This window comes from Dermochelys coriacea, chromosome 5, assembly GCF_009764565.3.
Source record: "Dermochelys coriacea isolate rDerCor1 chromosome 5, rDerCor1.pri.v4, whole genome shotgun sequence".
NCBI lineage: Eukaryota > Metazoa > Chordata > Testudines > Dermochelyidae > Dermochelys > Dermochelys coriacea.
In genome coordinates, this window is record NC_050072.1 from 98,905,480 (window position 1) to 98,977,568 (window position 72,089).

At 39.8% G+C, this 72,089-nt stretch overlaps 2 protein-coding genes across 2 annotated transcripts; one reads left to right on the plus strand and one right to left on the minus strand.

Annotated features, from left to right (window-relative positions):
* The first annotated feature begins 18,745 nt into the window (after positions 1–18,745).
* Positions 18,746–27,772, plus strand: LOC122460280. The gene is made up of 7 exons (XM_043514866.1): positions 18,746–18,802; positions 19,364–19,470; positions 23,342–23,542; positions 24,009–24,175; positions 25,026–25,177; positions 25,960–26,039; positions 27,159–27,772. The coding sequence occupies exons 2-7, from the start codon at positions 19,396–19,398 to the stop codon at positions 27,291–27,293; spliced, it is 810 nt and encodes a 269-aa protein (XP_043370801.1). The 5' UTR covers positions 18,746–18,802; positions 19,364–19,395; the 3' UTR covers positions 27,294–27,772.
* A 15,503-nt stretch (positions 27,773–43,275) lies between these two features.
* On the minus strand, positions 43,276–50,526 carry LOC119856299 (cytochrome P450 1A1-like). Its single transcript, XM_043515117.1, has 4 exons — positions 50,390–50,526; positions 44,209–44,332; positions 43,672–43,792; positions 43,276–43,558 (listed from the first exon to the last, which is right to left on the minus strand). Exons 1-4 carry the CDS (start codon positions 50,426–50,428, stop codon positions 43,531–43,533), a joined length of 312 nt encoding a protein of 103 aa, XP_043371052.1. The 5' UTR covers positions 50,429–50,526; the 3' UTR covers positions 43,276–43,530.
* Between the last annotated feature and the right edge of the window lie 21,563 nt (positions 50,527–72,089).

The following is a 72,089-nucleotide window of genomic DNA, read 5'->3' on the forward strand; positions in this document are numbered from 1 at the left end:
GACTCCTGTCCCATCCAACCCCTCTGTTCCCTGTCCCCTGATGACCCCCGCCCAGGACCCCTGCCTCATCCACTCCTCCCTGTCCCCTGACTGCCCCTGGACTCCCCCACCCCTGACTGCCCCCCGCCACCCTATCCAACCCCTCCTCTCATTCCTGACTGCCCCCCAGGAGCCCTGCCCCATCTAACCACCCCTTCTCCCTGACCGCCCCCAGAACCCCTGCCCCTGACTGCCCCCCACCACCCCATCCAACGCCTCTCTTTCCTGACTGTGCCCCGGGACCTCTGCTCCCATTCAACCCCTCCTGTTCCCCGCCCTCTGACCACCCCAACCCCTATCCACACCCCCACCCCCAGACCACCACCCCGAACTCCCCTGCCCCCTATCCAACTCCTCCTGCTCCCTGCCCCCTTACAATGCTGCCTGGAGCATTGGTAGCACTACAGCCACACTGCCCAGAGCACTAGGATAGGCAGCCGTGCCACCCAGCTGGAGCCAGCCACGCCACCACGCAGCACAGAGCACCGGGTCAGGCTGCGGCTCTGCAGCTGTGTTGCCCGGCAAGAGCTCGCAGCCCGGCCGCCCAGAGCATTGTGCTGGCAATACAGTGAGTTGAGGCTGCAGGGGAGAGGGAACAGCAGGGGAGGGGCCACCCGGGCCAGGAGGTCAGGAGCCGGGCAGGAGGGTCCCGCGGGTTGGATGTGGCCCGGGGGCCGTAGTTTGCCCAGCTCTGGACTACACGATCTTATTGGTCTCTTTTGGCCTTCAAAATCTTATGAATTGCAATGTCAGGAACAAAACAAATAAGTTGGTAAAATAATATTCATGCTATTGTAAAGCAAGTGGCCTGTAATTAACGCCAATCAAAGAGATCTTGTATGCTAAATGTAGTGATTATTCATTCATAATAAAGGAAGGAAGAAAAAGGCAAGGAAGTTGAATTTTCAGCTTCCATAATGCATTGAGATGAAACAAAATAAATCCTTAAACAAACAAAACACCCATGAAAGGTAGTTCTGGAACATATTTTAAAGGTGCATATATTCAGTTGGGCTAAAGTCCAACTTCCCAGCACATGAGGGTACTTTTACCTGCATAATTTCCCACTGCATTTTGTAGTCAATTGGATTCCAGGAACAATCTGAGTAATGGCATGTCAGTTTGTTTTACATCTGACTAGCTGCCTGTACCAGAGTCTGCAATTCAAAGTCATTCTTCTGAAATTTAGCCCCTGGGTGATAACTTCCCTTATTTATCAAAAACAAAAAAATCAAGTTTAAAACATTGTATTTTGTCTGGGATGAAAATTGTAAAACATAACTTGTATATAGCTAGAGCTTAGGTATTTGTGCACTTTTCTCCTGCATTTTAAGTTGTTAAAGACATTTTTCAATATACAGTAGATCCTCCAAATGCTCCTGAAGTTTGCTCTCATGACAACCACAGACCGGCTGAGTTGGATGAATGCATGGCAAAAGAAGAACAACCATATATTCCATACAAGTTAGCTAAATTATATATTACCAAGGTAAAAAAAATCAAAAAGCAATAAATATTAGTTGAGTTGAATGAATAATTCACAATACAAGAAATTATCAAATGAATGTAGTATGTCTATACTCAGGCTATCACAAGCCAATTGCAGTTTCCCTAATATTTTAATTTTATTCAGTTAATTTTATTATGACTTTTAAAAAATGTTTTCCTCCAGAGTTTGGGCTCAAACACTTCCATTCGTTTTTCAATATGTGACATTCAAAATTTAAGGTAGGGAATGAGATACTGGTTCAGACCTGTATTCCATTTAGTCCTGTATCCTGTCTCAGACAGTGTCCACTACCAGATGCTTCAGAGAATGGTGCAAGAAATGCCCTAGGTGACAGGTGAGGAAAATACTGCTCCTTCACCCCATAAAGGTCTCGTTCTAATACTTAGAAGTTGGTTTATACTTGAAGTGTTAGGTTTTATTTTTGTTAATATCAACTATTATAACTCAGGAGATTCTTGCTATCCATATAAATGACCCGTCCCCCTTTGACTCTTGCTAAATTCTTAGCCTCACAGACATCCTATAGCAAGGAGTTTCACAATCTAACCTCATGTCTGTGGAAAAAAATATTTCCCTTTATTGGTTTCCAATTTGCTTTCTTTCCAGTTTCATTGAATGACCCCTTGTTCTAGTGTTATGAAACAGGGAGAACAGATGCTCCTGATCGCCCTTCTCTCTACCATTCATTGTTTTACATACTTTCATCATGTTCCCTCTTATTCATCTCATTTCTTTGGTAAACAATCTATCATTTCAATCTCTTCATATGAGGAATTTTTCAGGCCCCTAGTCATACTCGTCGTTCTTCTCTGAACTCCTGCAATATCCTTTTTGACATGGGGTAACCAGTACTTCATGCAGTTTTCTAGATGAAGGCCTATGGCTTATATAAAGACATTGTAACATTTTCCATACAATTTCATCTTACACTTAGCCAAGATCAGTCAGATTAATCAAATAGTAATATTTCTATTCCCTGATTAACAAGTGAAAATATTCAATTGTAAATACTTGCAGTGTGATTTGTCCTATTATAGCAATAGTGCTAATGCTAAGCATTTAAAAATCAAGAGTCAAGTCTCCCTCTCCCCCCCAAAAAAATCGTGAGTTTTTTTGTTTAAATGTTGGGTTCTTTGTCTGCTGGTTGGGTTTATTTATTTATTGAGCCTGTAGGGTGCACTTGCATCACATTTTGAAGCTTTATTCTGCAGTCATAAGGGCTAGAAATGTACTTTAAAAAAAAAGAAATGAAAGCTAAGAATCTCACCTAATCACATGCCTCCAGGACACAGAGCTTTAAGGAAAGCACCATTTATTGCCAGATGTAATAAAATCAAACATTCGCAATTCGTACAGACATATGGCCCATGTATTAAATCTAAATGCAGTATCAAGGTTTGGATTCTCCACACTCTCTGAAGTTTGGATCTTTGGTTTTGTTTAGGGCCCATCTCTAATTATGCATCTATACCAGGTGTAGTCAATTATTTTTGTCAAGGTCCATATTTCTTGGTCAAGGTATAGTCAAGGTCCAGAGTTCAGAGAAAATAATACAAAAAAGTAAGTAAATAAAAAGATTTCAGGGTCCATTCAGAAGCAACTAGTGGTCTGGATTTGGCCTGTGGCCTGCCTATTAACTACCCCTGATCTACACTGATCCTTAAGAGTTAACCTTGTCCATGATGGAATAGTGAGAAGGAACACTGACCTTTCTATCTACTAATGAACACTGGTTGGTCAGAATAGGATACAAAATCTTGTAGCAAAAAAGGTAACTTCACCAATCCTTCAGGTTTGCATCTGTTTTTATCCAAATCTGACAAATGCCTGAGGTGAGCCTTGTGTTCATATCTATTTTGAGGCATTTCATATTTGTTTACAAGATTCACAATGAAAGTAAGACAGCAGTCTGCACTACACAACAATAACTGGCTAGTGTCATCTTAGGCTGCAGTTGCCATGGTCCAGTGATGTGGACAGCTGATCATAGGCATCTGCACCGTCCATTCTTTTTCCATTTACTCCCAGTAACTACTACCATGGTATTCACTTGGTGTAATAGGATTTGCTATAGTGCCAATTATCTCCGTATCTAAGGGATGACTTTCCTGCCAACTCTAACTTATCTTTCTAATCATTTTCACATAACAATGCACTGGTCCATTTTTAATCTGGTAGCCTATAACACAGAAACAATTCTCTTCCATTGAACCAATGCAGCCTTTTACTGATGATAGCCGCTTCTGTCCTCCATTTTTTTTTTCACTTCCACGCTGGTGGCTACTTCTGTCCTCACTCCCTTGGACCTCTGTACAGCTCTAAACATAGACAATGTCTTCCTCTCAGACCACCACTATAGCTATGCAGGGCCTCTGGGCATGATTCTTACTTTCTTACATTGTTCCAGTCTTGCCTATCAAATTGCTCTTTCCCTGTTCTGGTGATGGCTATACCTCTGCAATGAGGTCAGTCTTTAGTGGCATCACTCAAAATTTCCATCTGCTCTTTGATCATTCCTTTCTGTTTTCCTTTTTAATCATCTTATTTCTACTTTAACAACCATGTTTACACTGATGATACTGCACTGTAAATATCTTTTAATGTCATTAATGACCTATCACTGTCCATCATTCTTGCTTACCCCAACCAGATATACTTGTGGTTTTGTCTCATCTTCATTCCGCTAGATATATGAAAGTCAAAAGTGCTTCTCTTGCATCTTGCAATCTCTTCCATCAGTTTTCTCCACTCAAACCTTCCATTTGTCTCTTTTGCTCTTGGAGCTGACTTTACTCTGCAATCAACTCCACCATTAGTTAGAATCCTGGCTTTCCAGACTTCAGTATGTGCAAAGTGCCACTGCCACCATCTCACATGTACAAAGAAGTGCAACTACTTCATCTCCAGCCTCAGATTGCTTTGCTGACTTCCTATTTACTTCAGGATCCTGTTCAAAATTGGTCTATTTAGGCCAAATTCAAAAGGGAAAAGATTGAAGCAATAGAGTGAATATTATTAAAATAAAGCCACTTGCACCACTCAACCAATTGAGTCATGTTGTCTGAACCCCCAGAGAAGTTGACTCATACTGTTACAATGGAAAGAAAGATCATAGAGATCCAGTGCTGGAACAAAAAAATGCCATTTTTAAACCACTAAATGTAATCATTTGCACTAAAATACTACACAATAATTGTTCTCATTTTAAGTCTTAGTTCTGCAATGTAGTGGACTGTTTATCTGAGTAAAGTTACTCATGTGTAAGTGTTTACAAACTCAGACTCTTACACTGTACTAAAGCTATAATTAGCATTTTATAAGAAGCACACATTACACTCTTTATTTGATGGTTCATATGCAGTTGAGGTTACTTAAGAGTGCACTGAGTAAATTGTCTCCTTTTGCATCTTCCACAGATTGTAAAAGATATGCAACAAATGAAAATCAGACACATGAAGGTAATCAAAGAATTGGACTGTATAAGAAAAGATAGCCAGGTAATTCTCTTGTAAGATTGTTAGTGTTTGGTTGGATCACAGGGGGTTTTTTACCATCAGTATTCTATGAAGGGCCAAATTCTGTCTTATTTGCATTCACGCAGCTCCACAATCTAAGTCTCCAGAAATATCACCTGTAACTCCTTAAACAAAACAGAACAAAAAAAACCCTGATTCTCTGGTGCAGTGAAATCTGCTCTTAGTTTTTAACATGTGATCACTCTCCTTGATTTGCTATATTTACTTTCCTTTTTCTATATTTACTTTCCTTTTTCTTATTTGACTGTTAAGTGCAGCAGTGTATACACAGGAACTTTCTCAACTTCCTTGTTTATAAAAAAGAAAAGGAGTACTTGTGGCACCTTAGAGACTAACAAATTTATTTGAGCATAAGCTTTCGTGAGCTACAGATCCAATGAAGTGAGCTGTAGCTCACGAAAGCTTATGCTCAAATAAATTTGTTAGTCGCTAAGGTGCCACAAGTACTCCTTTTCTTTTTTGCGAATACAGACTAACACGGCTGCTACTCTGAAATTTGTTTATAAACTTGCTTCATACTTTCTTAGTAGATGAGAACTCCCTTTAGTGACCAACTTTATCACTAAAAGCACTGAAATTATGTCAGAGAATATACATATTGAGCTAGATTGTGCCCTGTGCAAGGGGCACAAGAGTTGCACTGCCACATGGGGAGCACTGAAAAGCATTTTGGCTAGAAGTTCCTGGCATTCCTGGCATTCACCTTTATGGGGTATATACTTCTCAATCTCTACCTTGCACACTAATCCCATTCTGCTTCTGTTTTGAGTGCATGGATGTGTTCTTTTGATAGCTGAATTTGCAATGGTTACTGTGATGGAGGGGATACAGTCCCTGAAGAAATCATGTCTGATACAAATTAGTATTACTGTAAAATCAGGAAACATAATCACCTTTCTATTATAACTGGGACTGTAAAGGAGATGCCTTCTGTCTGACACTTTGGTCTGATTTACAGTAAAAAGTTCTACCAGCTCAACACTTTTTCTCAGCTGAGTTAAGCATGTGTCCACACTTAATTTTGACTCTTTCCAATAAAATCCTCAACTTTTGCCAGCATACACCCCTTGCTGATACAGTGCTATTAGCACAATGGCCATGTGGATGCATATGTATCTATACTAGTGTAAGCCGGTCTTGTAAAGCACATGCTGGGACCTTTTGCCTTAGCCATATCTCTTCACTCTGGTCACTATCTTTCTTGCAATCTCTAGCTAGTCCAAGAAAAGACAGCCAACCAATTCCTAGACAGATGGGACCATTAACATGCAAATAAACTTTATTCTATTCAAAGTGTACACAAAGAAAAAAAATGACATGTATGCAGGTTCAAAAAGGCTTTGGAAACACCCAAGGAAACAAAGATTACAGATCTAGTGTTGAGAGAGTTCAGAAAATGGCTATTGTTCCTGGGTAAAGAAAAGAATTTACTTAACTTAATACACCAGATACTTGTGCAAATACTGTTAGGGGGCTTATTCCTTCACCCACTTACTTCCCTGGTCGTTCTTGCTTGAACAGAGAGCAACAATACTCAAAGTCCAAAGGTGCAAACAATTTGATGTTTATTGGGGTGAACTTCCAGCAAGCATGATTCCAGTTTCCTTCCTTAGTGTCCCCCTTCCCAGCTTTGATACCACAGAGCCTTACACCTGTGTCCCTGTTCCCATTCCTGCCCTTAGCCAAACATGATTCCAATTTCCTCACCCCCATTCCCTGTTCCCATTCCCCACACACTTCCTGACTGACTGCCCACTATATAGTAAAACTTGAGTTCTGCTTAGCTATACCTTAACCAATCATTTTACTGAAATTTAACTACCAATCCTAACATACTGTAACATGATTATTTAACCAATTATATCCCACCACCTTAATTAGTTTACACCCAGCAAAATTAATTATACAGCAGACAGAAACAATCACAGAACCAGACAGAGATTATACAGACAAACAATAGGGAAATGGGGACTACATAGAACAAACACAGAAATGAGGATTTCACATCCCAGCTATTGATAAGTGAGTTCTTCCCAGACAGGACGCTATCAGACCAAGTTTCCTTTTACATCTTCTAGGCACTTCCCTTTCTCTGGAGGTGATAGGCACTATCAGGACAGGATCGTATTCCTAACAGCCCAATAGCCCCTTATTTCAATGTGACTAGTTTGGAATGTGAGGATGTGACCGGTCGCTTCCCAGCTTATGGCTGCCTCTGCTGCTTAGCCAAAGGCCTTAGCCTAAGAACAGGGCCTCAGACTGTCACAGTAAGAGATGGACCTTACGCCGGCAGACAGTGATTTTGATTCTTTCTTTTATACCTCTAGAACTAGCTAAGTGATAAGAATACACGTAAATTCTTAGAGTATAGGCCTTTACAGACAGGCCTGAATATCTATATCCTAACAAATACCATTTAGGAGTTCACATCTAATTGGTAAAGTAAGGGTCACATTCACATCTATCACTCTCAAGTGACTTCATAGATTCTTAGGAGTATAAACAGAGACGGTGAAAAAGGGGGGCAGGAAAACAGAAAGCTGGGAGTATCCCTCTGGCAGATGGCAAATCTGAAGCACAGCCAATGAAAGGAAAATGACCATGCTTAGACAGATAAACCAAAATAGACTAACACAAACACAGGGCGCCTGATGATCTCATCAGTTTCACAGCAGTAATAACTGCCCTGATTTTAATAGGATTCCTTTTAATTTACACCAGTGAGATCAGAATCATGCCCAGAGGCCCTAAAGTTATATAGATACTTTATTATCTGATAGGTTTCAGAGTAGCAGCCGTGTTAGTGTGTATTCACAAAAAGAAAAGGAGTACTTGTGGCACCTTAGAGACTAACAAATTTATTTAAGCATAAGCTTTCGTGAGCTACAGCTCACTTCATCGGATGCATTTGGTGGAAAATGCAGAGGGGAGATTTATATACACACACAGAGAACATGAAACAATGGGTTTTATCATACACACTGTAAGGAGAGTGATCACTTAAGATGAGCCATCACCAGCAGCCGGGGGGGGTTGGGGGGAAAGGGAGGAAAACCTTTCATGGTGACAAGCAAGGTAGGCTATTTCCAGCAGTTAACAAGAACATCTGAGGAACAGTGGGGGGTGGGGTGGAGGGGAGAAATAACATGGGGAAATAGAAAAGGAGTACTTGTGGCACCTTAGAGACTAACAAATTTATTAGAGCATAAGCTTTCGTGAGCTACAGCTCACTTCATCGGATGCATCGGATGAAGTGAGCTGTAGCTCACGAAAGCCTATGCTCTAATAAATTTGTTAGTCTCTAAGGTGCCACAAGTACTCCTTTTCTTTTTGCGAATACAGACTAACATGGCTGCTACTCTGAAACATGGGGAAATAGTTTTACTTTGTGTAATGACTCATCCATTCCCAGTCTTTATTCAAGCCTAAGTTAATTGTATCCAGTTTGCAAATTAATTCCAATTCAACACTCTCTCTTTGGAGTCTTGTTTTTGAAATTTTTTTGTTGAAGGATAGCCACCCTCAGGTCTGTAATCGAGTGACCAGAGAGATTGAAGTGTTCTCCAATTGGTTTTTGAATGTTATAATTCTTGATGTCTGATTTGTGTCCATTTATTCTTTTACGTAGAGACTGTCCAGTTTGACCAATGTACATGGCAGAGGGGTATTGCTGGCACATGATGGCATATATCACATGGCTATCCTTCAACAAAAAAACTTCAAAAACAGACTCCAACGAGAGACTGCTGAATTGGAATTAATTTGCAAACTGGATACAATTAACTTAGGCTTGAATAGAGACTGGGAGTGGATGAGTCATTACACAAAGTAAAACTATTTCCCCATGTTATTTCTCCACCCCCCACTCCACCCGCAACATCCTCAGATGTTCTTGTTAACTGCTGGAAATAGTCTACCTTGCTTGTCACCATGAAAGGTTTTCCTCCCTTCCCCCCCGCCCCGCTGCTGGTGATGGCTCATCTTAAGTGATCGCTCTCCTTACAGTGTGTATGATAAAACCCATTGTTTCATGTTCTCTGTGTGTGTATATAAATCTCCCCTCTGTATTTTCCACCAAATGCATCTGATGAAGTGAGCTGTAGCTTACAAAAGCTTATGCTCAAATAAATTTGTTAGTCTCTAAGGTGCCACAAGTACTCCTTTTCTTTTTATTATCTGATACCTTTATTGCTAGTAAAAGTGCAGGGAGTGTGGGGGTGTTTTGATTTGTTTTTCCAACTTAGGTGAGTCTGGATGTAAACTGAGACCTAGCTATGTTTTTCCTCTTTGTATTTATTTTTGTCTCTTTTGTAGATTTTCTAGTAAAACTATATTTGTTTAAGGTACTTTGATCTCAGTGCTCTTCTTAGCATAATTCACTCTGATCTGTTCTCAAAGACAAATATACTTCTGATATCTGCTGAGAAGGAGAAAGGGACAAAAGGCACCAGACCTGAAGCACTTGTTCAAAGGTTTTATCCCAATGGTGGTATCCAAAGATTAGCAGAAGTCAGTATGATGCACAGGGAAAGCTGATGGGTGACAGAGAGATGAGAATAGGGAGCCAAGGTTTTGTTTTTAATGAAACTTTTGGAAAGCTTAGGAATTCTTTTTCAGTTGCTTTTTGAGGCCAACTTTTTATTTTCTCAACAACTTTCTTTGTATAGGAGCAGGCCATAATTGTTCTAAAGAATCGCCACAGTGAAAAAATGAAGATCCTGAAAGCCCAGTTGGAAGCCTACCAAGAGTTGGTGGACAAGAAAAATAGGCAATGGCAAAATACAACTAAGGTAACTGAGAACGTCAAACTTCATCACAGGTCTGAAAATTGCAGACATGCTCACTGGGCAGTTTGTGACACAACTGCAAAGTGAAGCACATGGAACTTCGTAGACATTTATTCAATATACTTTCACCTATTGTACATTTTCATTGCAGAAAATCATGCTATTCAGAGCCTGATCCTCAGGCGGTGTAAAGGAGCACAGATTTGATGTTAATGTATCTATTCTGATTTACGCCAACTGAGGATTTCACTCTTCAATTTTATTTTTCACCCTGTCCTAAATATGCCGTCTTGATTAGCATTTGCTGTCACTTCATAAGATCTGCCCCAACTTAGGAGCCACAAAGCTGCTTGGAAAGCAGCTTCCCAAATGGTGGAATAGAACCAGGATGTTGCTGATTCCCAGACTAGGTCATCTGTTCTTCTCAGGGGAAGAGAAATCAAATGGAAACAATCAACTCATGAAATATAGTGATGGAGAGGACCTAGCATAACACTGTGGCCATCCCCCTGCCAGAGCAGGATTGTTATTTATGCTGTACATTTTCAAAGGCTTTGTTCATACCTGAGTTTATCTTCACCCCAGTTTAAGGGATTGACTCCCTGAGAATGGTTCTCCCATGCTAGCCACAATTGCACATCTTATCAAGTACACACCTGGTAATAGGTACCATTTTTCATGAATGTTAATAAGAAAGACCTAACTTACCAAGATATTCAGCTAATATATAAGTTGTATAAGTCCTGTTGGCAGTGGATAGATAGCCAGGGTTAATTGAGTTGTCTCTTCTCTCCCATTAAGGAATAGGTTCATCCATGTATAATATTTGCTTTAGGTAAGCAGGGTTTATCTTCTGAGTAATCAATGTCCATTTTATGTGTGTTTATAGCACACGAGCCAAGGGTGTCTGTGTCCCCCTGTGTGGCTGATCCACAGAGGTTGGGAGTCTGAACTACACTTTACGTTTCATTGAAATATATGGATAGGAATAAATGAATGTCTGTTTTACAAAATGAAGATCTGTTACAAAAGGCTTGACTTTCTACCTTATTGCCCTTTCTACCTTATTCCAATGCATCCAGAGTCTGAGAGAGAAAAACAGGCAACTGAGCCAAGAAAATATAGATCTTCTTTACCAGATAAAGCAACAAAATGAGAAATGGGCAGAAGAAAAGGTAACTAAAACAAGTTGTTGTTTTTTCTTATTTCAAGATTTTGGGTGGGGTGTTGAAAAGAGCCTAATTGACTTCCAGGAACATGAGTCTCATTGGCTTTTGAAACAGCCTGTGCACCTAAGTCACTTAGGTACTTTTGCAAATTCCATACCTTTATTTACATTACTTCCTTTTTCTTGTATCTGGATATAAAGCCATACTATTGCCTGTTCCTGTTCCCTTGTTCCTGAGAGAGAAGAAACCACAGAACAGGTTGGTTTTTATCCAATAATTTTCCTTAAAAATTAACAAAAATAACTTTTATTAAACAAATTGGATCAGATCCTTCATGCCCATTGCACTTGATCAGGACTGCTCTAATGGGGCTAAGCATCCAGAAACCTGCCAAGCTAAGGATTCCTACAACTTGGGGCGAGGGGGTTCCCAGGGAAAAAATGTTGTGGTTGAAGCACCCCTGATCTTGGACAATCTCTCATTGATGGAACAACCCCGTGGGTCTGTGGACAGGTGGACATAATTTAGAGAAGCCCTGAGACTGCTCCAAGTTACACCAAAAGCCTGGACAATCTAGCAGCTGCCAGGATTGGGCAGCCACAAAAGTGGCAGAAAGATGCTTTTATTCCTACCTCTCCTCAATTGTGCCAAGCATCACTTGGCCATAGGTGGTGATCCAGCCCATTTTGCTTTTCTAAAACTTTGTTCTGCACTGAGTCATCATCATATTGTTCTCTGTTTGCAAGAGGTAAAAGTACTTCAGTCACACAGTATGTTGTAAGACTGAAACAACTCCATTACATTCTGTTCTTGAGAGATTTGTTTATAAGGATGGCAACCTCAGGATGTAATACAATGCATTACAGTGTATCAAAAGGCATGATACATCACTGGCCTGATTCTTTTTCTTCATGCCAATTATACACTGAGATAAATGCATTGACTTCAATGGAGTCAGCCCTGATTTACACCAATGCAACTGTAAACAGAGTAAGGTCCACCAATGTGTTTATTTTCAACGTAGAGCACTGGGATTTATGTAAATCATCTTTAATGGGGTGGCTCAAATTTTCACATACCATTCACTGAGCACCCTACTGAAAATGTATGCTGTATATGGGCCTGATTCTTCTTTCACTTACACCAGTGTGAATCCATTTATTTCAAATTACTTCAATAATTATGCTTCTCTCTAAGTTATGTAATAATTAAGGCTACGTTTTAGTCACAGGTATTTTTAGTAAAAGTCATGGACAGGTCACGGGTAGTAAACAAAAATTCATGGCCGATGACCTGTCCATGACTTTTTCTATATACTCCTAATTAAAACTTGGGAGGGGGCAAGGGTTTTCTGGGGGGGCGGTCTGGGACCCCAGTTGCAGCTCCTAGGTGGTGGAAGAGCCAGGGGGCTCTGCACGCTGCTCCCGCAACAAGTGCTAGCTGCTCAGCTCCCATTGGCTGGGAACTGCAGCCAATGGGAGCTGTGTGGGTGGGGCCTGTGGGTGAAGGAAGCGCACAGAATCCCCTGGACCTTCCGCCTACAAGCTGCAGGGCCATGACAGTGGGAGTTGGGGAGCCCCCCCAGACCTCCCACCCCTCTGCCCTCAGCCCCCTCCCACAAACCCAAACTGCTGCTGCTGGCCCAGGGGCTGCCCAGCTCAGAAAGCCCCTGAGCCAGCACTGGCTGCTGCAGAAGTCGTGGAGGTCACTTGTAGCCTTAGTAATAATAGATCAATCTCAGCACTGACATGCCCCTGTGCAATCCCACCTCACTGAAATTTGCACTGAATGTTAGTCATTGCCAAGTTTGGCTTAATAAGTAACTTAAAAAGGCATTACCTGCTCTGGATATTCCAGGGCACAGCCATACAGTGATTAGGAAAAGTAATTAAATATGACAGCTATGTATCTTTATTCCTTTATGGATTCAGTTATCTCATAATGAATTTAACTCTTGGACACGATTTAATGCTCTAGTGAAATTTCTTTCAGTTTGTTTTACATACATTATTTTGATTACTTTGAGGTGCCAGTTTCATAACAATCATTCTAATGAATGGACAGCCAAACTTGTCTCTCCTTTATAAATGCTGAGGTACATTTTGATTCACAAATAGAATGTGCCTTTTGAGGACAGCTGGAACTGAGGGAGTTTCAGCCTTAGTTCTGAATTTACTTGTGCTCTGTAGGAAAAGGACAGAACATTCGTATACACAGTGACAGATTCTGCTCTCAGTTTCACCAAATTTACATGTAGGTAACCAAGAGCAGAAGCTGACCCTTAATTTTCTAAGATGAGTTTTGTTCTATAATTTTCTATGTTTTAAAGTAGATTTTGAAATGTACCAGTACTAATATTTCATATAAAGATGTTAAAGGGACAGTATTTCCCTCAGATACCCTTCATAATCCCAAAATAATAACTGAATCTAGATTAAAAAAAAGGCCCAAAATACATCTTATCATGGAAGCAGATGAAAACACTCATAGCCATATTGTGATCATTTACTCACATTGAGTAGTACCTTATTGACAAGAAGTCTCATTGACTTCAATAGGACTTGTGAGATAAAGAACTAGTCACCATGGGTGAGGATATCACAATTTGGCCTTTACTAAAGTATGTAGAGTAATGGCTTCTTCCAAGACTTTCAGGTCTATGGGGGGAAAGGAGGCCTGGAGCTCATGAGTAATTATTGCAATTTTATATGCAGAGTGAGCAACTACATCTTTAAAGGAATATTCAGACATCTTTATACCAAATTATTATTACTACAGTGTTCCACTGTATGGAAGCATTGACTCACAAACAGAACAATGAAAGAAACATTTATCTCAGATGTTAGTAATCAATGGTCCTTAATTTAATTTTTCCCATGTCATCAGATTTGACAAGAACCCACAGTTCTTGGGAACCCACAGGCATTCCCTAAATTATGATCACTTTTTTTTATTCAAAACTAACTGCATTTGCACTTACGTCTTTGAATAACACTAATATTGATCAGTGAACATCAAGGTTGTCTGGATCAGTGAAAAACAGGTGTAAGTGAGAGAATAATGAGGCTTAGCTTTCTTTGGTTTTGTTTAATTTCAGAAGCGCACATTAAAAAGGTGGACTTTCAGTTACACTTGGGCTGCAGATAAAGAGCCTTATAATTTCTAGAACTGACTAGAGAAAAAACATTCTGTTTTGCCACAGCTTTCAAGGTTTCAAAACATTTGTTCCAATGCAGAATGAAAGCAATCATTTCAGTAAAAATAAAATCGTCTTGGACTGCCTATTATTGGAGCTTTCTTATTCAGAAATGTTTTATGGGTGCATGTAACCTGGAATGTGAGAAACCTAGGTTCAAATCCTTACTATCCTTTTTCATCCTAGATCACTCTGATTCAGGGAGAGCAAAGATTTGAACTGTGGTCTCCCATATCCCAAAGCAGTGACTTAAGCACCACTACAGAGAATCTTACTTGCAAAACTTCCTGACCTAACATGTCTCCACAAAATATTTAGATTAAATTTCATTTTGTAGAAATGTTCCAACCAGCTCTAATAGACTAAGCTTTTTTTTTCCCCAAAAAAACCTCCCAACCATTACTGACACAGATGCAACTCCACTGGTGATGGCAGTGGCAGGAATTCTAATGTGGACAAACGTCTCACAGCCATGAGCAGTTTTTGAAACGTAGTCAACTAACCAGTGATGAGCTGCCAAAATCTTAACAACCAGTTCCCTCCTCACCTCACGAGGGGGTGGTGGCCCTCCCCCACCCCCCAGGACTCCTGCCCCATCCAATCCCCCACATTCCTTTACGCCTCCCCGCCCCATCCACCCCCCTCCTCTGACCCGAATGCCCCTGTAAGTGGAAAGGAGGGTCTCATGGGCCACCGTAGTGGGTGCCCACCCTGCCCCGCCCTAAGAGTCAGAGGGACCTGCTGGGGGGCAAGGTGGGGAGTCCCGGCAGGGCTTACCTGGGGCAGCTGCCGGGAAGCATCCGGCAGGTCCCTCTGGCTCCTAGGGGCGGGGTAGCGAAGCTAGGGCTGGAGCAGGGGAAGCAACCGACTCCGTGGGTGCTCCAGGGCTGGAGCAGCCTCGGGGAAAATTTGGTGGGTGTAGAGCACCCACCAGCAGCCTGGCCCCAGCTCACTTCACCTCTGCCTCCACCACCTCCCCTGAATGCACCGCCCCGCTCTGCTTCTCCGCCCCCCACCATTTCCCGCGAATCAGCTGTTTGCACGGGAAGCCTGGGAGGGCTGAGAAGCAGGCAGCAGCTTCGTGCTCAGGCAAGGGAGGTGTCCCTTGTTCTTCACATTACTTGTCTCTTTGCATAGGCACCATGTATGACCTGGGTGCAATTTCTGGATTATGTTCTGAAACATGGAGGACATGTATCCTTTCCAAACATACTGGGATGAAAGCCTAGCCCCCACTGAAGTCAGTGGGAAAATTCCCATTGATTTTAATAGGACCAGGATTTCACCCATGGTCTTCTTTGATTTTTAAATCCACACTATTATAACTCTGAATATTCTCATTATCCAGGTAACTGCCTCAATACTTTCTGGAATGCTGCTAAGACTCAATGTTGTCTTGTGCTAATGAGTTTATTTTGAATTTCACAGTTTTGTAGATACAGTTAGTGGATATTTGGCTAACAACAAAAAAAGATTGAAACTGAATTCTACTGTATCTGTCAATAAAGTACTGAACATCGATAATTAGATGTCACAAGATGTTTCAAGAAGTAGTTTCAGGAACCAATGATTACTTAATGATCTAGTGCCACCTTTTGGTTTTGTTCTGCATAGAAATATTTTCATATGTATTTTTAGGGAAGCTGTATTAATATTTTAGTAATGTAATATGACTAATAACTATGGCTTTCTCTAAGATGTTTTCAGAAAGTATTCAGGACTCCACAAACACAGGAGTCATCAGACTACACAGAGGAAGTAGGGGTATTTTAATATCCACAATTTTATTTAACAGAATTGTGGCACAAAATATTGAGTGGAATCCTGGCTCCATTGAAGTCAATTGGAGTTTTGTCACTTACTACAAAGGAGCCAGGATATCACCCATTGTCTAGTGCCCAGAATTCCTTTGAGCATACACAGATAATTTGTTTCATTGTGTTATCATGTCATGCCCAGAAGTGTGTTGATAATGCTTTTACACTGTCAAGAAAATCAGCAGCTCCTGTGCTGTAATATCATTCTCCAGTGCAATGCATTTGGAGATAATAGCCCAGATAGGCGGTTGTGACCAAGGAGCTCATAGTACAACTCTGAGGAGGTGATGAAAAAGTTGTTTTAAGCCATGTTTATGATTCCCTGAACCTGGGCTGGCTATGCACCTGACTAATTCCTTGCTATTAATTAGAGCAACCTGAAGTCTGCAAGAAATTTATATCAGCTGCCAATAGTGCTTTGGGGCCATACTGGCAGTTAGAGAGTATTGTGAACTCCAGCACTGCTCTATATGGTAGCCCTGGGGAGGTGGTGATGTAGCTTGTGGCTGGATACATGGGATGAAATCCTGGTCACATTGAAGTCAATGACACCATAACACAGGAGCAGCCCTAAGACAGGGGAAAATCTGGGCCAATATGTCTGTATCGTAGTATGCGCCTCCTGCCCCGTAGCACCTCTGGCTGAGTGAGTAAGTGACACTGCACGTGCTCCCTGCATCAGGTTACCTTCCCAGGAAGCCAATAATTTCACTTCAGGCATACTTGACTCAATGATGCACTCCCCTTTAGGGTATGTTTATATACTAAACCTCATACAAAAGGATCTGTAACAAAAAGTCCCAAATAAACAAAAGGTGCTTTTGGCTTTCATGGTTCCTCCAAGGTCTGCCCTCTAAGCTCTGTTCCCAGCCCACACAGGGTTCTGTCTTTATGCCTCTCTTCATTGCAGGAGCCCCAGCCTTCTTTGTGGAGTTGGGAAATTCAAGCAATTATTATTATCCCTCAGCTGGCTCCACTTAGTCCTCAGGCTCAGAGGGTTTAGCAACCTTCTCCTGCTGTGTCTGCTCCTTGCTACTCAGCCCCCACCACAGCATCTTATTACTTTTTTCAATGTCTGTGGACTTCTGCCCTGCCATAGGGGAGGAGGCAGCAATTATGCTGGTCCCCTTCTCCCAACGCTTCCCCCGGAGAGATGCGGTGTCTTGCCTCCTGCTGTCTGCAATGCTCCTGGCCTGGGACCCCTAAAGAAACAGTCCCAGGGTTTTCTCCCCAGATCAACTTACTCATGGGGCTGCTTCCTCTGTCCCAATATCTCCCAGGTCTGTGTTTCTATAATTGGAACTTTAATCTCTTAAAGATCCATGCCAGGTGGAGGGGTGAACTGATCAGTAAGTGCTTAAGGGCAGTATTGCCTACTTGTGCAGGACATAATCTGGTACAATCTGATGCATGACATAATAAACATAACAGTCTGTTGTAGCTACATAGTGGAGCAGGTAGCTGTCTAGCCACTCTGTACATGAGTATTCATTCAGAAGAATTCAAATTTTCAAATAAGTAGACCAGACTTCTCAACCAGTCTCCCTCATAAGAATTTGGTATTAGATATTTAGTCTATTTTTTATATCAAGTAACTACACAAACTCTTCTCATGGAGAGTTTAAAGTGTGGCTTTTGCTGTATGAAGCCCTAAATGGCTTGGGACCTAAATGCCATGCAACACTGCCAGGGAAATTTGCAAACTGAAGCCTTCTCAACTAAATGTTAGCAAGTTACTGGAGAGAATAGTTCCTTTAAGGAGTCCTGAACTCTGAAATTCATTCCCTCACAACCTTGTTCTGAAATAGCCCATATCTGTTAATCTTCCAGGCACACTGCAAAGCCTATCTTTTTCCTGGGTATTTGGGGAGGGAAGATGTGTTGAATGCTGGGGTTTGTGCATGGAGGAGAATTTGGTTTTGTTTTCCTTCCTGGTTAGGGGAAGTTGCTGGATTTTCTTTTTTTTTTTATGAGTATTAGTATTTTTAATATATGGCACAACACCTAATGTGCTGAAAAAGTGCCTTTTCTGTACATATCAATCAGGGTAACTTCAGAGGGGTGAAGGAGACAGCTCCAATTAATGTACATTTAATATCATTTTTAAATGATGAATAAAAATACATTAGAACTAAACCTATCAACCATAAGCAATGCACAGTGAGAAATAACCATAAATTAAAAAGACTAGAAAGGTAACATCATATTTCAAGAAAAGAAGTGATTCCATGATTACTTGTGTGAGTAAGGTATTGAAGATATTTTGGGGCAGGGGCTTTCTCCTACTATATGATTGGAGAATATGGATGCTGCTATAATATTACAAATAGTAATAACAAAAGAAGCCCATAATTTGTAATATACAATACGTGTCCCAACGATTGTATAAAAAAGGACACTGTATAATGTGACTTTGTTGATGAGGATAAATGCTACAGAAAAGTTATATCATGGCATTTGGGAGCAGGTTCTGATAAAATCAGCAGAGACTGATTGATCTTGATTGTAGATCTGGTATTCTGTTTCTAACTGTTAATACTTATAATGAAGTAATATTGCTTTATAGTCTACTTAGTAATACTGTTTACCTAAACAAAGCTAAATTGTGATTTATTACTCTGATTATCATTTATTATTTCATTGGGAAGAACTGGTGTTCCTAATTGCATTCCTATCATGTTTTGCAGACTTGGATTCTAGAAAGTTTCTCTCAAAAACTAGATCATCTGTATACTCAGCACTCTTTGAGTAAGTCTCATTTTCAGACACGAGATTGCTTAAATGAGGTAGATATACTTAATCTGTTCTTTATTCTCAATGGTTTGTGTAGCCTCACTTCTAATTAACTTTCTTGTGTCTTAATCCAAAATTAACATGGAGACTTTCCATTGGCTGCATTGGGCTTTGGATCAGGCTATAAATACAGTTGAAGTTGTAGCAAATTCCTTGCATACCTCCTGAGCCCTTACTCACTGATGCAAGGATAAGCACGATTACCCTTATTATATCATAGAAAACTACACATGTGAAGGGGTCATAAAACTATGCTGACCCTTTAAAAATCCAGCCATAATATTTGTCTCAAAAAAGTTTAAAAAATACATATTACAACTTTTTGTTTTCTAGAGAGAGTTTCATAAATTAATAAACAAAATATTTTTGAATAAAAATCACTTTTCTCCTATAAATCAAGGTTTATTCTGATCCCCAGCCTGGCAGTAAAGGACAATGTTTACAATTAGTTATTAATTCAGATATGTATTGCAAATGATTTTTTTTCTTTCTTTCTTGTTTTCCTCCCCAATTCAGCACTGCAGAAACTACAGAGTATCAGACTGAACATGGAAAAAGTGCAAGAGATTGTGAATTTACAGATCAATTTTCCTCGGCAAAAAGCCTTAGTTACAGCCGAAAAGGTAGATGTTTCAGGAGTATTGGAGGCTATGGCAGAACAATTGAACACAAAATGGAAGAATGGAAATGTAATTGGTTTTCTGATAGCATCATCTTTACAATTGTTCAAGCTGTTTCAAAGGCAGTCGGTCTGGTAAATGTTGAAATAAATAACGTGTCCAGCTGGTATTGGAACTTGTGTTGTCATGCAAATATGTGTATCATCTGAGAATGACAGATTGTTGGGGACTAGTTGAAAAACAACTGTAATCTAGATTCCATGTGGTTCTGTGACTATTGAAATAAGTGCAGAATTTATTTTTGGAAATGTTACTGTTGCTATAGAAATTCCACTTCTTTGAAAATGTGACTGTCACCTTCTTTTCTGCCTTAGCTCCTCACTGGTGCTTACTAGTTGAAACCTGTTATGTTCTAACTGATCTTCTCCTTGCACAGAGAAGATCAAGCTGTTTTCAGAAAGTATACTCCAGACTGAGTCTGGAATAAAGGTGCTTCTCAGGCTCATGTCTTTTACTAGGGCATTAGGGTGTGAACAGGCCAGCAGCACCTCAATTCAAGGTAGAAAACTGAAACATGCCCCCTCTGAACTGCTCGCTTTAAGGACATGACAGTCAAGTCCTTCTTCCCATTCCTACCTGTATCTGATCTGTACATCATTTGTGATCAATCTTGAGTTTAAAAGAAAAAAAATCAATGAATACTTTTGAATAATGCATATGTTCAACTCACAATCTGCTCAAGAATATTCAGTGAGCAGAAAGGAGACAAAACTGATCTGATAAATTATTCATTGCCAACTAGTCACACAGTTCTAGTAATAAGCACTGTACAAACACTGCACTACACTAATATTGTTGCAGTATGTTTATATGGGGTTTTAGTGTCCAGTACTGTAGCAGCTATAATAATGGGATAATGTTATTACATATGGCACCAGTAGCATTGACTATATTAAGGTTGCCTAACACTTCTCATTGTACGATTCCATTTTCAGTTGTTTATAACTTTGCCAAACTTTAACTGTTTGGGCTGAATTTTTCAATTCTAGTTGTTGGCCTTAGGTTGAATTTTTTATTTATTTATTTATTTTAATTTCAGCCAAAATGGTTCTGTCATCTCTGAAAATGAGATTGAGGAAAAACACATTTTTCCTCGTGTTAAAAATATTCTTATAACTGTTTCATTGAGGTTTAGTGCCCTCTGTTTTAGAGCAGGGATTGAAATTTGGCAATGGTGTCAGGGATGTGCCATTTGCCTTTCCCATGAAAATTCACCCAAATGTGGCCAAGTGATAAGCCTTTGAAAAATTTCATTTTGAATATGCACAATAGAGATTTGTTAGGATTTGGCAGCTAAATTATCAGAAGATTCTGTCTGCACTGAGCATGCTCCATTGCTTCACAGCTCCTAAATATTGGACTGTGCATGCACCATCCCAGGGCTGCAGGGACTGAACAGGCCCTTCAGTTGCTGCTCTGGGTCACTGTGGTGCCAGGCACCAGAAATGAGAGCAGGGAAACACTCTGTCCTGTGACTCTATGCTTCTGCTGCTGGCACCCAGGCAGGATGGAGGAGGATTCAATCTGACTCTAATGTAGAGAAAAGAGTCAGAGCTGAGGGACAGGAAGGCAGCCAAAGGAGTAGATCAGGACATGGAACTTGGTGGGGGGAGACTGGGTGTCAGGGAGGAGAGGGATAGGGGGGAGACTGAGACTGGACAAGGAAGGAGGGAGCAGGGGGAACTGGAAATGGGAGCCAGTGGGATGAGCATGTGTTGGGGGTTGGGGAGAGGAGAGAAAAATGAGGATGAGGAGGCAGGGTCATGTGGAAAGAATAGTATGTGATCATGTAATTAAAGATTGTCATAATGCATATACATGTGAGGGTAAACAAAGGTTGCATAAGGAAATTTAATTCTCAGATTTCCTAAATTTTGAGTGATTGACCTTGCAACCTAATGTTCAGTTAATGTAGATTTTGTTGTTGTTTAATGAAATACTAGATGTCAAAAAGCCATAGTCAGCTTTATTTCTTTCATAAAACTGTAGAAAATAGATTGGTAGAGAAGGAGGTAAATAAATACTATGCTACTGTCAAAGTACAAGAGTCACAGCATACAGAACCAGCTTTGAGTTCCAAATCGTTTGTGGAAAGCACCATAATGATGATAGAATATTTACAAGATTTTTTTCATATATGAATATGCTAATATAAATCAATTGGGCTATTCATACAGACCTATAACTGCATTTACTGTATATTCTGCTGTACAATATCACAGAGAGGGTACTTCTTGCAATGCAACTCACTCTTCCTAGGTAGTTCAAAAATGAATTCAGTGCTGGCTGGCTTTTTGGCCTTGGAGACTGAAGTCCCCTAAATCCATAGAAGAGGTACAACATAAGTATTAGCAATGCAAGCTTCCCATCCACCCTAACATTGGCCTGAAGACCCCTTCTAGGAAATCTTTATGGTCCATTCAATCCTTGCTATCTGCTAAGACTGACAACAGAATGCAAATTACAGATTGTACAGTAAATATATACTAGGAATTGCACTATTACCACAGTCTCAATTTATACAGGCCTCTGAACAGCCACAGGTTAAATGGTATTGGAGTAGCAGCTGTGTTAGTCTGTATTGAATGGTAGCTGCTTTCATGCATGACCAGCATGGGGATTTGAATCAATGACCTAGGAATAAAAGGATTTTTACCAATATAAATTCCTCAGCCTTTCAGTTATCCACATTTAACTATTTTTAAATTATGTTCGTTCCCAATGTAAAGTCTTTCTGAAGGTGAAAAACAATTTTATTTTGAATTAAATGTTTAAAAAATTTAATTTTTTGCAGTGCTTTATACTTGATGCATGTGATCTCTGAGGCTAATTCCATTTGAATGTAGATGAACTATTGCACAGTTAGCAGAGAATAGATTAATTCAGCTTCATTTAGCAGTGTCATAGCATGAATTACAACTTTATAAAATGCCGTATAACAGATATAGAGGAGTTCTAAAAAATTAGGGCAACTTCAAGATCTTGTTCATTCATGTTATTGAGGGAGTTTTTGTCAATGTATATTTATTAGTTTACAATTAATGAGCAATTAGCAGAATTGAATATTATTTGAGCAGTACACAGAGACTTATTTATAACATTTCATGCTTGACTCAATTGCAGAATGTTTGTTTTAACTGTCTCTTATACCTGTTGATCTATTTCCATAGTGTAGGCACATGGGGATTTTTAATGCAGAAATCTTTTTAGGATAGTACTGTCAAATTTATTTTATATTCCTACTTTATTTAGAACTTGCTAATCATGTACTTCAACATATTTTTCAGTTACATTATGCTCTCTTTAGATTATGTATGCTTTGGGTTTTGTATCTTTTTTATTAATTACTAAAAGTTTGATGCCTCAGTTATATTGTGGAATAATGTAAAGCATAAAAGAGGCAGACATTCTTATAAATGCCATAACAGCTGTTTTCTAAGCTATTTGTTTATGAAACTAAAGGAAATCACACTGTATTTTCCATTATTATGGCTTTATAAACATTTACCCCCTGGATTTCCTGTTGTGATTTCTAAAGTACAAGCCATCTCCCCCAGTATTACTGATTTTGCCCTCCCTGTAATTTTAGACAGCATAAGGCTAATTACAAAAATCTCCTGAAGTTTGCTTCTTTAAATTGCAAATCCAAGTTATCAGTGATCAAAAATAACACTTCCTATTTCTAACTACCTCTTCTGCTCTTTTCCATTTTTGCTCCATCTCTTGCTTTAAAATCATGGCGATTCTGCAACTATTGGGACAGATCCTAGTTCTGGCCTGAATACGATGTGACTTATGCTTTGTTACATTTCAGGTAGTTGACGAGATGGAGGAACATGAACATTTGCTGCAAAAAGAACTGTGGAAAGCACAGGCCATGCTGGAAATGGAAAAGCAGTCCTTATATAAACAAGAGAGAGAGGTGGCTGAACTTCTACAAAGCGAGAGTGGACACAATGAAACAATGCAATCTCAAATCACAGTTAAAATGTTATTGAAAACTCTTGTGAGCAAGGTAAATCTTAATTAGACCAATGGAAAATATTTGTTGGATTTTCTAAGATGGGGTTTTCTAAGACTAGAAAATATATGAATTTATTTAAGATTTTTATAGATTAAAATAAGAAAAATATTATACCGTATGTAGGTTTTATATATTCATTTTATGTATGTTTCTAAATTTAAGTTCTATATAATGGTTACAGCTGGGATTTTCAAGGGAGTAAGGCACTTAAACCCCACTGAAATTCACTATACAGAGGTAAATAGTAGTTCCAAAGGAAACTGATTGCATCAGGAATTCAGTTTAAGTCTTTCATTGGTATTATTTTCATGGCCAATTTTGTCAAATGAGAGAGCAACTGCATGGAAAAAATAACATTGGAGAGGCAGAAAAAAATGTATCTGAACCACACAAATGGCAAATAAATGCTCCAGATTTGAGGGAAATATGAAAAAATCCAATTTTTAATCCATACTAGGTCCACACTATATATTGTGATGTACCTGAGGCACAACAATGCATCAATCAGCTTATTGAGAAGAATGATGCTGAGAGGGCTAGTCGGAAAGAAGAATTTAATAATGTGCAGGCTGACATCCTGTCCTATAAAGTTATTTATGGAAATAAACCTACGGATTACAAAAGGTATATGGGATATTTAGTAAAGCAGGACATAAACACAATATAGAGAATACTGGGTTGTTTTCATACTAACACACACAAAAAGGATGTTTAAACAGAACGTATTGTGTCATATTTTATAAACTGTCAAAAGCAAAGTAATTCAATATTAAGGATAACTGTCCTTTCCCTTGCTCTGAATGCTTAGGTATTATAGTATATTATGTATACTCCATACGTACCATAATACACACTGATGGCATTCTATGTGATAGCATGGAAGAATGAGATGTTACATATATTTTATAAATATGTTTTGCAGACCCAAGGTGGATATGTCAATAGTTTCATTGGATGCTTTATTGTGATGTAAATCCATATTTAGGTGCTTTGGTCGGTGGGATCAAGACCAGACATTCTTGTCTATGGATTTTTCATGTCAAGCCCCTGCTTAGGGAGTGTTTATTTCTTAGATCAAAATAAGCTTCCAAGTTTAATATGGCAAAATAAAAGTAGAGACTATCTCCCTGGATGTTTCATGGAAGAAATGGGCCTGAGAGCTTAGCAAAGAACCAGCAATAAAAATACAGCAAATGGACTCACAGCTTGGTAGCTGTCTTGAATAGTTCTCATCTGGTATTTTATAGAACCTAAAATATACAAAGAGCAAACATTGCTGAAGTAAGCCTATTTAGCTAGGCTATGATATATATTCATAGAAATATAAACTTGAAGGAATCTACACCCTACCAATACTTTTCTGCCACTTCTTTTCCAAAATCCTTCCTCCAGTACACTCTGTGCTGACTACTAGAAACACAACAAAGAAGAAAACCATTCCTAATGACCTCTTGACTTTCCAAATAATTTATAGGGAACAGTTTTCAGTGAAGCTTTCCAGAAATCTTGTGAATGCAAAGTCTGAATTAGAATATGCTGAAACAGAGAAGATTGCATTGGATTGTATCCAGAAGGGGGAAATCCCAGACTGGATTAGCAAACATTGTCCATATTTAATCCTGACAGGTGAGAAAGCTTCCTTTTAATTCAGAAGAGCCAAACCGTTCTGAGCCAATTAATTTTAGAGATTGTATGACATGTTTTTCAGTGAAGCCAAAGGCATTTAGCATATTTTTGGTTATAACAAGACACTTAAGATTTATTATGCTGCAAGATACTAGGATCATGAAACAGCTAAATTACATGTATTTTAACCCTGTTCCTGAATCGTCCTGTAAAACTCAAGGCTATAGCATTATTTGGTAACACAATTAAAACATTAATTTGTGTCTTCTACACTTTCAAGACCAAAATGTGCTTCTGACACTACAATATTGTAACGAGGTTCCTCAAAAATGGAAATTTTTACAGGGGAGATGGAGCCTTAAATTGTCATTAGACTGCAAAATCATTATCTGACTTGATAGTTAATACCGTAAATGGGGGAATGGATGGGGAAATTCACACTTCTGTTAGCGCTGCTATTTCAGACTATCTATGGGAAGACTTTAAGTCTTGTGTCACTTTGAATTCAGAAACTTGCCCTTGCTTCCAAAGGAGAGAAACTAATGGGGACAGCAAAGAAGTATCACAATGGCATTCCTGTCAAAACGTTCAGCTCACTTATTCCCTGATTCTGCAACAACATGTAGGTGAAATGATGCACCTATGCAGAGCAATATGGTCGGAGGCGGGAGGGGAGGGGAGAAGGGAATTTTAGAACTCGGCGGAACACTGGCTATGTGCCTTGATTTGCTAAAGGTATATACTGTACTATAGTAATTTAACTGTACTGTAATCCTGACCAGATTCTGACCAAAAAACATATGCTGGTGAGAAAAGCCACCTTCCAGATGAAGCCAGGCAAACACTCCACAGAAAATCACAGGTAATGTGTTAAAATGTGTTTGGTATGCAAGGACAGGGAAAATGATTAAGAAAACATATAACCCATTTCTGATTACCATTAAGGGTTTGGATACTTGCTTTGTGCTGTATGCTCTGCCATCATGCAACATGTGCCTGTCCTTGAAACAGAGTTCTTAGTAAGAACTACACAGAGATCTAAGCAAATATATTATTTGTTTATCTATTTCCCCTTTTAAGATTAGTCTAACATCAACCACTAAGCACATTTATAATAAAAAACACCATAACACAAATCATATAATCTATCCCTTGGGGTCTACTGTGGTATACTCACTTATTCACTTTTCTCCTATGAATCTTTCGTATGCCCTGGTGGTGGTTATTCAGCCTTTTAAGTATTGGATACCCAGGGAGTAGATAAGGGCAGGACTTCTATAAACACACGTCTGACAATTTCAGTGGTTCAGACTGTCTATTTTATATTAGCATGAGGTACCAGTCTATACTTCATTCTAAAACAGAGAGTAGATTAGATACAAAATGTAGCAAAGCCTGACTGAAATGGGTTTGCTCTGATTAAAATGACCTGATGCAAAATGCAGAAGAGGAAAGGAAACCTCATCCCCAATAAGTGCTTCAGCGCCATTCATCTGTGCAACTCTAGAAACAAATGGACACTATTTGCTGCTGCATGACAAGTGGGGTTTGCTCCCCCACAAAAGTCATTCCTTCCTGTGGTAGTGCAGAGAACTGTCAAAGAGGCCCCATTGCCTGGAATCCTAGTTCAGCCACAATACATTGTTCACTAGGAATTCTCTCTCCCATAAATTATACAGAGGTGGCTTTAAAGACGACATTGTTAATATCAAACAAGGACTAACTATTAAGTCTCTAGTTCAGCAGTTACTACTCCAGCAGGGTTTCCCTCTTCTTATATCAATTTACTGTTAATTCACAGTAAGTCCTTCCCCCATGGCCTCACACAGGATTGCATGTATATTGCAATCCTACAGCTAAGTTAATTCTTCTAGAATTGGATTGGCTCCACGTTGGTGCCTGGTTGGGTTGCTGACTGACAAGTGATGAGCATGAACTGTAAAACTTTTATTGGTTAGTTTAATAATAATAATATTTTTAGGATGCTGATGAGACAAAGGAGCAGCAAGAGATGCACCAGCCTGGGGCGGAGGCCTCCTTCACAGATGAGAACATATTGTGTGAAAAGGGTGGAGCAGAGAAGCACATTATGAAAGAGCCCTGGAATGAAAACTGATTGAGAGAGTGGGCAAAACTTTCAAAAGCACTTAAATGACACAGAAGCCGAAGTCCCATTGGCTTTCAATGGGACTTGCTTCCTCAGTCACTTGGGTATTTTTGGAATTGTGACCCCAATTTTAGAAGCATTCTAGCATAATTTTTAAAAATCCATCCTGAACCCACAATGGGATTTCATGATCGGACCCCTTGTGCCCACCCAGATCCCCATTAACTTAATGGGGTCTGAGTGACCAAAGGGATGCATCCACACTGATTACATTGCAGCATCAGGACCTGAAGTATGTAACATTCCCATTTTCATTAACAGGAATAGAGCTGGTCAGAAAATGATTTTTTTTAAAACATTCCCAAGCATATTTGCAAAAATAAATGTCCACTCTTCAGCAGCACAATAGAAACTTTCCCACCTGCACTAAAGCTAGTTGAAATGCTAGAGACAATGTTTGCAATTTTTTATTTGTTTGTTTTTAAAGAAATTGTCTTTTTGTTAGCGAAAGAAAACCACAGTTCTGGCTGCTTCCCAAAAAAAATGTTAACATACAGATAAAAGTATTTTAAATTTTTGTATTTAAAAAAAGTTTGTCTAAATATTGATAGTTCCATTTGAGTTTAAATTCATGTTGGTTTTGGCTCCTTTCTGTGTAAATGTGACTGAGTGCTGCATGACTGGGGAGTGAAGCCAGGCATGGTAAATAGCCATCCAGTACTAATATACATGCATGTATTTCTCCATTGTTTTAAATGTCCTCTTTTCCCCCTAGCCTGTAATCCTCCAAAGTAATAAGAGGGAGAGAACCTTGATTCAGTTTTGTAACTTTATTATTTAAGTCTGTAGCATAAAGTCTGTTTATAAAGATCATGTTACTGTAGTGTTTATATAATATATGTACATGTTGGGGTGAAAGGAGCCCCTGCAATTTCTGACAGGGAAGGAGTTAAACCCCATTTCACCAGTCATCCAGCTCCTCCTAGATTCTAACTAGAATAACTGGATCTGAGAGAGGAGACTGCAATTTAGAGAAAAGTCAAGAGTCTCTTGTTCTTGCAGTCTGAAGAGTAATTGTAGGTCTAAAACAAGCCCTTTTTCTTTTACTCTAAAGATTGTAGCTGTAGAAAGACTTTTTTTTTTTTGGCAGTTAGTTCTCTTTTAAAGTAAACTGCATCAAAAATTGCTGAACTCGGGCCAAGTGGCACAGTGCCTTATTTAATTTTACAGAGCTCTGACTGGTGCTCTGCAATAGAAAATATGCTTCTGGGTGTGGACTTTTTCCCACTTAGTTTATTTTTTAAAATGGGAAAATGGAATACAATTATCTCTTCTCCCTGTCCAATTTTATAATTGGACTTTTTCTTCCACTGAGAGATGGGTGTGTTTAAAGTACATATAATCATGCCTAAATCTCAAATCTCGTAACAGGCTGAATGTTTTTCTGGCTAAAGGCTGTTCCTGGATCTGCCGAGGGATTCTAAGCCCCACTCTTGCACCAGGAAGTGTGTTCTCCTGAGCTCTGTGTGTCCACTGACTCTTTTCGGGGAACACTCCACAGCTCAGAGGGCAGCTAAGCAAAAGGTAATATTGGGTCATTATTAGGGCTCTGTGTTATTAGGGCTCCATGCGACCTCTGTGACTTCTGAAGCAGACAGTCTGGCTGACCCCAGGGCCACCCGAGCAGCTGATCCTGAGACCAGCTGCTCTGGCCGTCCTGGGGACAGCCACACTGGCTGCTGCTGGAGCGGCTCTGCAGCCAGTCACTTGGGTGGCCCTGCAGCCAGCCACACCAGCCACTGCTGGAGTGACCCTGGCCCCACTGAACTGGCCCCTCCTCTGGTGGCTCTGGAGACTACCCAAGCAGTAGCCAATGTGACTGGCTCTGGGAACCACCTGAGCAGTGGTCCCAGGGGGCTGGAGCAGTGGCTAGCTCTGCCCCGCAGCAGCGGCAGAGCCACCGCTGGCCCCCTGGGGCTCCCCCACTTCCAACAGTGGTCTCCCCTCAGGGCTTCGCCCCCGGCCACTCATTCTGTGCCCCCACCCCGAAGATTCAATCAGGGTATTTGTGATTTAAGTCATGGACAGGTCACGGGGCTGTGATTTTTTGTTTCTTGCCTGTGACCTATGACTTTTACTAAAAATACCCATGATTAAATCATAGCCTTAGTTGTCAATTATAGGCAGAATACCCTGTAGCATTTCCTTAGCTCGGACCCCTCCCTACCTGCCCCTCTTCATACAAGCACCGCTAGTTCCACAACTGTATTTTGCAGTGATTGGGGTTAATGATGTTGCATGCCCTCTGGAGGGCGGTTTTATCCCTTGGCCTCTCTATTAAATGGAATTTCACATTAATGTGGCATTCATGTTTTAAAATCTTTTAACATGCCCTTCATTGAAGAATTCATTACACCTCTGATGATGCTAACAGGGAGAAATCCTTGCACTTCACTGACCTCAGGGGTCTGGTGTAGTGTCTGATGGTTGTGCTCGTTAGTCCCTTTGCACCAGACCCTGACACTGACAATCTGGGCCAGTGTAAATTGTAAGGACAGAGGGACTTATATAAAGATGTTCCCGGGGGGGTGCCATTATTTACTTAGAAAAAATGGAAATACATTTGGTGGCAATAATGGAAAGAAAATTAAGATAAAATATATTTCCTGACAGTGAGTTGTGGCAGGGGATAGCACAGATAACCTAAAAGATCTCAGAGTCCAATGTCCTTGATTCGGTTAATATAACTTTCCAGCACTATTTAGGGACATGCTGTAAGGTGCTTTAAAATAAGCTGTAGGTCTCAGTACACCTACATGAAGTGTTGACTGTTATGTGCTGATGTAAAGTGCTGTACAAAGGAAGCCATTTGTAGTGCAAAAGAAGTTTTATTGATCCTACAGAACCCAGGAACTATATACTATGTATGCTTGAGCACCATTTACTGGCACCTTATCTATAACTCTCTCTCTCTCTCGAGATATATATATATATACACACACACACACACACACACACACACAGTTATGCTGGAGTGAAACCTCAATAAAGCTGAATGATATAACAGCCACTCTTCATTCAGGATAAATGTAAGAAGCAGTTCGTCTTTTTTTGGAGTAAGATAGCTGAAACAATAGGACCCATCACCCAAAACACAGGCCACATGCAAGGCAGTTTCACTGGGTCTGAATGGAAACACAGAGAGCTAGCTGGGCTTTGGTTTTGGTTGACCTGTATATGTTTGAACCAAGATGCAGCCAGAAACACCAAAGAAGCAGACAGAAGGCACCAGAAAGCCATGGAGAGCCAGAGAAGCACTTGTAACATGACCATGAGAGAAAGCTAAGATTGCTTTTTGGGTAGAGTACTGGCTATAAAAAGAGGCTTGGAATATTAAGCAAGGAAACTGTTTCCTGCTGTTTGATTCCTACTGTGTTCAGTGAAACAGGACTTCGTATACATTCTTTGTAAACAAACAGGATTGCATCAAAGAAATACTGACTCCATCATCAATTTCTCCTCTTAATGGAAACAACCCTCAGAACACTGACTATCTAATGACTTGGGTCAAAAGGGGATATCAATAGGTCTCTTGTAACACTGTCAGTTTGAAAATGGAGAAGAAAAACATGAAAATGTTTGCAAAATGCTGGCCTTTTTTTTTCCACCTGCATCAGAAAAATCTAACCAGCTCTATCTGTATCACTTCTGGGTTATTACTGATAAAGCACTTACCTCTGTCACAAACAGCCATGCGTCTCAGCGTGCCATGCTGCTCTCTGCATTATGCTATAACATGGTGTCAAAAGTGACTGGATGCCACCTCCAGCATGGAGAGAAAACAAGGAAGAAGGAATAAAGGGGATGAAGGGAGAAGAACTTGCATGCAGAGATGGGGGAAGCGTGATGGCTTCTCAGCCCCAAGCAGGCCTCGAAACTGGCTATGTGATTGGGATAGAACTGGAAGACCAAGCATAATTTGTTTACTGAATTACTGATTTTGACTCTTGAATAAATTCAAGGAGAGAATGAGTGGCTCGTGGATAGTTCATAAACAGAAAAAAAGGTTAAATGAACTGAACAAATTGTGAATTGTTGCCCAACTTTTGAATTTCATCAATATGCAGCTAGCCTTTTTAGCATGAGCGAAGGCATTAAATAAGGCCTGGTCTACGCTTAAAATTTAGATCAACCTACCTACGTTGCTCATCTCTGAGTATTGTATCCCTGTGGGTATGCAAAGGTCTTCCAGGGGTACATCAACTCATCTAGATATTTGCCACATTTATAACAGGCTACAGAAAAAGTACTAGCAAAGTCAGTACAAACTAAAATGTCATACTGACTGATTTGTTTATACTGCTCTATATACTGAAATGTAAGTACAATATTTATATTCCAATTGATTTATTTTATAATTATTTGGTAAAAATGAGAAAGTAAGCAAATTTTCAATAATATTATGCTGACACTTTTGTATTTTTATGTCTGATTTTGTAAGCAAGTCATTTTTAAGTGAGGCTAACTTGGGGGTACACAAGACAATTCATGTTCCTGAAAGGAGTATGGTAGTCTGGAAAGATTGAGAGCCACTGTCAGAGATAAGCCAACCTAACTTCCAGTGTAACTGCTGCTAGGGAGGTGGTGTTTCTACAGCAACAGACATACCTCTTCCATTGCTATAGGTGCATGTACACTGTAGGGTTATGCTGGCATAGCTATGGTGGAAACATGACCGAACTTCACACTGATTCTAGCTTTCAGAGTAGCAGCCGTGTTAGTCTGTATTCGCAAAAAGAAAAGGAGTACTTGTGGCACCTTAGAGACTAACAAATTTATTAGAGCATAAGCTTTCGTGAGCTACAGCTCACTTCATCGGATGCAGCACCCAAATCATCAGTTCATGCTACAACTGTTGGCTCAGCTGCAGTAAAGTACAAAATGTTGTGGTCCTTTAGTAGCTAAAAAGTGAATTAATTAACATTTTTGTAGAATGCTCGGCTACTGTCAGTGTGGGTTAAATCTGGATTTTAACAACGGTAAATATGTTTGTTTTATATAATATTACAGATGTTAGTATTTTGCTTTTTAGTTGTCATCTATTCATTCCATTATAAGATTTACAGCTGCAGGCTTCCACAACATATGATAGCACAGAATCTATCACTCTCGATGTAGGGAAGTGTCTGTGACTTTGACTGGTAGACTGTTTATTTGTTACTGAACCTCAAGGTGTAAGGAGCTATGTTTTAACAGCACCCAGCAGATGGGGCTGCAGTACAGGCTCAGACACTTATCTTACACAAATCACTTCCTTAGGTCATCAGAACTACTGGTATATGAAAACACATTTTAGAAAGTGGTCTCCTTTCCTCAGTCTAATAAACAGCACTTACTTGATTGGGACTACTTGGATGTCACACAATTTCTTAGCCAAGACTAAAACACTAAGGTGTATACACACACTCACCCATGGGCCCTTTACCTTTATGTATGCAAAGTACTCTGCAATTTACTGCAGGGTTATATCTCATTTATTAGAGGGTTTGGTTTTTTTTTTAACCTTCCCACTATAAAAACCATGAGCGCTCACTAGAGCTCTCTGTCTTAAGGAAGATGTAGGAAAATGACAAATTGCATTCCTCCTATCTTACTGCACTTCCAACATCTAAGCTGTCCTTATGTCCCTTTTTATTTTTTTGACGCATCCATCTTACAGCAAGTATTCCTAAAACAGCTCCCTCTCACTTAGGCAGGATCTCATGCCAGGTACATTGAGAAGGCACTTTCAAGTGTAATGTCCCTGCTTATATTGGACATCCTTTCTCTTATCTATCTGCTGAATGCCCCCAAAGACTAGATGACATGACACTGGCACGATTTTTGGATTTGTTGGCTTCTAAAGGCACTACTAGTGGGAATGAGAACAGGAAGCATCTTCATCAGATCTATGAGTTAAGGCAGGCAGCAGTGTACTTTTTCCATCTATAGATCAACTAAGAAAGCAGCCCCATATTTTGTGGGACCCAAGTCTCCATTATGGGCCTACTTGTGTTATACCTTACATTCTTTCCCTTGTCAAGTGTGTTCTATTAATACTTTACAAGAGCAGATTTCACAGTTTCCTTTTCAGACTTCCATTATTTCCATTCTTTCCTTGGGAATGCATTTTCTGATGAATCAAGCCTGTTAGAAAAATGAAAATGGTACCAATTTTGTTAAAAGGGAAAAATTGTTCTGATAATAAAAAATGTCAAGTATGGCAAAAATCAACTGACGAAAGTAAAATGCCACAGCTTTCATGTAAAATTGCGGCTACCAAACACAAGAAAGAAAACAAACCTATTAAATAATTAATGGAAAAATATGCTTATTTCTGAACTATACATGAAGAGGACCTCTTTTCCCTGTACTGGGCAAAATAATGCTACCATTAACTTCAGGGGTTATTAAGGAGAGGTGTTAGCCATACAACCATCATTAAAAGGCCAGGAACTTCAGAGTTAAGATTAACCTTGTAAGTAACCCAGGAAAAGTATGGAAATTAACAATTAAGGGAAGTTGTCCATACCATCTTAACTCTGCCCTGATTGACAATATTTGGTGTTTTTCTTAAAGCCCCAATTCCTGAAGTAATGTGAATATATGAAAATTTCAGCATTCTTTATTTTAAATAGAAGTTTCAAACATACATGGTTGTGGAAAAAATCCTGAAAGTGTGAACCCTAAAGGCTCAAAAATCAGAAAGCAGATTTAAAAACACACAAAAAAAGACATGATTTTGATCATTCTGGGGTAGGGTTATTCTGAGTACCGATGTGATGGGGTGCCTGCTCCACACTGGGCTCTAAGGGGTTAATAGAGCCTGTGGGAGGCTGTGCAGGAGGCAGCCAATCAGGGCTGGGCTGGCCATGTAAGAAGGGCTGCAGAGCAAAGCAGCTTAGGTTCAGGCACTCCCTGGAGCTTGAGGAGGATTGGCTGCCTTGCAGGCTGATGACAGCAAGCACCCTGGACAAAGCAGTGCTGCAGGCAGAGACCTGGGGAGCTAAAAGTAGCTCCTGGCCGGTTGCAGGTATCTGCAGGCTGAGGCCTTGAGGCAAGGGCAAAGAGGTTTCTGGGGCCATGGGGAACAGACCCAGGGAGTTCTATAGAGGAGTCGGAGGGGATGCAGCAAGTGGCAATCAGCTACAGGGTCCCTGGTCTACTGGGACCCACAGTAGTGGGCCGGCCTGGATCTTCCCCTACCCTTACTAGCTCCTGAGAAAGTGTCTGGACTGGGCTGTGTCATGAAGAGGACGCTGTGGTCATGGGAGTGATGTGGGTCCCTGGAGCAGAAGTGATGGTGGTGAACCGTCACCAGAAGAGGGTGCATCTGCTACCAAAGCTGATTGCCAGGACATCCAGTAGGGGGTGCTGCAGTGGTGAGTCACACCCCATCAAAACCTATAAAGCTAAGTAGATTCAGAATTAAATGCCAATGCTGCATACTTAATGCCACCCCTTTTATACTACATTGAAAACAAGTCTTTTACTTCAGCACTTAGATAGAGCAGTGTAGGAGGCAACAGATAATCTTGCATTAGTTTGTTACTGCGTGTACAAAGTTTTGAAAAGGTTTAAATCCCCCCTTGGAATTTAAATGCTAACCCAAGACATACAAAGACATGTCTGTAAAGAGGAGACACGTGGAGGAGATAGTGCTTTACTAGGAACATGTTTATAAGTGTATTTAAAGGAATAAAATTATGAACTTATGTTTATTTCTAAAAAAACCAAACCACTAGCAAGTGTCCCTCATTATGTCATCTTTGCCTTGTTCCAAGAGAATAATCTTTTGTGCTATCAGCTCACTTTATTGCTGTAAGACTCATTGGAAGGGAATGCAAAAAACAAAAACAAAAAACAAGCTATTCTGTTAGTTACCTGAAGCAAGCAGGGTAAGTATCCTTAATAATGAGGTTCATTAAAGCAATGCACCTGAGAAGAAAGTATGGGGACATGTATAACTAAAGAAACTCTCCAGCTGAAAAGAGTGCTGCTGTGTTTTCACCATTCAGTGATGCACATGCCAATCCTTCTGATACAGCAGAGCTAATCACAACCACCACACACACACATTTAAGCAGAGAATGTTATAGGAGCACTCCTGGCATACTCACTAACCCATGAAGTTGGAACAAGAAAAATCCTTATTAAAATTATATAAGAACGGCGTAAAGGACACAAACTGCTGAAGGTAAAGTCAAGAAGCACTTGGAACAACTTTGCTGGGGATGAGGAAAGGGGAAAAGGTGGCTTTAAGTCAATTCTCTCAATTTTGCAACAGGCCAGTCCCCTGCCACAAGTCAGAGCAGATTTTGGATTTGTGGCACATCTTGCTATATGCAGCTCTTACCCATTAAACATGCACTGATTTTTTCTGGGTACAGCAGAATAAAATACACCGTCATGAGCAAACTTCAGTATGCAAAGAAATAGTAACTTCCCTATTATTTACTGTTTAGCCCAAGTCTAATGCAAAATTGGTCCAGGAGATCTGACCTGTTACCACTTCAGGGCTACTCCTCTCCCTGCGTCCTTTTAAGCCTCTATATAGGATATCAAAAATGTTTTATACTTTTATATTACAGGATACTATTGTTACAGCTGAGCAGGTATAAAAATGGCCATCTCATTTTTCATTTTCAGCAAATAATGGCTACTGTAACAATAGTGTTTACCAGCTACCTCCTGCTGAAGTGCTTACACCACTCTATAACAACTTTAAAAATACAACACAGAAATAATAGAAGTCAAACATTTAGACAACAAAAGCCAACAACCATTGTCCATGACTTCCCTATCCCAGCATGCAGTGCATGCAGCAGCAGGAGAGAGTGATTACTTGTGAGACATGAACTTAAAAGTAATGACTGCAGCTGATAGCTTGTAGCTTCTCTTTAACTTCTTATAACCAGTAACCACATAAGCTTCCAAACAAAACATTTTATAAGCACAAGTAATCCCCCTTCCTTTCTTACTTTGGGCTTAGTTTAAGGCCCACCAAAGTCAATAGAGAGACTTCACTGGAATTAGGATCAGATCTTTTATGAAGCTACTAAGAATACTGATTTTCACATATGCTTTCATTAGATTTTACTTTTGGAGAAAAAGGATGGTCCAGTGGTTACCGCACTGGCCTTAGCTTTAGGAGATATAGGTTCAAATCCCTACTCTGCCACAGATTGCTTGTGTGAGTAGGGGCAAGTCACTTAACTTCTCTCTACCTCAGGTCTCTGTATGTAACTGGAATAATAGCATTTCCCTGTGGCACAGGACAAATGCATTAAAGATTATGGGTTGTGGGCCATTCAATACTTAAGATAGGTTTCGGAGTAGCAGCCCTGTTAGTCTGTATTTGCAAAAAGAAAAGGAGTACTTGTGGCACCTTAGAGAGACTAACAAATTTATTTGAGCATAAGCTTTCGTGAGCTACAGGTCACTTCATCGGATGAATGTAGCTCACGGAAGCTTATGCTCAAATAAATTTGTTAGTCTCTAAGGTGCCACAAGTACTCCTTTTCTTTTTGTGAATACTTAAGATGGAGTTCCTGCTGCCCCTCTTTATGCTACTTTAGCTCCCAATGAGCTGTCTGCCTCCAGTGCTTTCGCTTACTGCAGTGATTAAATTGTCAGCCAGGCTATGCCTCAGCCTGGAATGAATCAGTTTTCCCCTTCCTGCTTGTGAAGTGAAGCTGATGCTAATGATCCCAAAACAAATGCACCTGGCAGATCTGCCCTATAGCCTTGCATGCTGTGTTGTTGTACACAACTCCCTGGCCCCTTCAGGCAGCTGTTCTAGTTGTTTACTTGGTGTAACGACCACCATCTAAGGCTTCAGAGTAGCAGCCGTGTTAGTCTGTATTCGCAAAAAGAAAAGGAGTACTTGTGGCACCTTAGAGACTAACAAATTTATTACAGCATAAGCTTTCGTGAGCTACAGCTCACTTCATCGGATGCATTTGGTGGAAAAAACAGAGGAGAGATTTATATACACACACACAGAGAACATGAAACAATGGGTTTATCATACACACTGTAAGGAGAGTGATCACTTAAGATAAGCCATCACCAACAGCAGGGGGGGGAAAGGAGGAAAACCTTTCATGGTGACAAGCAGGTAGGCTAATTCCAGCAGTTAACAAGAATATCAGAGGAACAGTGGGGGGTGGGGTGGGAGGGAGAAATACCATGGGGAAATAGTTTTACTTTGTGTAATGACTCATCCATTCCCAGTCTCTATTCAAGCCTAAGTTAATTGTATCCAGTTTGCAAATTAATTCCAATTCAGCAGTCTCTCGTTGGAGTCTGTTTTTGAAGCTTTTTTGTTGAAGTATAGCCACTCTTAGGTCTGTGATCGAGTGACCAGAGAGATTGAAGTGTTCTCCAACTGGTTTTTGAATGTTATAATTCTTGACGTCTGATTTGTGTCCATTCATTCTTTTACGTAGAGACTGTCCAGTTTGGCCAATGTACATGGCAGAGGGGCATTGCTGGCACATGATGGCATATATCACATTGGTAGATGCGCAGGTGAACGAGCCTCTGATAGTGTGGCTGATGTGATTAGGCCCTATGATGGTATCCCCTGAATAGATATGTGGACAGAGTTGGCAACGGGCTTTGTTGCAAGGATAGGTTCCTGGGTTAGTGGTTCTGTTGTGTGGTGTGTGCTTGCTGGTGAGTATTTGCTTCAGATTGGGGGGCTGTCTGTAAGCAAGGACTGGTCTGTCTCCCAAGATCTGAGAGAGCGATGGCTCGTCCTTCAGGATAGGTTGTAGATCCTTGATGATGCGTTGGAGAGGTTTTAGTTGGGGGCTGAAGGTGATGGCTAGTGGCGTTCTGTTGTTTTCTTTGTTGGGCCTGTCCTGTAGTAGGTGACTTCTGGGTACTCTTCTGGCTCTGTCAATCTGTTTCTTCACTTCAGCAGGTGGGTATTGTAGTTATAGGAATGCATGATAGAGATCTTGTAGGTGTTTGTCTCTGTCTGAGGGGTTGGAGCAAATGCGGTTATATCGTAGCGCTTGGCTGTAGACAATGGATCGAGTGGTATGATCTGGATGAAAGCTAGAGGCATGTAGGTAGGAATAGCGGTCAGTAGGTTTCCGATATAGGGTGGTGTTTATGTGACCATCGCTTATTAGCACCGTAGTGTCCAGGAAGTGGATCTCTTGTGTGGACTGGTCCAGGCTGAGGTTGATGGTGGGATGGAAACTGTTGAAATCATGGTGGAATTCCTCAAGAGCTTCTTTTCCATGGGTCCAGATGATGAAGATGTCATCAATGTAGCGCAAGTAGAGTAGGGGCATTAGGGGACGAGAGCTGAGGAAGCGTTGTTCTAAGTCAGCCATAAAAATGTTGGCATACTGTGGGGCCATGCGGGTACCCATCGCAGTGCCGCTGATTTGAAGGTATACATTGTCACCAAATGTGAAATAGTTATGGGTCAGGACAAAGTCACAAAGTTCTGCCACCAGGTTAGCCGTGACAGTATCGGGGATACTGTTCCTGACGGCTTGTAGTCCATCTTTGTGTGGAATGTTGATGTAGAGGGCTTCTACATCCATAGTGGCTAGGATGGTGTTTTTAGGAAGATCACCAATGGACTGTAGTTTCCTCAGGAAGTCAGTGGTGTCTCGAAGATAGCTGGGAGTGCTGGTAACGAAGGGCCTGAGGAGGGAGTCTACATAGCCAGACAATCCTGCTGTCAGGGTGCCAATGCCTGAGATGATGGGGCGTCCAGGATTTCCAGGTTTATGGATCTTGGGTAGCAGATAGAATATCCCAGGTCGGGGTTCTAGGGGTGTGTCTGTGCGGATTTGTTCTTGTGCTTTTTCAGGGAGTTTCTTGAGCAAATGCTGTAGTTTCTTTTGGTAACTCTCAGTGGGATCAGAGGGTAATGGCTTGTAGAAAGTGGTGTTGGAGAGCTGCCTAGTAGCCTCTTGTTCATACTCCGACCTATTCATGATGACGACAGCACCTCCTTTGTCAGCCTTTTTGATTATGATGTCAGAGTTGTTTCTGAGGCTGTGGATGGCACTGTGTTCTGCATGGCTGAGGTTATGGGGTAAGCGATGCTGCTTTTCCACAATTTCAGCTCGTGCACGTCGGCGGAAGCAGTCTATGTAGAAATCCAGGCTGCTGTTTCGACCTTCAGGAGGAGTCTTCAGGAGTGATATATGCCATCATGTGCCAGCAATGCCCCTCTGCCATGTACATTGGCCAAACTGGACAGTCTCTACGTAAAAGAATGAATGGACACAAATCAGACGTCAAGAATTATAACATTCAAAAACCAGTTGGAGAACACTTCAATCTCTCTGGTCACTCGATCACAGACCTAAGAGTGGCTATACTTCAACAAAAAAGCTTCAAAAACAGACTCCAACGAGAGACTGCTGAATTGGAATTAATTTGCAAACTGGATACAATTAACTTAGGCTTGAATAGAGACTGGGAATGGATGAGTCATTACACAAAGTAAAACTATTTCCCCATGGTATTTCTCCCTCCCACCCCACCCCCCACTGTTCCTCTGATATTCTTGTTAACTGCTGGAATTAGCCTACCTGCTTGTCACCATGAAAGGTTTTCCTCCTTTCCCCCCCCTGCTGTTGGTGATGGCTTATCTTAAGTGATCACTCTCCTTACAGTGTGTATGATAAACCCATTGTTTCATGTTCTCTGTGTGTGTGTATATAAATCTCTCCTCTGTTTTTTCCACCAAATGCATCCGATGAAGTGAGCTGTAGCTCACGAAAGCTTATGCTCTAATAAATTTGTTAGTCTCTAAGGTGCCACAAGTACTCCTTTTCATCTAAGGCTTCTTCTCCTTATTTGGTGTGGGAAACTGCTGTAGTGAGTATCTGACTGATTTGCTAACACTGTTTTCTCACAGAGTCAATGAAAAAGAATTTAACGACACAAAGCCTTAACACAACCCCAAGGGAGCCTCCCCTTCCTTCACACTTTGTCCTGGGATGGGAGGCAAGGTGGGTGTATATGGAAATGATTCAGGCTTTGAAAGAATGAGTTAAATGTCCTATATATCAGAATTCCCAGACCCTCCTCAGAGAATGTGGTGTTCCTGAAGGATTCACGGTCAAAGGGATCTTACTGAGCTCATGTGCTGTTTCAAGGCCTGGCTGCTTGATAAAGGCAATACTACAGTATTTTGTATCAAAGCCTGGAACTGAGCAAGATTAACCAGATGGGAAGGTAAGTGATAGCACAGTGAATGCAGCTGCTACTACAGCTCAAGGGCTGTAGTAACAGCTGCAGAGTTGCTACACTGGTGCTTCACTGCCTGGGGAGATCATTTCAGGCCACAGTGCAGACCACTTGTGCAAGGTCTATTTACTTGGGCTTTGGCTTGGGATCCAGAGTTTAGCCTCTTAATGCCAAAACTGCAACTGAATGTATCACGCAGAAAATATCATGACACCTTGACAGATAAGACAGATTCTGTTATGTTCTTTATATACTGAAATGTTATTGTAGATTGTCCCAGTTTAAAAACACTTCATGCAACTACAAGAATCTTCCAGTTTAAGGCAATGAAATAAAAGAGACATCAGTCAGAGGGAACATGGAATATTTCCATGTGGGGGAAGATTTCACTGAACATAACAGCTGACTTTCTTAATTAAAACCAAAAAGTATTTTTAAACTTTTTTTATTTTAGGAAATTAGTGAGAAGAGGTGCACTAAAATAGTCAGTTACAAACAAAATTAATTCAGCTTATTCACAGAGTTCACAATAACATAACCTGCAGTTAACTGATTAGCACAATCAGAGAGAAGGTGATTTAAGAGATTGTGTTTATTGTTATACACCTTTCATTTAAAAATGCAATACAGTAGATTAGGTAATGAATAACCTACACTATGGATAATGGATTTCCCTACACTAATTTACTGAGTGATAATTATGTTCTGAAGTGCAGCTTCTCCACATGCACTGTGCCACTTGAATTTGGTATGGTTTAGGTTTCATGGATAATTCATACACTGGGGTCAAATCTAGCTGGTCTTGAAGGCATTTCTCAAGCTTCAGCTATTGCAAAATGGTGGTGAGAATAATAAAAATCTCATTACGAGCTATGTCTTCTCCCAAACACTTTCTTATTCCCATTCCAAAAACCAAAACTTTTTCAATGAGGCTTTTGTCAAGTTCACCGTTTTCATTCAGAAATCTCTCTGGTCTAAACAAATTGGCGTTTTCCCATAATGTTCTATGGCAAAAAGAAATTTAATTTTTAGAAGCCCTTACAAGTATCATAAGTACAGAAAACAAAGATGGAAATACAGAGCTTGTACTTCTAAATGAATGAATATGCTTATGGCCAACCACAGCATCTGAGTTCTTGAATAAGTCAAAATGAAAGTTGCATTGTTTTTCTCAAAAATTTCCCGGATTATGTAAAGAGATCATGAAATGGAATTTTGTTTCATCACTCATGACTCAACTGTACTCCCTTGATTCATGTATGGACTCGATTCCAAAGAGGGCTGTCCAATGGGTGAACCTTGATGGTAGTGAGCAGTGCTGGAGGGATATATGCTATATCTGCCTGCACCCATTAGAGACTGCAGTGGAAAAGTAACAGCGCAATGCAGAGGCACAGAATCTCCAAATGGGTGATCCTGGTTATCCGAAGATCACAATGTGGGGATCCCTGCTTCACTGACAGAACAAATTGGAAAGAAACTGCACAGAGAGAACCTGGCAGAGATGTTCCCTCCCTCAGATAATGATTAACAAAGGGAGCCTGCCTCTGCTCTCACGGATGCCAGCATAAAGGAGGAGAAAGTCCAGTAAAGTCAGCAGGATTACAGTGGGGTAAATTCTGTTTCAGTGAGATCAGATTCAGGGCCATAGCAAGCAAAGCATGAAGTGGATCAGACCTCCTGCTTATTTAGCTGGTGAAAACCAGTCTTAAAGCTAGTTTAACTCTGCATTTGGGTACTCCCTAGGTAGAGTAGAGGCACTGCAGGGACAGGGATGGGTGTAGCCAGGATGTCCCTCTGCCCCAATGATCCCCAGCTGCTGGACTGACTCCGTAGGCCATAGATAGCTGGTGTAAAACAGAGTAGCCTTGAGTTGTGCCAGAGCCCAGCCAAATAGCCCCAGGATTAGAGGAATGTATCAGTATCCAAAACCCACCTTACCACCCCGCACTCAGGTGCACTGAGAACTCTTTAGCCTCAGCTGAGGATTTAGACTCTACCTTTATAAGAATACGAAAAAACATGGGCAGTTGTACTATCTAGGCTAAAATTACTACAGTTATCAGGCTTTGTTTGACAGCAAGAGTCTGGAAATAATCTCTGCACCATATCACCCAATACTATTCATTGATAAGGCGCATTTTGGGGCTTTTCCAGGGAGAATCTGGTATTGGCCACTGTTAGAGACAGGATACTGTGCTAGATGGCCCAATGATCTGTTTCCAAATTTCTGTTTCTGTTCCAGTCATCTTCCCAAACTGTTCTGAGGAGAATAAGAACTGCATTATCCTTGTATAGATATAAAATAGTAATGTACAATGTATGCAGTGTGTCCAAGGGAACACAATAAATCATTTTATAAACATAGTGAAAATACTGACTATTATAAAGTGCCAAATGCCATTATGAAACATATAAACAAAATTGGTGGATACTTACTCATCATGATTTACTTGATACATATTAACAAAGATACAGGTATCTTGGGGAATGAGGTACCCATTGAGAATACTTTTTTTTCATTGCACTAGAAAAGGAAAATGTATCATATCAACATATGCTCATTATCTGAACATTCAGGGAAAAAATAATAATCCTTTTTTATCCCTATGCTTATATCTAATGAGTTTGATGATCATACTTTGTGTTACTGAATGTTAGACCATGTCACAAGTCAGCAGGCTTGATCCCCTTCATCTACGACAGCAAACTGTTCCTGCAAACCAAAGGCCTAATCTGATTTCACACCCATTGACACTGGTGTAACACAACTGACTTGAGTTACTCTTGCTGTACACTGGTATAAATGAGATCAGAATCAGGCCCTTAATGTCTATGGTATAATACGAAGACAGTTGGTGTAAATAGGTGTAGTTCTATTTTACTTCCATGGAGCTCCATGAATTGACACCAGCTAAGTATCTGGTGTTCATTTTAAGCTATGACTGATGTACTGTCATAATAGTATTAGAATTCCTTAATTTCCTTCATGTATTTTACCTTTCCTGTAGTGGAAAAATAGACAAATTGAGATTTCAATCTCAAATTCAGAAAGAAAGCCTGATCATTATTTCTACAACTCATTTTATTTAGACAGAAATAAACTTTTGCTTCTTACCGGTGGGGAATGATAAATGGTATAAATGAAGTATGCCTTAAGATTTCACTTATGAAAGCTTCTGTATAATGCAAATCTTTCCTGTCATCAAATCTTGATGACCCGAGTCTAATCTTTCCATCTTCAAAAAAAAAAAAAAGGAATGTTTAATGTGCTTCATGAAAATGACATGGGGCTTCATTTTTTGAAAAAATAAATACTTTACCAATTTCTTCTTGAATTTTTGTCTGAATGTCTGGGTTGTTTATTAAATATAGGAAGATCCAAAATAGACATGTTGATACTGTATCAAACCCTGCAAAATAAATGGGTAACCAGAATGCTGCTTTAATAAAAATAGGATTAAACATGCACACACACGAAACTTAAGACCTGATTCACCTCTTATATTGGCCAGGTACTCAATGAAGTTGCATTGGTATAAAACTGATGTACGGGGGAAAAAATCAGGCTCAGAATACATGCGTGTTGAAGTACACTGAAAATCTCCCAAAAGTGGTGTTTAAAAGATTGGTTGGATTTTTTTTTAATACCTACCAGCTCCAAAGATGTCATTCACAGTACTTATTATTTTATCATTAGAGAAGGGTGGAACTCTTCCATCATTTCTTTTGTCATTGCTTATACTTATTAGAGCATCAATAATGTCTCTGAGATGATTCTAAAAAGAAACAAAAATGACATATTTTCATCCAACATTCTTTAACACAACATTCTGTAACCAGTAATATTCTAACCTGAGATGCACAGAGCATGTATCTTCATGAATCTTGGAAATTCCTGCTAAAACTATCCTTGCAAGTACAATTAATATTTTTTAAATATTTGCCATGACACATGGCAATTTATCTTAGAAAAGAACTGACCTCTGTATATTTCTGCAAAAGAAAATTAGGCTACCAGTCAGTAGTAGCTCAAAAAAAATGGTCCAGGTCCTGCTCTCATTTACATTCTGTAACTCCAGAGTAATGCCATTCAATCAATAGAGTTACACTGTATTTACTCTGGCATCAAAATCTGACACCATTCTATCAATTGTTGCCTGAAAATATGTACTACTTACTAGTAGAAACAGAAAGTTCCTTTTATTTGATTACTCCTGAAATGGAAAAATCAAGATAATTGAATTAATCTGAGTGCTTGTTTAATAATATGCAGATTACATTACAAGAAATTACTTGGTAAAATGAGGGACAGAAATACTAAAAATCTGTAGATTTACTATGGAAAAACTTGGCTGTCTGTCTATCCTTCATGTCTTTGAAAATATCCATGCCACTCTTCATTATAAAAAGCATGGGGCCAAATCCTGAAGTACTATGCTACTGATCCACCCAAAGAAGGGTCTTCCACTAATGGATCTTGCCTTTGTCTGCCCCGGGGTAGGAAGAGAGCAGGCAGGGGCATAGGTGGGCTGGGGATTTAGCTGTGGGAGATACCATCATCACCTCACCAATCTTGCAAAGAACCAACAGGAAAATGGGGCTTTATTACAGTGGAGCTGTATTATGATTAGGCTTGGAAAGATTAGATTTTTTTTTAAATCAGTAAACATCAAACACATGCAAACCAATGAAGAAAAGTCCATTAAAATAATTGAAATGTATAGACAGGCAAAGTAAGAAAAATGTTCCTTGAGAACATTAGAGTTTAATTTTAAGGATATTTACTTTGTATATTTTGACACATGGTGTTAACAATGTATGTTTTAATGGTTATAGAACTTTAACTTTGTACATCTCAACATCTATTGTCATTGAATAATTATTGGCTGATTCACCCCACCTCCATAATCTCCCATAACTGTGAAAATTCAAATAGATAAAAATTCAAAAAGATGCTTAAAACCCATAATTTTGTGCAATTCTGAAAATTTAAATAGATAATCAAAACTGCTTAAAAATATCAATATGTCACAATTATAAAAAATTTAATTCTGCCAAGCTGAATTATAATGGAACTGTATTAAATTTTTCTTTAGAACCCCTCATGGTGGGAAATCATGGAAAGGGGAGCTGTGCTGACAGGCTGCAGAATGGGATAAGAGGAGCTGGGGCAGAAGAATGGAGCCTCACTACAGACAGCCAGGAAGGGAGGAGGAACCTAGACCTCTGTCCTTGCTCCTTCTTTTACTCAGGCTAATCTCTTATTGAAGTAAATGGGATTTAACTGAGTAAAGACTCAAGAAATTTCCCCACAACAAAGTGTAAGGAATGTCCAGGAGCCTGTGTAGGGTTTTCCTCACGCACACGCACACGCACACACACACGCGATGGGGCAAGGCCAGATGGCTATAGAAAAGTAGTGGGAGATAGATATATTAGCTCCAGGCTAAACAAATCCTTGATACCAGGTTAAGTGAAATGGAAGCTGCTCCAGGTCAATTAAGACACCTGGGGCCACTTAAGAACTTTCCAGAAGGCAGGGAGAATGCTATGTTGATTGGGACACCTGAAGCCAATCAGGGGCTGGCTGAAACTAGTTAAAAGCCTCCCAGTCAGTCAGGTGGGTGTGCATGTCAGGAGCTGTGGGAAGAAGTTGCGCGGTTGGAGAGGCTGAGTAATACACTCCATATCAGGCACAAGGAAGGAGGCTCTGAGGTAAGGGTGAAGTGGAACTTGAGAAGTGAGGGCTGCTGAAGGGGAAGTAGCCCAGGAAATTGTACATGTCATGTTTCTAAAAGGTCAGCTACCATAGCTGATACTATTAGGGTCCCTGGGCTGGAGCCCGGAGTAGAGGGTGAGCCCGGGCTTACCCGCCTCACCCCACCTTTGCCCCCTGTTTAATCACTGAGACTGGGAGACAACAGAGACTGTGCAAAGAAGGATAACTTCTCACCTCCCTTGCTGGCTTATGATGAAAATGGCTCAGTAGACTGTGACCCTTGTCTCTAGAGAAAGAAGGGTTACGTGGAGGGTCACAGTGAGCCTCTGAGGCTAGCGAAATCTGCCAGGAAATGCGGGACCCACGGAGGCAAGGACAGAGCTTTGTCACAAAATATATCTATCTATATATCAATATCTATATCTATCTATCTATCAATCTATCTATATATCTGGAATATCACCACTGAATTTCATGGAACTGGGTCCAGTGTTGTAAAACCAGTGCAACTGATAGGAGGATCAGGTCCTTACATTATTCAGGACCAAAACTCTTCATTGTGAAGAACTTTAAAAAATAATCCTGTAAATGTTGCTAACTATTTCCTTTAAACATATCTCCCTAGAAGAATCAGACATCAGGTTTGCGAAGAACTTTTTAAAATGGCGGTGGTGGTGGTGGTTGTTATGTATTTAGTGATTGGTAGAAGTGGCCTCATGGAAATTTTTCTTCTGGAAATAAAAAAAATATCCGCTCCCAAGCACATTTGTTTTCACGCTGATTTAATTTCCTTTGTATGGGCTTATACTTCTAGGATGAAGTGAAAGATTCCTCAGTACAGCTCTTAACTATTTCAGTCGTGACAGGTTTCTGTAGCCTTCCCATTAGTCCTGGTCTATATCACATATTAAGAGTTGCTGAATTAATTTCCAGCTTTTATTAAAAGTTTGTATAGATCAATGGGCCTGATCCTCTGCTCTGTTATACCAAATTTAGGATTAATTCCATTAATTTTAAAGGAGCTATGCCAGCATAAAACCAGTGTACGAGCAGATAATCATGTCAGCATTTTAAACAGAGCCATAAAAATTCAACTTTGGACCCAGATCTTACTTGTGCAGATTCTCTACCTAGCAGCAATAGAGAATACTCACTAAGAAACTGCTGTTATTGGTCTAGTTTTGAAGCCTCACCTTATCATATGTGGTATAATGATCTTCTACTCATTGTGCAATGAAGTTATTTAAGACCTCATAAAACCCCTGGGCAGCCTTCATAGCAGGGATTGGAAGGTAACGAAAACAGGGTATAAAGTCAGCTAGGTTGACAACACTTGTGGCTTTTAGAAAATCTGCACTGATCCTAATCATGCTAAGAAACTCTTCATCATTGTATTCATACCTTTTGCCAAAGCACAGGGCGCAGGCAACATTTGCAACAGTACAAGTGGTAATACCAGTGGAGTCAATAGCACCTTTATCTAAGGAGAGCTCCAGGAACATTTTCACCATTGCTAAAGCTTCTGCACATACGTGCTCTTACAGAAGACAAGAGCAAGTAGATGTTTTGGCTTCTGACTTTGAAAAGGATCTTAAAGCTTTACTGGCAATTTTCTTGTGGCGTTTCCAGCTCTCTCTCTAATCTACAGAAAATGATAGACTTTTTCCATCAGCAAAGAAAGAAAAGGTGTGCACCTTGGGCCTTCCAGCAAAACTCTCTCCATCTCTAAGTAACACTTGTTTCACTCTATCTGGATCATTCACCACCACACAGGTACCATCCCCAGCTTTAGGAGAAACACGTCCCCATATTTTTTTCCTCATTTGGATAAATGAAAGGTGAGGATGCTCTCCAAGCTGAAGCAGATTCCCCATAATTGATAATGACCATGGACCTGGAGGGAGGATGTGCTTTCTGGTCATATTACCTATTAGTCTTAAAGAAATTAAAATGAATATCGTAGTAAAGAGGGCAGCCATCACTTCTGAAAGGGAAATCTTTGCCTCAAACATCACTTCCAGAAATAAAAGCACCTAAAAGAGAAAACATTGGAAGCCTTAATCACTAGCATTAACTAAAATAGCAAAAATAACATATTCCGCCCCCCCTCAAAGACTTGACATTAAAATGTGGACTTGAATAGAGATGGGAAATATGGCAACATAAATTGAAATACTTCACAGCAGCATTTTCTTACATTTAATAAACTTATTTAATTGCATTTCAGTGTCTAATTTACATGGCAATAAAACCAGGCACCCGTTTTTCTTTTGTTTTCACAACTTGGAGACTACAGAATTCTAGAGCAGAGAGTAAAGTGACTATAATATGCAGAATGTCTCATATCAGACCTTGACATACACATGAATATCTGTTAATTAATATGAGACCAATTAAATAGCCCCAACCTCTCCTCTTTGTGTTCCTCGCCCACACAAACACAAGAGCCTGAAAAAAACTCTAATGCTGTGTATTGAATGTGTCTAATTTTAAACCAAAAATATATGGGGCTAGATGGTTGCTTTAAGGCAAAGAGTCTCAGTGTTTTCCATAACGTGACCCCCATTTTCCATACCATGACATTCCCTGTTTAGCTGGGATCTCATCTTTTCTTCTTCCCTTTAGCAATATAGGAAGGGCAGGATGGTCGCAGTCTGGGATCACAAGCCCCAGTTAAGAGTCCATGCTTTAAAGCAATAGATCTGTAGCAGAGTATGGGGCTTGGGGGGACGGACTGCCTTCAGGTGGCAGTGACTACTCCAGGAAGAAGTCTGGCTATTTCAGCCAGTATTGCTTTTGAGACTTGGGGCCACTGTATATTGTAGCAGGAAATCTGCCTTTCTTTGACAAGACCTCCCATGCAGAGGAGGGGCAATACAATGCCTGTGTTCCCAGCCAGACTGCAGCTGGCCCCTGAGCTGGGATACAAGATGAAGGGAACTCTTTAGTGGCATATCCCACCCTTGCACACAAGAACAAGCCAAATCTGGCCCAGAGCTGCTAGCCTCTCGCTAAAAGACTGATCATAAAATAACACACACTAAAGTATTCACTTAGCACCTTATCTGATGAAGATGTAGTAATTAATTTGCAGCACAAAGTTTGCACAGACGATAGTCACACAGAACCCTTAGATGATATTTGCACTATTTCTTGCTACTTTAAATCAAAATGAAATTCAGAAAAAGAAACCAAGGTGGTTTTGATAGTCATAAAATATTTTATATTATAGTTTTATTTCATGCATCAAAAGTCATAATGCTGAAAATAGTGATTTTTTTTAAATACTTTTAGAGGTTTCTTGGCAACTCAACTGTAATCTCATTATCCCATTATTTGTGCATGCCCAACTAATATGGAACCAACACAAATACAATCTGAAAAAATACACATGCTCAGAAAGTTTTAAACATGCATTTCTGAAGAGGAATGATTCACTGATGTTGCTTTTGCAAAACTTCTAAGATTTCCGAATACAACAAAATATGTAATTGTTTTCTCTTCAGTTTATTCTCCCAGTACTTTGAGTCCCTGAATTTTGAGGAAGATGCTATTACATACCTTTTGTGGCTGGTTCCCTGGGATGTATTTTTAAGTTTCCCTGGGGTCCCCTGAAGTCTAGTTAATTATTGGAAGCCTTCCCTCGCTTTACAATTCCTAGAATAAGTCCTGGAGCACTTCCCACATGTGTTGTTTGCTAGCTGATCAGAAGTGAAATACGTTCGCTGCTTGTTTGAGGACTCTTGTATAAATGTAAGGCCATCTGTTCAGGGCTGTGAATTTTAATCGATAAGATTTTAAAAACATCATATATGATTGAGATTTAAAATGTTTCACTCGGGCACTGCAAAATGCTTCCTTGGAAGAAGGAGATGGTTTAAAATCTGCTTTAAACTTAGTCTATCATGGGGCCTGGGGATGTTTTGGGAGGGGGGAGGTTGTCTCTCTCCAGCAAGTGAGGCTTCAGATCCCTCGCCTGCGCAGTGAGAGCTGAACAGCTGTGCACTGCGAGTGAAACAGCCCAGCTCGGGCCGGGAACCTGGAGCTCGAAACCCTCCGCCACGGTTGCTTGGAAATCTAACTCTGTTCTCCCAGGAAACTCCCACAAACTCACCTGTCCTGGAGCAAAACTGAGGTTCAAGTCCAGCAGCATCTTCACGCCCCTCAGATCCTCCCAGCGCCTGGGCTGCACCCTCCCTTCAATGCAGCGCTGCAAGGACACCGCCCGCCGGTCCCCACTCCCCGCCGGGCACTAAGGAGGGAGCAGTGCGGCAGGAGGGTGGAAGCAGCGGGCTAGCCAGGAGGAGAGGGAGTGTCAGAAAGTTGGAGAGCAGTGGGAGTGAGGGGAGAGGCAGAGAATTTCATTCTGAATTACCTTCAGAGTCTTTTCTTACCTATGGCTTCCTGACATCATTTCTTGGAACCAACTAGCCCTTAAACAACTTTCAGCCATTACCATCCTCTACTGCTCCATTCTCCACCACCCAGACTCTCCCAAAATATTTCAATACATGGACCTAAAGCTCCTGCACTTCTAAGGCCCAGGTCTGTTGCTGTTACATAAAACCAACTCTCCTTGACAATGATGTGCTGGAATGCAGTGGTGAAATAATCAGGTCCCCAATATTGCCACCATGCTATTGTTTGCAACTGCAACCATGCATTTTCCGTTTTGTAGCTCTCTCGTGTCTCTTCCCCCCCAACTCTGTTTCCTAGTAGTTCCCTTTCCCCAACACTAAGAATATCAACTTCCTCTGCCTTCCTTTAAACACTATAGCCCTGACCCTCTTGATACACATACTTTTCTTTTCCACAGTTTCTCTGCACTCCAATTCTGTGTGCACTCAACATCTTCTCTGTATTTTCCTTAAACCTCTACAATTCCAGCAACGGCCTTGTTAAATATTCTGTCCAGACCTTTCTCACTCTAGCAGCTTATCTCTCCAGATTCCTGTGTGCTCCATAATTTGCTCTTCCTTCCCCCAGTTCTCTGCACCCATCTCCTTTTCCCAACTGTTTCATACTCATGGGTTTTCCAGACATTCATTAATGGACAGTAAGAGAAGTTACATTTGCAGAAACTTAAACTTCTTTAATTAAAGCAAGGAGGCCATCATATAAATAGAGAATCCATTATTGAATCCTACAAAGTTGGTTGCTTCACTAATATCCTGTGGCAGCGTGTTCCACAGGTTAATTATTCAATTTGGAATAAATATTTTAATTGCTTTCAGATGTATTTCCTTTAAATTTTCCTTTAAATTTCCAATAGGTGACCTATGTAGTCTCATTATAAGAAAAAGTGCCCAGTTGCCTAGCTATATACCATTCCATGTTTTATATATCTTTCATTATGAATGCTCTTAACAACTACCTAAGATAGATGGTCCTACTCTTTTTTTTAATTTCTGATCATGTGAAAACTTTTCTATGCCTCTAATAATTTTTACTGTCCTGAACACAGTACTTGAGTTCTCTGTTGCTACAAACACTGATATTTATATTCTCAAATTATCATTGTATCATGGTTGGAAGAAATGCTCATATACTGTACTGGCATTACATAAAGAAACAGAGCCCAATCTTTTTATTAATCACAAATCTACTTTATTGCCTTCCCCTTTATACACAATAATAAAAATAATTGGTTCACAAGCTATTTCAGTGCTTAATGTCAACATAATACATATTGAATGTTGTTATTCCACTGTCTTTGTCTGCACTAATAATAATAGCTGTTGATACAAGGCTATTATTTAAACACATTTCAGACAGGTCCTTTTGTTCAATCAGTATGGACATCATGTATGCTACATTGGACAAGCCTGAAATTTTGGTTCTTTCATCACAAATCTCCACACCTAATTATATCCCTGATCCTGCAAACACTTACACTTAAGCTTAATTTTACTATCATGAGTTATTCCATTGATTTCAGTGGGTCTATTCACATGAGTAAAGAGAATGACAAGGACAGGAACAGAAGCAGGGACATGTGTGCAGGAAAGTAAGGAGAGGGTGGTTAGGGATCAGATGGATATTTTGGCTGGGTGGTGAAAGAAGGCAGGGCCTGTGGAAGAAGGACTTCAAAGTTGAGTGGAGGGGACTTGCTTTGAGTTTCTGCATCAGCACAATGCATCTATGGCTATGCCCCACTAAATGACATCCAGATCTAAGGAATTATTTCAGTTTTTGACAGGGTAATGGGAAAGCAGTGAAGTGGGTAGATCTCATTTGTGAATGTTGAACTTCACAGCATAAAAGAGGGAGATTAATTTGGCATATTGTGAAGTGTAACATAAAAAACATCTAGCTTGAACCTCTTCTCACTATACAGGTGTAGACTAGGAATGACTTTATTGGAAATCAATGAATTTACACTAAAGCAGAATATACATAAAAGTATAATCAGGCCAAATATATCCATTCCTTTTATCCCCTGTATTAGATGGAACAGAGAGTCTAGCAGCCAATGGTAGAGAGGGGAAATAAGTTGATTGTGCTAATGACTCCCATCTAAGTAGTACACAACTAAGACTGCTCTGTATAAATCTCAGAAATTACCATAAATACTAGCCAGGCAGTAACTGCTTGATTACTAATATAGATCCTGAACCTGAAAATACTTACTTATATGCTTAGCTTGTCCACACAGAGCAGCAATGCACACTATGGGGTGTGATTTCTAAGGCACACTAACATGTTGTGCATTAATTGGTCCATGTAGACCCTGGTGGTACGCATTAAGGGTTTCTAGTGTGCTTTCATATAGTAGTGTTTGAAACAGCACTACATTCAAGTACACTAGGGAACCAGCCATGTTTACACATACCAATTAACACAGAACATGTTAGTGTGCTTTAGAAATCACACCCACATTGCTGCTCTGTGTACACAAGCTCTGATTTAAGTCCTTTTTTAAAAAACAATTGTTAAACTCCCCCTATTGTTTATGAAGGCCCAGGTTTTTAAAATGGGTATGTCTCCGATTCAAATTTGGGACCAAAATGTACTTGATATGTATGTGTAGAGAGATGGCAATTTAAAACTGTTTAGGTTTCATAGTTAGTCCAAAATAGTAGATCTAGATCTATTTTCTGGCCTTTCGGATGCTTGATGTTCAGTCAGTGTAGTAAGATTGTTAGGAAAATGAATATTTCCATGTGAGCAAAGCTTTCTTCCAGACACCTCCTCTTGCCAATCCTGAAGATCATTACTTTTCAGCTAGGTTCTTGATTTCTTGTCTGTCTTCATCAAGAAATCTTTCAGGGCTAAACAAACCTGGGTTCTTCTATAATTTTCTAAAAATAAACATCACACTGTTAGATATTTGATAGTTTAATATCTCAATTCTATGAGGTGCTGAGCACCTGTAACTCCCAATGAATTCAATGCAAATCCAGGGTGATCAGCTCCTTGGAGAATCAGGCTCTAAGATAGTAAAATTAGTTAGCATGAAAACACATCTCTGACTCATGTATGGATCTTTCTTCAGAACAGTAGAAAATATGTGCTTTTTTCATGTACTAGAAACATGTTCAGATGCTGAGAATCCTGCCGCTCCCAATGGGCTCAGTTGTATTCCAATGAAAGCCAGCAGCAAAATTCCTATTGACCTCATTGGGACCCAATTTGGGAAAGCATCTCTATCAGGAAAGTATTTCAGCAGGTTCTTAACTTCAAGCATATACGTAAGCCCCACCAAAGTTTAAAGTTAAGTATGTGGTTAAGTGCTTTCCTGAATCATAGCCTGGAAGCCCATTGACTGTGATGGGAGTTAAGGGTGCTGAGGATCTGTCCCTAATAGTCACAGAATAACAGAATGTTAATGTTAGTAATTTTAAAAAGTAAACCTCTCAATATTTGTTTAGTCAAGTCTATTATTATTTATTTTGCAAGACTGATTTGTATTAGAACAGTAATGTTCTTTAATAAACCACAGAAGAAACACAGAAAACAACAACTGTGAAATGCATCTGATACTAAGAGCTAGTCTACACTAGAAGCGTTACAGCTCTCCTATCGGCATAATAAAACCACCTCTGTGAGAGGCGGTAGCTATCCCACCAGAGCGGTGTCCACACCAGTGCTTAGTTTGGTGTAACTTATGTTGCTCAGGGGGGTGGCTAATTCAAACCCCTGAATGACATAAGTTATACTGCCATAACCTGTAGTGTAGACAAGTTCTAAGAGTTGTGGGGAGAGAGGGACTTAACAAAAATTTGTATTTTTATATTATTATTCTAACATAGGTCACAATTATTTAGCTTTAAGTTAATGCAAATGATGATCACAGAGCACATAGGTAATAATTAATGGCTTATATGAGAACATAAGAATGGCCCTACTGGCTCAGACCAAAGGTCCATCTAGCCCAGTATCCTGTTTTCCAGCAGTGGCCAGTGCCAGGTGCCCCAGAGGAAATGAACAGAACAGGTAATCATGAAGTGATTCCTCCCCTCTCACTCATTTTCCAGCTTCTGGCAAACAGAGGCTAGGGACACCATTCCTGCCCATCCTGGCTAACAGCCATTGATGGACCTATGCTCCATGAATTTATCTAGTTCATTTTTGAACCCTGTTATGGTCTTGGCCTTCACAACATCCTCTGGCAAGGAGGTCCACAGGTTGATTGTGCGTCATGTGAAGAAATACTTCCTTTTATTTGTTTTAATCCTGCTGCCTATTAATTTCATTTGGTGACCCTCTAGTTCTTGTGTTATGAGAAGTAGTAAACAACACTTCCGTATCTATTTTCTCCTCACTATGATTTTATAGACCTCAATTGTATCTCCCCTTAGCCATCTCTTTTCCAAGCTGAGAAGTCCCAGTCTTATTAATCTCTCCTCATACGGAAGCTGTTCCATACCCCTACTTATTTTTGTTGCCCTTTTCCAACTTTTTCCAACTCCAATATATCTTTTTTTGAGCTGGGGTGACCACATCTGCATGCAGTATTCAAGATGTGGGCGTACCATGGATTTATATAGAGGCAACATGATATTTTCTGTCCTATTATCTATCCCTTTCTTAATTATTCTCAGCATTCTGTTCGCTTTTTTGACTGCCTCTGCACATTGATTGGATGTTTTCAGAGAACTATCCACAATGACTCCAAGATCTCTTTCTTTCTTATGACTGATCTTTTGTCTAGTTTTGATCTTTCAAAGAAGTCACTACATGTAAGGGATTAATCTCATAACAGATATATAGATGCATAGATGTTAAGGCCATAAGGGACCATTAAGTCATCTACTTTGACCTCCTGCATAACACGGGTTGTATAATTTTATCAAGTTACCCCTGCATTGTGTAAATAATGTGTGTTTAACTGAAGCAGGTCTTTATACAGATTTCATCATGGAGAGTCTGAATATTCAGTATACATACAATCTAAAACTTGTGATAACCTTGCATACTGGGCAACAAAATACAACTTACTCATTATAGTTGATTTGATATTGATGGATGAAAACACAGGAATCTTTGGCAATAAAATACCCGCTTAATACAATATCTTCAATGGTACTGCAAGAAAACAAAAGGATACTAAAAAATCAACCATTTCATGTAGGGCTTGATGCAACTTCCATTAAAGTTAATAGGCTCCCATTGACTTTAATGGAACTTATATGATTCTTAGTCAGTTTTTGATTATACAAATTAATTGTGAAAAGAGAAATGTACTTCTAATAAAAGTTCTTAATGTTTTAAATTATAAATAAGCTTTACTAAAAAGAAAAAATGTCTTGTAGATAACTACATGTAGTACAAATTATTTGTAAAACACTCACAGAATGAGAACATTGTCATTTCTTTGCATTTTGTTCCTATCTTTCTTTTAATGAAAATGTTATTTATTTTCTTAAGCAACAAAGATATACCATATAAATCATAGTTATATCCTAATATAAAAATATGTATATTTAGGTGAATCAGATAAACGTCCTGTAAGCCAGTGAGATCTGCTGAGTGCTTAGCATGCTTCAAAATCAGTCGGATGTCCATCTCTAGATTTAGGATCCTAACTTTAGGCTCCAGTTTTTAAAAAAATATTGCCCTAAATAAATAAAACTCTTAATATGGTGTAATATCTTGAAAAGTTACTATCATCCTTATTCTGGAAAATTATCAATGTAACAGTTTTTTACAATACAGACTGAAAACTTTTTGCTAAATACTTACCAATGAGGAATCATGAAAGGCACGTAAGATGCATGTTGAACACTTAGTAAATTAAAGCTTCAGTGTAGGGCACTGAAGACCTATCTTCAAATCTGGGCAGCCAGCTCTACCCAATTTTCTCATCTGCATGTGCAGAGACAAAAACGAATGTCACTGAAAGATATCACACCATACTAAGAAATAGACTTTGATGAGTGCAACACTTTACAAGATGAAAACATGGCATATTTCAAAACACTCTTAAAGAGAAATTTTCAAAGGGGCCTCAACTGGCCTCTTAGACTGAATGGACAGAGCAACTAAGGATGAAAAAATGGAAATACATAAACCTGACTGTACAACTTACTAGTTGCAAAATAGTTATACCAGTTACAGCCCTAGTGCAGATGCAGTTATAGAAAGTGTTTTATACCAGTATAACTTATACTGGTATAAAGCTGAAGAAGAGTGCTCTGTGGCTCAAAAGCCTGTACCTTCCACCAACAGAAGTTGGTCCAATATCTATCTATCAATCATCTAGACACTTTTTGGAATCATTGAGCTTAGAGGCTGGTCTATGTGAAATGCGTGTGATGGTTCCATTCCAGTTCCCAGTGGACTCCACATAATATAGGCATCACAGCTGGGATCTGTCTCACCAGAGAGGGTAAGCACTGAGGGCCTTGTTCCCTGAGTTGTGGAGTGACTTCTCTGAGCAAATGAGAGTTGAGGGCACTCTCCGCCTAACAGGAGGTGCACAGCCCTGGTGATATTAATATGGGCCTCTACCTCTAACTTACTCTTTTTTTAAACACTTGTCCAGGTCAACAGTAACCAAAAGTTTTAAATACCCCTATCAGTTAGGCTTGAGGCCATTATAAAGGTTCTGTGAAGAAGTTTCTTGTGGCTGCTGCCTGAGTTATATTTGGCCTTTTGATTCTAGCCACGTTGATCTGGCGCTTTTCAGGGTAGCTAAATTAATTCACTGAAAACCAAATGATTTAAAACATCAGATTTAAAACACAGAGCAAACTGTAACAGAAAGTGTGTTTAAGAAAAAGTAGTCCCTGAGTAGTTTTTCCCCTCATTGAGTGACTGAAGTGACTGTGCTGCCTATTTATAAGACTGCCAAGCACTACCCAATTGCAAGGAGGGTGGGTGGCTAAAATGAGCAGCTTTTAGATATTAATTTTTAACTATCTTTTCTATTGTAAGCAATTTTGAACGTTGTTACTGAAAACAGGTTGTCAGAACTTTTTAAAAGTATGTGAAACTAAAATAAAACACAAAATTTAAAATTTTCAGAAACATGATTGGCATTTTTTGATCAGCTGTAATAATAAGTAGACTTGGAGCTGGCCTTCAGCATATAGGTGAATTTCATTCTGTGTGTCTGTCTCTGTGGTACATGAGTACTAGGAAGCACTGTGGTTGGATAGATCTTGAGTGAGAGATTTATTCTACTCTCATTTATCCCAGCTTTACACTGGTGAAAATCCAGTGACTTCAGTGAACTCACCCGATTTACAGTGGTGTGAGTGAATGATTTGTCATTTAGAAGTGGATAATGTTTGATTTTTAGAGGACAGCTTGCCTGAATTTTTTTTGCTTCTATTGATTTTAGATGAAAAACAAAAACATATCCTTTGCATATTTATGGTGGCAACTCAATGGTAGCATGGTTATTAAATCTATTTTCCCATGTAATATTAAATGCCTCATTTATATTTTGCAACAGTTTTATAGTTCTGTACATTAGTAATGGCAAATACACTGAAAAATCAAGGAAGACTTTAAAACAAACCTGCTATTGAGTGTTCTGGAATGTAATGTACTGCCAGGATGACAGAAGAGGTCTGTAGCTTCTAGCATTTAGCAGTAAAATTGTTCTAATGTTTTGTTTACACAATTTCATATCTTACCTCTGTTATATTCTAAGTTCTCAAATTCCACTGAATAAAAATATTCTGATTCACCAAAGAAACAAAATTTAAAGACTGGCCTTCCTAGAAATATTCTCTTGCTGCGCTGCAGAAAGCGGGTGCTGATACAAAAAATAAGCATCATAGATTCTTCTTAGTTGTAATACACATTCGCTTGTACAGAGATCTTCTGTGTCTGTCCGTCAATCAACATTTGAAAGTTTATCTGAGCCAAGAAAATGAAATCAGCGTGTAACAATTAGTGAAAGAAAATCAAAGATATAATGTAACAGAGAACAGATTTCTCTTTTGATTTGGTTGCATGTACCAGGCTTGTGATACATTTTGTTACTTTGTGTTCTAGACTTGACTAGTCACAGCAAACAGCTTTGAAAGGTTGGACTAAAAGTCTTGATGTTGTTTTTAACTGGGAATTTTATCTTCTGTAATAAACAGCCTTAATATATAACCCAAAAATACAGAAATAAAAATCTAACAAGATTGAGAACAACTGGAATTAGGTCATTTGGAATCATTACAGATTACTAGAAATGAGAGGGGGAAAATGGTTCCTGGATAGGACTGGCATGGGGGCAGTCACCTTTGCCCCCTTCTTGGCTCCTACAATGAGCAAAACTCTGGTGGACCTGAGTACTAAGCCCACCTTTTTCACTTTTGCATTGAAATTACTTTATTATTATTATTATTTAAATTAAACTGTGTGGGCAGTGATCTTTGAGGCTCTGATAGGGCCATGGAGGACACCCCCTTGTGGAAAGAAGAAATATAATTTACATTTGGCTGTTTGAGTGGTCTGACTGGGAATACAGTATGCTGTCTCATGGCAGAGCCTGGTCTGGGAGCCACATTAGGGCTTCTACTCAGGGTAACAGAGCAGAGTCATTGTTCTTTGCTTCTGAGGAAGGCAAAAGCTATTTATTTATTATGTTTTGAGTACTGCTACATAGAGAGTAGAGCTGGGGACTGTGGGATTCAATATTGAGTAAAATGGCTGCGCAGAATGAAGTTTTCTGTGAAAACCCAATGACTCAATTTATAACTGACAGTAATACGGATTGTCAGTTTAGGAATATGCTTGGGGTTGGGTTAGGGTCAGAGTCAGGGAGAGGGAAAGGGAGGGATAGCCCTGCTCATCTGCTGGAAACCTTGGGGTCACCCACCTACTGATGATGACCACCTCCACTAGAACAATATCAGACAAGGCCTTTGCTTGCATAGAGCTAAGCACCCTGTGCTCCCATGGGCCTCAAATGGAGGGTTAGGTCACTCGGCACTTTTTTAACACCAGGCTCTCAATGACTGTGTTGTTAAAAAAGAAAAAGAAGCAGAAACCTGACAGGCTTCTATATATTTTTTTTTCTTGTAACATAATTCAAACAGGCTCTTGCACCATTAAAACACTGGCATCTATGCAGTTTGGATGCCATCCAAACTCATCTTCTGAAAACTAAAATATTTCCTACCAACAAGTCCTGACAGTTTTCTCAGCTTTCTATGAATTTAATGCACAAAGCCTCCCACACTTAATGTTGATTAGCACCTGTACGTAACTCATGCAACTAAGAGCTTTGCTTAAAGAAAAGAAAAGGGAGTCAGATTTCATTGGTATTTTTGTCATGTATCTTCTTCAGATTTCCATAGGTTAGCTGTCACATAGCCTATTTACTTTAAAGATGAAACACACAACAGAACTGATGTAGTCTGCAGAACTTTTAAAAAATCTCAGTTGCCAGTGAGGTTTAATTTGAGCTTGAGGGGGGACAAAAGAAAAAAAACAGATGTAGAATGGAACTGGGTTGGCTGTTAAATAGCTCAAATAATATTGAGGAATTCAGACAATTATTCAAACCTCTCTGAACCTTTTTTGGGCTGGAAAACAATCAAGGAGTCTCACACGAACAGAAGGAACAGGCACAATCACACTCTCACTAATAACGTCAATGGGAATTTTGCCATTGATGTCGATGGGATAAGGATCAGGCCATTGGAAGAGGCCCTTGAGTGCTTCTGCTTTCCTTATCAGCCAAATTGTAAATTAATGTCTCCTAGAAATACATTTAATTTTGCTTTAATAAGACAGTTATTGTCCTGTAACCTAATAAATGCCAATTGACTGTTTAAATTAATTGAGCTTTAATAAATCAATTTAATGGATTTAAAACTTCATTGTCCAGACCATCTTGAAGCTACATAGAGCTCTTCCTCCGGTCTCTTACTTTTTAATCATACATGTATTGACATTTGAGATGTGCAGGGTTTGTTTGTACTGCACTGGAATATAGAGACAAAATCTATAACTTTTTTAAAATAACATGCCATTCTAAACTGCAGTTGCATTGAGGTAAAAACTAGTAAAACGTTTTTTTCTTAATGAAGGGCTCACTTGTCAAATGTATTTCAATTTTGTAAACTATTCATGCCAGAGCTCTAATTCTAGAAATATACAATACTGAAGAAAATATGATTAATCTAACAGTACCACTACTAAGAAACAAGTTATTAAAAAAGCAATTTAACTTTTAAAAGGTTATAAATGCAAACATACATACTGTGATACAGAATCCTATCCATCAATTTTACCCAATCTGAACATTATTAAGTGCAGTCTGTACTTTCTTTACAATGCATGCATTTCTTTAAAAAAGTTACTCCTGAATCTATTCTGCTTCTTTTTTTGATGGTAGAATCTGTTTTGGGGGAAAAAATTCTTTCAAAGATTTTGTTTATAGATCATAGTGAGGATGATGGACAGATGGGTATTTTGCAGCCAGTACTGTGTGGAGCTCCTGCAGCAGTTTGAGGCTGGAATGAAGAACTTTCAGACACTGTTGTGCTTCTAAATTTCAGGGGGAGAAGCAACAAGGATGATTTGATGTTAGAGAAGCAAGCACTAAATTTTAGACAATGGAGAATGTAATTCACACAGCTACATGTAAAATATCAGTGTGTTTTCTGAAAAAAGCTTCAAAGAATGTGTAAGACTGTTGCTAAAACCTTTTCCCCTCAAAGGAACCACTCTGACTATACAGCAAATGCAATACTTTACAGGAGAGTTTGAAGTTTCAGCTTCTCTTTTTGTACTCTGCCTCCTATTCTCTTTTCTCCTTAGATTCTTATAATGCTCTCGTCGCTGTAGAATCTGAGCAAATTCCCATAGTGCATAAGCAACATGACCACACACACACACCCCTGCCACCTCCTTGCTGTTCATTCTTTCACGCATCCTCTTCCTAGGGACTTAAGTGTATGCTATGTTGTTTAGAGTTTTTTTCACCCCCTCCTTTCCTTTCTATCTCTCGTTCTCCATCAATCTGTGTTCTAAACATTTTCATGACCACTAGATGAGAACTGCAAATATCCCAGTGAATCCATAATATATGGATTTAGAAATAACATCATACCAGTGATAAATTGTCCTTTATTGGTTAGCCATTCCCTGTCTTCTGCAAAGAGCACTAGAAAGGACAAGGAGATATGAAGAGAAGGCATGGGAACATCAACCCATACTGAATATTACAAAGCATAGCAAAGTTTTAAATAAAGAGGCTTGCTCTTTTCACTGAACCAACAAAACATTATATTATACAAGATTTGTAGTTATTCATAATTTGCTTATTGTATTATTATTTATAGTTTGTACAGCAATAACACTGTCCTAAATACTTCTAGACAGACACTATAATCCTTCTGCCCCTTCTATGCTCTCTCTCTTTTCGGCAGGTCCACAGGATTACGTGAAAGTCCATTTCTAGTGCAGTAACATATTGTGTCTGCATAGCAGATTATTTGTTCTGAATTCCTCATGATCTGCCATGGTCACTGCACTGCCATTAAATTCTGCCCTCTGCTTTTGCGGGGTGATTTGTGGTATAAGGGTGCTATTCAATATGAGGTAAGGTTACTTCACCTTCTTTCACTGGAGTGAATGACCCTGGCTTTAGTGGAGCTACACTGATTCACAACAGCTGAGGATCTGGCCCTTGTCCTTCCCTTCAAATGCCATCATAACTCTTTCCTCCCTACATATCTGATCCAGCCTCTTATCTTCCTCCCCCCAGCCTTACTACTCCACCAGTGATGCCAGCCTCAATGCCATGTTCATTTCCACAACAAACATCTCTGTGCCTCCTATCATGAAGCCCCTTACTCCTGGAATAAACTCTCTTCTCTAGTCTGCCAAGCTACTTCCTTCTCTTTTAAATCCTTAATGAAGAAAAAAGACCTACTTATTTTGTACAGTCTACAATAAATGGCTTAATTATATCAGCTCTTTCATGTATTTATTTTCCTTATTTTATGTATAGTATGCTGACAAATTGAAGAGGGCTCAGAGAAGAGCCACAAGAATGATAAATGGATTGGAAAACATGCCTTTATAGTGACAGACTCAAAGAGCTCAATCTATTTAGCTTAACAAAGAGAAGGTTCAGGGGTGATTTGATCACAGTCCAGAAGCACTACACAGGGAACAAAATAATTAATAATGGACTTTTCAGTCTAATAGACAAATGTATAACAAGATCCAATGGGTGGAAGTTGAAGCTAACCGATTTCAGACTGGAAACAAAGTTTAAATTTTTAACAGTGAAGATAATTAATCACTGGAATGATTTACTAAAGGTCATAGTAGCGTCTCCATTGCTGCCAATTTTTAAATCAAGTTTGGATGCTTATATAAAAGATCTGTTCTAGTTCATCAAACAGGAATTAATTCAGGGATAGCTTATGTTCTGTGTTATGCAGGAGGTCAGACTAGATGATGAGAGTGGTCCTTCTGGCTTTATCTATAAAGCTATATCAAATAGCAACAACTAACAGAACCACCAAGCTGCTCACACAGTTATTCTGAATAATCACAGTGAATGGAATCTGCCTCTCCCCTTCCTGTGTTAGCAATGTTGGGACCCCCAGTATAAATGGGCCACCAGTTGCCAATAGCATTTCAGCCTTGCATCATCTAACTCTGCTGGCAATAATCTATGACGAAATGCTCAAAACACCTATTCTGCCTTGATTTAGAGAGAGCCTCACTCTACTCAACTGCCTACGAGCAAGTGGTAAGAATGTAGGTTAACACATTTCTGTCACAACCCATGAATCTCAAATCCAGGCCCACAAGATTCATGGGGGAGGCCAGGCTTCAATCTGGCAGCCTGCTGGCAACAGCTTACCAGAGACCCATGAAGACCAGCCCCAGTGTGAGGCTCCACCTCTGATGTGCAATTGGCAGAGTTTCCAGAGCAGTTGATTGGTCTGACTTAAGCCAGCAGTAGGAACAGAAAGCTATCTGAACAACTGGACTCCACCCTGTTTTGGACTGTGTGCTTTCTGTCACCTGCTCCTGCTTCCCCGGCTTGCTCTCCTAGCATTCAGATCTGGCCTGACTCCTGACGCTGGAATTGTGGTTCCTGACCTCTGAATCATCTCCTGCTTCTTACCTCCCGGTATCCCGACCCAGCTGAATCTTGACTCCTCTCTCATGACTGTGGACTCCGGCTCTGATTACTAGGTCTGGCCACCCACAACCCAGCTGTGACAATTTCCTGCTTTTAGTTTTATTTGTTTCCCCAATCAATAGTACATGAGTTCAAAAACTCATTAACATAAGAGTTTTGTCTAATGCACAATGTTCTAACATACATTGTACACACAGATATATGCCCTGAGCATGGCAATAGATTTTATGCAGACATATAGGTCCTCTGCAGTATCCCATACATACATAAAACACGAGACAAATTTACTGAGCCAAGAAATACAGGAGTCAGGAGTATGGCCTAACTTGTTGAGGCTAAATAATTGGTTAATTATTAGTAATACAAATCAGCCTGAACCAAATGTTCTAATCTGAGCAACACTGAACTTTTAAAGCAGAATTCAAATTGGTAACAAACCCCAATCGGAATTTTGTGATTAGGATTTACCTCTGCAATATCTCAAATGGGCACTCAAAATCCAAACACTGCCAAACTTTGAGGTTATTCAAAATCTGTACCTGAACCTGGATAAAGTGTGGTTCTACCTCATTTCCAATTATTATTGTTAGGAGTTATGAGAGACAAGGTTATGTCCATATTTAGAAAGACTGTGGTGCCCTCTGATGTTTGTTTTTTGAAACTACCATGAGAGATTTATTTAATATATGTTTGCTCACTTTAGAAACTAAGCTCAGTTACCAATGTCTCTGAGCACATATATTGTTAAACACAACCCTTTTTTTTTTTTTTTTTTTTTTTTTAAACAAGCAGTCATTCTGACACACCAGACTCTGACATTTAAATCTGGGAATTGTTTGCTGGGATTCCTAATCTGATTTCAGTTGTAGTTGCTCATGGAGAGAAAAAAGGCCTCCCAAATTCACCTCTGCCTCAGTCAAAAGTGAACCCTGACCTCAAACTACAGGAGGTGATGATCTGACCAAGACATTTGTAATTTTCACCCCCTTAGTCCCCAAATCTCATCCAAAAGCAACCCGCAGAGTGTGCCCATCTGAATGCATAAAACCAGAAATCATCTTTGGACTGACATGGTGGTCACTATTGTGATCTAATCCTGATCCCATTGTCATGTTTTCAGTGTTGTTGTAATCATATTGGTCCCACCATATTAGGAAGGCAAGGTGCATGATATTTTATTTGGCCAACTTCTGTTGGTGAAAGAGAAACGCTTTCAAACTACACAGTGCTCTTTTTCAGGTCTGGGAAAAATATTCTGTGTCACAGCTAAATACAGTTGTTTAGCACAAGCAGTTGACACATTTTAAGGGACCATTCAAGATGAAGTGGCCTGTTAACACCCCTACAGTCATAAGACCAAAAAAAAATGACTTGTGAAACCTTTAACAAACAAACCTTTAACCTCCATGCCAGAGGACAGTTATACGGTTCCTAAAATCCAACCACCAGATAGTGATCAAATCAGCAGACAAAAGGGGTGCTGTGAGGCCAACCAGCAATTCTCCAACAACACCTATTATAAAGAAATCAAAATCCCACACTGCAATTCACCCAGCACTTTAGGATATCATGAAATCCTTCACCAAACATTACTTCAAGGAAAAAATCCTACAATCTCATTCTCAATCCCATCTCAGGGATCTTCTACATGCTTCCAAGATACACAGGTAGATCCATCATATCTGGCTCTTACTGAAAGAATATCAGAACTCATAGACACCGTCCTCAAACTACTCACCACACAAAGGGCCAGCTTTCTCCAGGACACAACCGACTTCCTCCAGAAACTCTGCAACATTATCAACCTCCATCAGAATGCTATCCTTGCCACTAGGTATGTCACCTCCATATACGCCAACGTCCCTCACAATGGTGGCATTGATTCCTGCCTCAAATATCTTGGAGACAATGGACAACACTCAGATATTCCCCCATAACACATTGTTAAACTCCTCCATTTCATCTCACCCATAACAATTTTACATTCAACAACAAACACTTTGGCCAAACTATGGGAACAGCTATGGATAGGAGGATGCTTTCCAATACGCCAACTTCATGGACAAATGTTCCACAAAACCAATGATATACCTTAGCTACCACAATGATATTTTTATCCTCTAGACAGATAACCTAAACTCCCTCATAGATTTCCACCATCATTTTAACAACCACGAGTCATTCATCAAACTCTCGTTAGAATATTCCTGTACCAAGATCAGTTTCTTGGATGCTATGACCAGCTTCAATGATGGAACCCTATATAGACAACTAATACAAGGATACCACAGATCACAGATTCAATAACTACCTCAATCACACCAAGAAATCTGTTATCTACAGCCAGGCCCTCATATATGACAGAATAGGATACAAGGAGAAAGTCCAGGAGCACACCTTAACACACTTAAAACTGCCTTCACCAAATAAGGATGCTCCACCAGAGAAGTAGATCACATCATGGAATAAATACCCTCAGAAAACCTGCTTAAACACGGGGGGGAAAGCCTCTGACCACACATCCATAGTTGTCTTCTGCCACCTCCCCTGGAACCCATATGGGGTATCCTTAAACAATTACAACTTATACTTGATGTATAGCAAGCATATATGTATATAGCACTCTGATCTCACTTCCACCAGTTTTACGTGTTGAGTTACATTGAAGTAAATGTCGTTGCACTGTAACTCAGTACTGCCAACTCCAAACATTCTAATACCATGAGCCAGGTGCAGGGGGGAATCATGAAGTGTGCTTAAAAATAAGATTTTTAAAAAAAAATGTTAAATTTGGGGTTCTTTTTACTTGCCTTCTGGGTTTTATGCCTTTAGGATTCACATTTTTAAGTTTTTTTTTCTCTGCAACCTTGAGGTTTAGAAATTCTTATTTATTATAAAATGAGAGCTGCATTCTCATGTAATAATACCATTCCAGGAGCTGAGTCAAAAGGAAAATACCAAATATCATGAGACTCACAATAAAATCAAGAGAGCTGGCAACAGTATGGGAGGAGTGGCTGCAGAGACCAAAGGTGATCCCCCATCTTGGAAGGCAGGGTCTGGATTGCAAGGATAGATCAGCAAAATGCAGATGGTATCAGGCAGTAGGTGCTAGTTGCTATAATATAAAACTTTTTTGAATAAAGGAATAATTTTTAAATACAAATTCTCATTGTTTTAATGCAAATAGAATCCCTGGTGACTGAGGCTGTTTGGAAGTGGCCATGAATAAGCACATCTCCCCGTTATCCTGGCTCCATCCACTATTTTGGCTACACCAATTGCCTCAAAGACTTCTGCTCTAGCCCAGTAGGGGAGGACTTTTTAGATTGCTTGAACCACTGTGCCTTCCTTTCAAGCAGACATTTTCACCAGGGGGGTCTTGCAGCTTGCCATCTACTATAGAGAAAATCAAGCCCTAGGCATTGCTTTTATAGGTCTGACCTAGCATTATTTTGTATTTTTTAATCTATATTATATGATGTATTTCTTTTTCCCTGAACTCCTCTCCTATTGCATTAATATTGATCTTTTTTAAATTGGCTGTGCTGTAAAAGCATGTAGTATGAAGACACTGCCTGGATAATTTTTGCTTCATAGAGCTTTTCACAAGGAAAAGAAATGAAGTTAGCCTTATTGCTTTGGTTTTTTTGTCAACATTTGATTACTCATGTGCTAAAAGCTTTGTCCTCAAATGCCGATGTTATTGATGACCAAGATGCAAATGGGTTTGGGGTGATACCATTAACATTCATCTCCTAAAAATATGTTGTGGGGCGAATACTTAACCCTAGGAGTTTTACATCTACTGAAGCATTTGACTCCATAACTAATAAACCACTCACATAGATTATATTAACACGTTAACAAACAGGTTGCTCACTGTTTATACAGTAAATCAGCATTAAAAATAGTGTTACCAGTGTTACCTAAATGGCTGCTAATTTATGTGCAGCTGTTTGATTAATCTAAAATGCACACCGTTAGAGATGACCAAACTGGTTCAGATGAAACAAGAACCGATCCAAACATTTGAGTGTACTGCAGTGCTGCCAGCTCTCATGATTTTATCACCCTCAAGCCTCATGGCATTTGGTTTGTGGGTTTTTTTTGTTTGTTTGTTTGTTTGTTTGTTTGTTTGTTTGTTTGTTTGTTTGTTTGTTTGTTTGTTTGTTTGTTTGTTTGTTTTTTAAATCCCGGGTCCTTGGGCCATGGAAGTAAGAGTGTCTCTGGTTTCCTTTTCAAATAAAAAGTTAAGTTTCTAGCCCTCACGGGGTTGCAAAGAAGAACCTGAAAACATGATCTGAGTGCATCCCAAGGGCTCAGAAATGAGAAAGCAAATAAAAAGAACCCACATTTTGATTTAAAATCATGGTTTAAGAAATTAATCTCTTGATTTTTGACTCATGATTTTTGAATGCTTTGGGTTGGCAATACTACTAGTGAAACAGAATCAACTAGTACCAGGGCCCAGGGAAAGATGAAGCCGATTGGCTCTGGCAAGGCTCCCACTTCCCACTCTATAGTTAAGTATTACCAGTCGTTCATCCTGCTGAAGGCTGCCCCACCCTGCCCTGCCTTAAAGCCAGTGTAATTGTCAGAGCTGGGTATCCAGGCTTGCTGGAGTATTTAACCACATTGCCTTTCTGGGTCTGAGAGGAATTCTTCCCTGTGGGCAACATTTACAAATGTCTGGTTGTTTTTGTTTTTGCCTTCTTCACAGCAGCCAAGAGGCCTGATAATTGTGGCTAAAAAGGATTAGGAGTGTTCAAAAAAAAAAAAAAAGTTGGTGGTGGGAAGGGAGCTCTGGTAGTGGTAAAGAACATCACTCTTGTCAATCAATATTGTTGCAAAGGGCAACCTTGTCCAGTGCGGGTCAGAGGCGTCAAGGGGCCAACTCTCAGGGAAAATCTGAGCACAGCACCTAACAAGGACTGGTATTCTGAACCATGAATTTGATAGTGGAAGTTTTGCTAGGAGGGCAGCAATTCCTTGATTGTATGATATGAGGCCATTTAGTCTGACACTGGACCCAATTAATACCTGATAGTTTCAGGAGAAGCACTGAGCCTCTTTCATAATACAATAATGTTGTGTCCTGGCACTGTAAATCTATTCACATACCTGTTTCTTCCATGCTTTGATCAATGTACCATGCACATGGTTTTCTGAAGTTTAAATGTTCCCCAAATTATCCAGCTGTACTGTCCATAAACAGGAAAGTGGCTGAAATAATTACCATCACTGCAAGTGTCCTTCATGATGGAGAATATTGACGTTCAGCCGCTGTTACCACATATTGAGCTATGTGAGTCTCTTCCAACTGAAAATTCCTCTCCACTAGTGCTGTGTCCTGCATACTGATGGCAGCTCATTGAACACAGTGAGGTGTGCTCTCAGAAAAGCAGAGGGAATGTTTGTGATATATGAACAACAACCCAAAACAGCTGAGTATCACAACTGGGTTAATTTTAAGTCTGAGGAGGATGGAATTCTTACTTGTAGCAAAATTTCTGGGCCTGAAATATATTCCTGCCACCATGACTGCTACTAACCAGAGGAATGGGCATCCATACACACTACTGAAAATGACTGCTCTAAGTTACAGTCTTACTTCTAACAGAGACAGTTGAGAATGGTCAGAGGTAAGGGAATCCTTAGAATCTAAGAGCCTGGTTCAATGCCCACCAAAGCCAATGAAAGGCCATAAGGGCCGAAATCTCTTCCCATAGTAATTCCATTGAAGTCTGTGGCATTTCAATAGCATAAAGCCAATGTAAGTGAGAGAAGACTCAAGCCTTAATGTTGTTCACAACCTAATAACAAAAAGAGCAATAATCTGTCTCAGGCCAGTGAGTTTTTGGCTTCCTCACTCCTAGCTCAGTCAATTGACATCATTTCATGGAACCAAAATTCTGTGAGTGCAGCAGGAAACATGAGAATTGCATTCAGTTCAGTTAGGAGTATCAATTCCCACCAACTCATACTGCTACTGGAAGGAAACCAGGCAGTCCAAAGATATACTACAAGAATTTGAATCCCTTTATGTTAACTTATGCACATCCTCCCTAATAAGAGAGAGTCATATGAAAGTAAAGTCTGAGACCCAAAAGCAGCTGGTGCAGGATGGGGTAGAATAAGTGCCTGAGAACAGAAGTGGGAGGTTCCACTGTCATGCTCCAGCCATTTCAGCAGGACTGAGCTGCTCTTTTTTGTTTGTTTGTTTGTTTTTTCCCCTCTCTTCTGAACAGTTTCTTTGCATCTTTTTTTCACCTGGCAGCATCAAGAGATTTTGGAAGATGATCCTGCAATGAAACCTAGGCTAGACTGGATGGAACTGTGTCTCCACTGATGAACAAGGTATTTTTGTTCATTTTGCATGCAGTTCAGATCCATCTAAATTAAACAATACTCTACCCACATTTAAAGTGAAGCACAAAAAAGTGAGCTAAGAAGCTGATATAGGTCAGGGTCTACCCTTATGGAGGCCACCAGTGGTGGAAATTCAGTTGGAAGAGGACAGAGCACTGTTGGCTGGAGCTGGAGCTTCAGCTGTGATCTAAAGCCATTCTTTTTGGGTGAAACCCCGACGAAGAGTGTTACCACTACTGAGCATGGCTTCCATGTATTCCATGGCACCATTGGAATACAGGTGCCAGGCTGGGGCCTAGATGATGTAACATATTCCCTGGAATGGCAACCAAAGAAGGTACTATGGAAAAAACATCTTTATCACAAGTTATCCTCCTTGTCTAACTGAGATCAAGAATTTAAAGGAGAACTCAGAATTCAGCCTGGTCCTGCTTTATATCAAAAACCTGCTTAGCTGAAATAACTCGTAGATGTAGAGTTAGGCTGAGACAGAGGTGATGTGAGATCTGACATCACAGCTGATACTTTTGTGGCACACATCTCATTTGCAGTATGGAACTGGAAAAAAAGTGGTATTGGTTAACTTTTAGTTGATGACGCTGAGACACTGATACTAGCCATGAGCCAATTTTCTCCCTCTCACCCCATGCACTTACAGAGATATCCAAGAAATACCAGAACCTAATTTAATAGCACATCTTCGGCAATGATCTGCCTTAATTGTATGGACACAGCACATTAATTGTTTCTAAAACAGAAATGGACATTCTACCATTCAGACAATAGATTTCATTTCAATTTACAGCTGGGCCAATCTTCTAATCTTTTTGAGTAAAGCATAGGATACATATTAAAATGAATAACATTTATTATTTTGTTTTGTTTCAAAGAGGGAAAACTGTCTGTCCACATTAGAAGTTGGTAATTTTTTGTTTGCCACCAGGAGGTGCAATTGATCTTTCCAATGAACCAGCAGCTACCCCTATGCTGTCTTTCTTGGCTTGGTACAGTTTCTTTTCAGTATCAATAATGATTTTTGCTTTGATAAATGTTTTTGTCTGTAGTACTTCTTTCGTGGCATTTGATGGAGGTGGAGGATGGACAGTAAACTTTCACGTCCTTTGACTTTTGTGTTTGCTGAATTTTACTCCCTCTTTGAGGAGCTCATCTCTTTCTTCCTCATCCTCCCGCAGCTCTATCTTCAGTTTCTCAGCTTGCACTCAGATCTCAGAGCCCAGGTAGTATTCCAGATCTGGACAATCCCCTTTGCTACTGTTGAAGCCACAGTAGAGACAGACAGAAATTTCACCTGCAGTGAGGAACCTCCAGTATCACTGTCTTCCCGGCAGTGAGATTTATTAGCCTGTAAAAACTGCCTGAAGGAAAGTATGGAAGCCCTATCATTTATGACATTTAAAACTACTATATCCAAAACCCTAGTCAATGTACAATGGAGAGCAATCCTACATTAGAAGGGAGATAGACTAGATGCCTAAATGAACTTTTCCACCTCTAGAGTCTATTGAGCTAATTAGTGAAAATCTGCATTAAATATGTTGGACTTGATTCCTTCCTGCCTTGCCCTGTGTGTATTCAGTAATACCTTTGCAATCTAGATATAAATCATTCTGAATTGGTAGGGTTTAATGTCCACTTTGTGTTCACTTTGAACAGTGTAAATTACCACACAAGGTGCAAGACAGAGGAGAATTTTGGTCTGATTTAATAAGAAGTGGTATTTACATGTTTTAAGAGCCTATGTGTGAAATCTGCCATATCTGCACTCAGTTGTACTTTCATATTTTTTTTCTTTTTTGAGGAGCATGGCAGATAAAGTTGCATCCTGTACTGAGTTCTGCAGGACATTCCTGATTTTTCT

Bases quoted from the DNA above. Each gene is read 5' to 3' on its own strand.
- LOC122460280 (XM_043514866.1), top strand. From the start codon at position 19,396: ATGGAAAAAGTGCAAGAGATTGTGAATTTACAGATCAATTTTCCTCGG. The intron at 19,471-23,341 runs GTAGATGTTTCA...GTTACATTTCAG, and splicing joins CCTTAGTTACAGCCGAAAAG to GTAGTTGACGAGATGGAGGA. The intron at 24,176-25,025 runs GTATATGGGATA...AATAATTTATAG, and splicing joins AAACCTACGGATTACAAAAG to GGAACAGTTTTCAGTGAAGC.
- LOC119856299 (XM_043515117.1), bottom strand. From the start codon at position 50,428: ATGCTGCTGGACTTGAACCTCAGTTTTGCTCCAGGACAG. The intron at 44,333-50,389 runs GTGAGTTTGTGG...GTTTCTTTTTAG, and splicing joins TCAGTTTTGCTCCAGGACAG to AATCATCTCAGAGACATTAT. The intron at 43,559-43,671 runs GTAAGAAGCAAA...TTTCCACTACAG, and splicing joins CCATTTATCATTCCCCACCG to GAAAGGTAAAATACATGAAG.